This window comes from Ammospiza caudacuta, chromosome 6, assembly GCF_027887145.1.
Source record: "Ammospiza caudacuta isolate bAmmCau1 chromosome 6, bAmmCau1.pri, whole genome shotgun sequence".
Taxonomy (NCBI): Eukaryota; Metazoa; Chordata; class Aves; order Passeriformes; family Passerellidae; genus Ammospiza; species Ammospiza caudacuta.
This window is the reverse complement of record NC_080598.1, coordinates 35,103,031-35,159,365: the sequence shown is the minus strand read 5'-3', so window position 1 is coordinate 35,159,365 and position 56,335 is coordinate 35,103,031. Positions and strand designations below refer to the sequence as shown.

At 39.4% G+C, this 56,335-nt stretch overlaps 1 protein-coding gene across 3 annotated transcripts; it reads left to right on the top strand.

Annotated features, from left to right (window-relative positions):
* Nucleotides 1–13,125: 13,125 nt before the first annotated feature.
* Nucleotides 13,126–54,409, top strand: LOC131558923 (neuroendocrine protein 7B2-like). 3 transcript variants are annotated; one of them, XM_058807037.1, is made up of 12 exons: nucleotides 13,126–13,254; nucleotides 15,639–15,709; nucleotides 16,032–16,128; nucleotides 16,647–16,897; nucleotides 17,368–17,528; nucleotides 17,639–17,785; nucleotides 18,799–18,873; nucleotides 19,509–19,676; nucleotides 20,805–20,940; nucleotides 21,262–21,370; nucleotides 22,140–22,287; nucleotides 22,671–25,342. In XM_058807037.1, exons 1-12 carry the CDS (start codon nucleotides 13,126–13,128, stop codon nucleotides 24,251–24,253), a joined length of 3,075 nt encoding a protein of 1,024 aa, XP_058663020.1. In that variant the 3' UTR covers nucleotides 24,254–25,342. The 3 variants fall into 3 exon arrangements, with proteins under 3 accessions (XP_058663020.1, XP_058663021.1, XP_058663022.1); XM_058807038.1 differs by lacking the exon at nucleotides 18,799–18,873; XM_058807039.1 differs by lacking the exons at nucleotides 13,126–13,254; nucleotides 15,639–15,709; nucleotides 16,032–16,128; ... (7 more) ...; nucleotides 22,140–22,287; nucleotides 22,671–25,342 and adding exons at nucleotides 26,970–27,090; nucleotides 28,215–28,447; nucleotides 40,087–40,236; ... (1 more) ...; nucleotides 47,863–47,916; nucleotides 51,709–54,409.
* Nucleotides 54,410–56,335: the final 1,926 nt, after the last annotated feature.

Sequence of the window (56,335 nt, the reverse complement as noted above, 5' to 3'; positions counted from 1 at the left end):
CCTTCCAGCCCTCAGGTTGTAAAAATACTGCGAGGAACTCACAGCTCACTTAGGTACACATACTTGTGCAGCAGTTTTGAGCACATGGACGGACCTGATGACTGTTACCCCTCAAAGGAAGTGTTCATGTCTTTGTATATAATTAGTTCCACTATGAAGAACACCTTAGAAGAGAAAGATTTGGTTCTCTTGTTAGACTTGTGGTTCATGGAGGGCGGGGGATGGGGTTGGTGGTGAGGTAGAAGAGAGGGTTTTGCACTTAGTCATAAGGGGTGCTGGGAGCAAGTAAAACCATTAGTATAGACTAGCTCTGTGTGGGATTCCATTACCAGCACAGAAAGAGATACAAACAGAGAGTGGTTTCAGAGAAATGTCACAGGATGGAAATTTCATTCCTTTCCAAGCTCTGAACCTAGGAGTTCATTTCCATTAGGGAACAAGAAAGAATAATAATAAATTTCCATGCAGAGCAACACCCCCTGTGCATTGCATAACACAATTGTGCACAGAGGGTGTTGCTCTGTATGGAAATTTATTTAGACAGAGATGTGAACTACATTCCTGATGATGAGTGAAATTTGTTTTCCTGACAGTTATGTGATATTTTATAATATTACATAATCATGTGTCTGTCTTGGCATTAAATGCTATTGAAGAGGCACATAGGCAAGTTCAGTACAAGCACCTATATTTGAGGAAATTAACTGGTTTTTGAGGAAATCAACTGAGTTATTATCTAGATAATCTGAAAAACAAGCTAGAAATAAAATCACTTCCCTGTCTTTTATCTCTGTGGTTTTACCTCATGTAATTTTAATGCTTGTTTCTCCTCTTGTTGCATAAAGTACAGCATAATCAGAAGGACCCACTTGACTAAAGTGTATCTGACAAGTCTTGATATATATGATTTTTTAGCAAATAATACACAGCAAAACAAAGAAAACCTTCTCGGTGTTACATTTTCAGTGGTAGTTAGCTAAAATAGAGACAAGCAGCTATTCAAGTTGCAAGCTGGTTTTAATAGGATGCTGTTTCTCAGGATGCTACAAAGCCAGAAGGATTTTAATGGTGTTGCTGATGATTTACAAATTAATTAGGCTCATAATCCATAAAAATACAGAAATAGAGGGAGTCATGATAACAATGGATGAGAAATGTTTTCATATCCACAGACAGGAGTTTTGAAAACCTTTAAGTTAGTGAAATCAGAGCATTTAGAACTTTAAATCTACAACCGGACCTTGTTTTCAAAAGTAGCAGTCACTGTTACAACTTTACCTGCACTTGATGGGAAAATCCAGGTCTCTGGAGTGCTTCTTAGTGGCTACAACAGTTATTCTTGGTTCTGACTATTGCTATGCATCATGTCCCACATAATTTGAGATTATCAGTCAAAATGGCATTTAAATTCAAACAGCTCCTAAAACATTATGGCCCTTCTTTTAAATATTAAATATTTAATTATTCTAAATATTCAATTCTTTTAAATATTAAATACTATTCCAGCCAAGTTTTAACTTACGGGCTCAGGTCTCAGTAGCAGAAGTTAAACTGTAACAGTCTGACTGTGCTGACACGTGAGCCTGCAAGCAGTGTGTCCTGGTGGCCAAGAAGGCCAATGGGATCCTGGGCTGCATTAGGGAGAGCATGGCCAGCAGGTTGAGGGAGGGGATCCTGCCCCTCTGCCCAGCCCTGGAGAGCCTCACCTGGAGTGCTGTGTCCAGTGCTGGGCTCCTCGGGACAAGAGAGACAGGGAGCTCCTGGAGCAGGTCCAGAAGGGCAACAAAGATGATGAGGGGACTGGAAAAGGTCACTTATGAGGAGCAGCTGAGGGAGCTGGGCCTGTTTATCCTGGAGAAGAATGAGAGGCGATGCTGTCAATATATCTGTACCTGAAGTACAGTACCTGAAGGGTCAATGTCAAGGAGATGGAGCCAGGCTCTTCTGGATGCTGCCAAGTAATTGGACAAGAGGCACAGGAAGTTCCACCTGAACATGAGAAATTACTTCTTTACTGTGCAGGTGACTGAGCACTGGAACAGATTACCAGGAGAGTTGTGGTCTCTCTCACTGGAGATATTCAACACCTACCTGGACACAATCCTGAACAACAGGAACAATCCTGAATAAGGGACCCTACAGGAGGTTGGAGTAGATGATCTCCAGTGGTCCCTTCCAGCCTCAGCCATTCTGTGATGATATAATTCTGTGACAGCTGCCGGGGGGGATCATTTCCAGCACCTGAAGCCCTGTAACTCCTGTTATTCTCTCCTGTGTGCACCTTATCCTTCTACCCTATCCCTCAGCTGGCCATGTAAAGCCGACAGAGCTACCCTGTCCCATGCAGAAGCCATGTCCCTCCAGCATGGGAGGGTGCAGGAAGTGCAAATAGGTGGAAAGCCAGGACCAGCAAGCCACAGAGATAACTTTGCTTGGCTTCCCGTGCTCAAACCCTGCACACACAGACAGGTTTCAAGCACATCGTGAGGAGGAGAGGGAGGCAACTTGGCAACACGACTGCCTTACAGCCCTGGCACGATGCAAAATTCCTGGGGGTTGCATTTGGAGCCCTTTTGTGTGGACAGTTAAAAGGTCTGGGTTTAAGGACATTCTATCGTATGTCCCAGAGGTCCAGAAGCACTGAACACAGTATTACCTACATACTTTCAGAAACTCACATAACAAAGTCGTTTTCTAAGCATGTACTTTTAAGGTTTTAAAGTCTAAAATATTTTCATTAATTAATTTTAATTATGGGAAGCTTTGAGCTTAAACTGGACATTAAATACACTGAAAATATATCTTGGAGAAATGAGTAGAAAACTAGGAGCCACCATCAATGGAAAATGAAGAAAAAGCCCAAATAATCTATTTTAGTTTAAGAAAACCCAAACCACACAAAACCAATTTGTTAAGGACCACAAGTTACCTGTTGGTTTCTTCGTATTGTTCTTTTCATATTCAGTCTTGTAGCAGACATTTGTAGGGGGATACAGTGTGGGTAAATGAAGGTGGTATAGAATGTAATCTTATCCCCTGAAGAGTTGCAGCTGAACCAATTACTAAAGATTAGGAGCAGGTCTGATGTTAACAGGTCACACCTGTAGCCAATAAGAGGAGTGTTATAAAAGAGTAGATTGGTGGAAACTGGAGTCAGTTGGCTACTGTGAAGGCAAGGAAGAGTCAGTGCCCAGAGGAGCTACCTACAAGAAACATCAAGGAGGTGCAAAACTCCAGCAATATGGAGCCCATACAATATAGTAACAGTAGAACCTTGCTATGTAATGACAACAGATGTTAGCCTGGTGTCACAGGTTTGAATCTCAGTAACTGACTTGAAAAGAGTGGGAAGGATTTTATTTTTTTCAAAAAGCGGCAGGTGGAAAGTGACTTGGTAAAGATGACAGCTGACTAAAAAAACCAGAAAAAGCAGCTGCCTACTCTTTACCCAAATGCCTACTCTTTGGAGCAGCTGAAACTGAACAGTTTGACAGGAAAGGATGCAGCTTGTTTTCTTACATGCTCTATCACCTCACCCAGCAGTATTAGCAGCATACATCAACCAGACTGTCTTCAACAAAGAGCATGCTGAACATTTACAAGTTGCTCAGCATCAGATACGCTGTACTGCACTAACTGCTGAAAGCCAAGGACCTCTCCAGAGGTGCCTTTTGTTTTGCAATCAGCATATGGTTTCTTAAGCAGGAAGTCAGCTTCAGGGGTGGTGGTTTTTCTGCAGCTAAGATAATCAACATAGGAATTGTCTGATATTTGTACGTTTTTAAACAGATATTTTTGTGCAGTTGATGGGCAGAGTTAAGTAGTTTCACTACATGAAAATTACTCATAAAGCTATAAATAAATGAATGTAGTAGGAACTACTAATGACAATTTCTTCACCTTCCAACATTGAGGTTTTTTTCAATCTATATATTTTAATTCTGTCTTGAGTATTTGTATATTTATGAATGATTGACACCAAACAGAAGAAATAGTATGCTTATGCAGTAATATGCTAACTACTTTGCTTTCTCTTGTCCTGGTTTCAGCTGGGGTAAAGCTCATTTTATTCTCAGTAGCTCATGCAGAGCTGTGTTTTAGATTCAGTAGGAGAATAATGTGAATAAAACACTGATATTTTGGTTGTTGATAAGTCATACTTACCCTAAGTCAAGGACTTCCCACTCTGCTCTGCACTGGTGTGTCCTCACCTTGAGTCCTATCTGCAGATTTGGTCACTGCAATATAAGAAAGACGTTAAGCTGTTAGAGAGAATCCAGGGGAGGTCAACAAAGGTGGTGCAGGGCCTTAAAGGACAGCCATATGGCTCATGTCACTTCAGCCTGGAGAGGATCCCTGAGAGGGGACCTCACTGCAGTCTACAACTTCCTCATGAGAGGAAGGGCAGGCACTGATCTCTTCTCTGTGGTGACAGTGACAGGACCCGAGGGAATAGCCTGAAGTTGTGTCAGGGGAAGTTTATGTTGGATATTAGGGAAACCTTTCCCCACAGGGTGGCTGGTCACTAGAATGGGCTTCCCAGGGAAGTGGTCACAGCACTGAGCCTGACAGAGCTCAAGAAACTTTTGTACAATTCTCTTAGGCACATGGAGTGATTCCTGAGGATGGTGCTGTGCAGGGACAGCAGTTGGACTTGATGATCCCTGTGGGTCCCTTCCAACTCAGCACATTCTGTGATTCTGGACTTTTCAGTGTCCCATCCCCTGTCGGTGAGGAGGCACACGAAAGCTGGGAGGGAGCATGGCTGGGACAGCTGCCCAAAGAGATTCTGTAATGTAAAAAGCTACACCCAATATATAAACTGGATGGAGTTACCTGGAAGGGGGTCAGTTGTGATCCAGGAATGGGCTGAGCATTGGTCAACACATGGTGAGAGATTGTATTGTCAGCACTTGTCTTTCTTGTTTTACCTCCTTCTCTCCCTTTCATTTCCTATTATTATTATTATTCCTTTGTTTCAATTAGAAACTGTCCTTATATCAGCCCCTGAGTTCTGTTCTCTTTTCTTTCCTGATTCTCCTCCCCATCCCATCAGTGGGGCGAAGGGGAAGTGAGAGAGTGGCTGTGTGGTGCTTTGTTGCCGACTGGGTCTAAACCATGAACATGAAGAGGGGAAGTTTTGCTTCACTGAGAATTACACAATGTAGGTTATTTAAATAAGTATCTGACTGGTAAAAGAAAAATTCCTACAGCAGTTCTACAGCTGTGACACTGGAGATGGTGGATGCCAGTCTTCCATTCCTGACAAAATTTTTTTCCAAGAGCATTTGTAATTTATAGCCTGTTTCTGTTGGAAATGTCTTGCTCCCCTTTTCTCTACCTCCTTCTGCCAAAAACAAATACCACAATACAAAAAGTGCAGTATTTAGTTACTTTGTTGTATTCCTTTTTTATTATTTCTTTTTTTTTTTTGAAGGAAATATGGATTATAACCATTTACTTGATAGAATACAGGCTCAGAAGATACTGTGGTAACTTAAGAGTAAATTAAAATTGGATGTAGCGTGGGAAGCTAGGATGACACATAGTGTTTTCACCTTGACAGCCTTTCAGTGGAGGTGGCACAGCAAAAGATCTTGACACATCTTGACACCAGCATGAATGCCTTCAAGTGAAAGGCAGGTAATTGTTTTCAATGCAGTAAGAATCTAAACTGATCAGTAGTCATGAGATTAAAAAAAAAGAATTTCTGTATTTCCTAGATGAGTGCTGATCTTACGTATATTTTTAGAGAGAAAGTAAGTAGCTAAAAATAAAAAAATTATTAAAATAACATGTATAAAAATAGCTATATATATAAAATTAGAATTGCTTTTCCTAGTGGATTAAAGAGCGGGAAAAGTCCAGCATTGCAATTTGAAAATTTGAACTATTTGGAAATATCATGATAAAAATGGTGCAATATTCCAGAGATCACAAAGAATGGAAGAAATTTAAGTATACACCAGTAGGTTCTATGTGCATATTTCATTAGCTGTCTCATTAAGCTTTTCTGTTCTTTTTTGTTCTGAGTTGTTGCCTTCTCATTCTTAATGTATTTAGCCTTTTTCAGTTTTCTGAAATAATTGAAAGTAATAGATGAGCAAACAAGTCTAATATTTTAAAAGAAACAGTTTTCATACATGAAATTTCAAGTTTATTTTGCTGACTATGTTGCACTAAAACTTTCAGTTACCATTTACCTAAGGTGAAGAGGGAGATAACACAGTTAAAATAAACATAATGTAATATTTAGGCAATAAAGCTAGAAGAACGTATGATGAGATGTAATAAAGAAAAGATTAGCCACTGAACAGCACTTAGCTGGGAAGTGCAGGCAGTTTCCAAAGCCTGCAGACTCACACAATGAAGCTGTACACAGGTGTGTCAGCACGGGAGGCTGCAGAGCCGGGGGCCCCTGAGTAGCAGAACCGGTGCCCCAGCAGAGCCTGGGACACAAGTGCCCACACCAGGCATACCTGCCCTGCAGAGATCCAGCTCACACAGTCCCACACAGAGAGCTGGCCCGAGCTTCTCTGCCAAGCCTGTACAACAGATAAAGATCCACCCACAAATAATAGAAAGGTATCTATATGTGTAAGAATTTTCAGAATTGTGGCTCTGTAAGTAACATGGTTGTTTCAAAACTACATTTACATACATCCCTTGTGACAGCGAGATGTCAGTGCTTTTTGTAAAAGTAACTCTAATGAAAATAGGAGTAATAAATGTGACCATGTGTTGAAGTGAAGGGGAGACGACCATCCTTTAATGCATCGAACTCCAATTTATTGATCGATCAGTCACTTTAAATAACAGTGTTAATTAACTTCATGCATATTCCAAAATCCAGGTTCACAATAGGCTAACAGAGAAAACTCTAACCACTCCTTTTGTTTTACAATACCTATAATTGTTTATTAAAAACAGAACCAGTGTTCCCACTGTGATATGAAAGGTTCCCAAAACTTCCATATCTGTTCCCAGGGTGCCATCTTTTCCCAGAGAGGGTGTTTTGCTTGTTATGGGAAGACTGCCTGAGAACCTTATTGTTTATAAAGTGATACATGAGAGAGCCTAATTGTTTATAGTAATCAGCCTGGGAACTGCTTTTGGAACTGCTTCGCAACTACCTTTTACTGTTCTCTCAACTTTATGCCTTCTTGGCCTTTTTCTTTAAGCCATGCTTGAAATAAACTCCCACAACCATGCTACTGCCAGCTATACTAATGCTGCATGTTTGCGTCTGGTTTTCTCTAAAAGTTTGTCAGTAGATGAATTCAGATCCAAAAATGGGTGGTAAAGAAGTTATATTGTGGTCTCTTAAACAGCTGCCACTGTCTAAATTGACATCTGATTTTACTTCATATTTACTAACCCCATATTTACTTCATATTTACTACAACCCCTGCTCCTGAAAATGTACATGGTGCATGGGCTGAATATTTTGTGTGAGCGTATTTGAAGATATGTTCTCTGCTGATTTGGACTCCATAGCCATTAGAGGTCTTTGTACTTAATATAAAGGTAACAGGATCAGGCCTTATAGGAGTAATTTATGTCTAAGTCACACAGTACCACTTCTACTCAGTTACAATTACTGATGCTTCAGGAAAAAAGGGGTCAGTATGTGGTTAATGGGACTAAATTCCAGGAGACCTGGATTAGATATTTAGTTTAGCAATTGATCTTCCTAGACAAGCCAAATCATTGGCCTATGCCTCTTCTACCTAATAATACCCCCACTGTCTTGCTTGCTTGGATTCCAAGCTTTTCCTAATAGATCCTATTTTCTTATTGGATACACTTAGCACCTAACATAGGGAGGCTAAAATGCTAAGTCCAGCAGGCACATTTGTAATTTAAATGTGTTAAAAGAAAGGGAAGGGGAAAAAAAGATGTAACAAAAATAACAGTGAAAATTCCTTCTCCTATGCAATTATCTTTCTTCCAGTAGGAAAGAAAAACAAGTGAATTTATATAAAGAAATTAGATGAAAGCAACTCCAAAGATGGTCACTGGGGTATCATTACAACCCCACAATGAAAAATTGTGTAACTGATGCCTATAGTATGAATAGGGGGCAAACTAAGAAAGGAAACTGTGTGTATGCTCTTCAAGGTAAATTAGCTCAAAACCACACACCAGGTTGCTGTTCCTGGGCCACGGAATGTACTTAGACATGCACAGAAGAGCCCTCCAGTGACATGTACCTCACTGTACAGTCTGTGAAACTGAACAATTTTATGTACGGATTTTATTTCTTCAAATACTCTCCCTGTTGGAATATTTAAACAGTTATTTCTGCCTCATTGCACACATGAAAACCCCATTGCATAAGAGAAACGGAGAACAGAATTAAAGCAAGGGAATCTGCAGCTTCTGTTCTCTGTTTTCCAGTAAAGTTCTCTTCTGAATTGGCAAAAGAAATTTAGTTACTGTTTTGCCTAATCCAGCTCTAGCCCTAGATAAAGCAGCACAACCCTCAAGCCTGCACTGATTCCTAAAACTACACACATTCCATTGCAAAATGATCTAGTGATCATTCTACCTAGCAATGCATTACATTTGTAATTTGTTAAAATTCTAAGGCTATTGTGACAGTACTTTGATAGTACTGATGTGTAGTGATGAACAATACTCTTGTAACATTTAAATTCTTTAGCACTCTTCAAACACTCAAAAAACCAAAGGACGTTAATTGTGTAGGCATTGCTTTAAGCTTAAAAACCTTTTTATGCAAGAAATTAAGTCTTCATCAAGAAAATAACTGTTGAAATCTTAATACCTCTCAATGACAGCCACATTTGAAGAGCAATTTTATAGCATAATCATCCTTGTTGCATAATTTGGACAGATTTTTGTTCTCATTTTAATTTCCCATACACTGCTTGCTTTACCATCTCTCCTTCCCACACTGATGAAAAGGGAGAGATCAAAAGTCAGAAGAGAAAAACCACCAAGTTTGGGCCTGGAGTTAAACTTCTAAAGGCTTCAGCACATCTCCTACTTCAGACATGCTATGGCCTATCTGACTAAAGCACTGGGTGCTTCATAGGAGACTTGGGCAGCTGCATTCCTCCTGAGATCCCACTGCGGACACAAGCCCAACAGAGCAACTTTAAACCCCCCTCACCTTCCACCCAGGACTGGAATATCTAAACTTCCTGTTCTTTGATTTCTATGTTCTTGAGACATCTAAAATATGAACCTAGCCAAATGATATGCCAGGAGAAGAGGCACTTTTCTTTCTATTTTACCTCATATTGAAGGTTGTCTGAAACCAGAAAAGAAATAGAAAGACTAGCAAGACCAAACCTTGCTCCAATGATCTGATATGTTACTTACTTCTGAAAGTAGGTCTATAGGACTGGGTAAACAATAAAATGGAGTTTCAGGTTCTTGCTTTATTATCAGCTGGAGGAGAGGTTTAAATCCATCTTTTACACATTTCATAACAGTTACAGACTTTTCCAAGGAATGCTAACATAAATGCAGGCTGAACAACATGAAAAGACGACAACTGGGTCATGGAGTAAATAATTCCTCATTAAGAGAGAAAGCCAGGAGAGACAAGAATGAGTAAGGATGTTCAGAATGAAGTGTACTAACAGTCAGACTCTGAGGACATCAGTGATTGAACCTCCTTTGTGCAGCTACTTCTCAGAGTTTCTACTGAATTCTACAGCCTGGCTTTCTCCTCACGTGGTCTTTACTTTTCATAATTGGCCCTTATGGTCTTTCTTCCCTCAACTTGTCTGTTGAAGTAAGACAAAAGAAGTGCTTGTACTGCTAGAACATGGGATACTTACACTTCCTCTCACTGAGTTCTGAGTTTGTTCAGGGAGGGGGCACTTTGGAGTAAGGTCTGTTTTTCATACTCCTCATGTTACCCTGCTCTTTGGTTTTGCTTCCTCTGGCTGATTTTCTGGTTGATTTGACCACTAACTCTTCTGAGTGGTTATTCAGAGAAATGAGATTATTAGTATGCATTTAACTTCTCTTTCAAACATATCATTTCTGTAGTAACTTCCAAAATTCACAAAATACCACACTAAATGTAGATGCTCGGGTTTTGGGTTTTTTTTCTAAAATGTAAACATATACCTATATATGAATAATGAAAAAATTGTCTGTGTGTGGATGCAAACATTAATGTTTAACAAGCAAAAAGGAGTGTAAGACTGGCCCACCTGATGATGAAAGAGAATGATGTAATTTACTTCACCCAGGACAGGACTTCACTAACAGCTGCATAAAATTACAACTATTTAAAATTCCAGAAGCTTGGCATGTCAATTCTGAGACAATTTGGGGCAGGGGGAGGATGAGGGAAGATGCCTGTCCTGGTTTAGGCCAAATTTTTGGGAGGAAATTTCTGAAGTGGTCTCCTCTAGAAGGCAAATTCAAGTGGCCCCTCCCCCTAGTGGTTTGGGAAAGATTTCCTTGGAGAAAAGTGGAGAAAACTGTTTATTTAACAAGCAAAGTACTCACAAACATGGAAAAATGAATAACATTAAACAATGGAACCTCTCCTTGTTCTGAAGAGATGGCAAATTCAGGAAGTCCTTGTTGTGGGCTGCAGCTCTGCTCACCCAGTCTGTTATCAGTCCCTCCTGCGCTGGGAATTGCCATGTCCTGGGCCCCTGTGGGCCACAGGCATGAGCTCGCAGTGTTTTTCTGGGGTTTCAGTCCAGAGCAGGTTTGAACAGCTCCAGGAAAAAAGACACAGTCTTGGGAAAACTTTCCTTGCTGCAACTAATGGGGAAAAGCAGTGAAAACCAAAGAAAAACGCCCTGTTTCTCTCTCACTGTCCGTGCTGCAGACAACACACATGGAGAGAGCGAGCTGAAGCTCCTGCTTTTATGTTTTTAAACAGTCATCCCACCACTTCTCCTTCTCCCCCCTTCGCTCTCAGATCTACTTTAAAAGCACAGAATTCACATCTAGCATAAGCAGAATGGACAACTGGGGATACAAGCACCACACAGTCATGCAGGACAATGCCAAATAGCTGGTTATTTTCCCTAACTCCATTTCAAATGGGTCTTATAGATTTGAGTTGGGATGCTACAACTGGTTGCAAAACTACAGTTCTTATTTGCAAAGCACTTTTTCCTGCTCCAGCCTCTACCTGCAAATAAAACAGAAACATGCCAAAATAGTCAGAGAAAGAATATTTAAATATTTGACAAATGGCATTAACAAAATTCAGATAATACTGTCACTTTAAATATCTCCTGCAAAAGGTAAAAAAATTACCCACACCACTTTTTTTTAGTAAAAATAATGCAGTACATACTATCACAACCTCTTTCTTCTTAAGTGAATACTGAACAGAAAATACTCAATATGAAAAGTTCTGATATATTTATCCAGTCACAGCTCCCCCTTGTGTAATTCACCAGTACTACAAAATACTAAGTTGGAATAGAGATTGTTTAAATTAAATTTTATGGTAGCTATTTACTTGATTACTTTAATTTTTCTCATATTTAGAGAAATTTAGCGATATTTTAGGGTTGAAACTTTGTATTTTCATGCCATTTTAATGCCAGGATGTTTCAATGCCAGGACAGATAATAATACTTACAGTAAGGTTACACTAAAACCACATTTAGAGGAATATTACTTTTGTACAATTACATGATTTTGACATCCATAATCAAAATCATGGGGGTTTACTTAAGAAAATTTGTATCCAATCTGTTTTTTATTACTGCTGCTAAGTCTTTCTTCTATATAATTTGTAAGAGGGTTTACATTTCACTGACATTTGGAAAAATTCTAGCTATTCTCTTGTTATTCTTTAGCTTTTGTGTCCCTAACTGCTCAGAGCCCTGTAATGAGCTTATTATCATTCTCTGTCTAAGCTTTGTGGTAATCTTAGTCTTTCTCTCAGTGAAGTAAGACTCACTTTAGAGCTAGTAACAGAACACTTGTAAAGAAAAAGCTGGAAAGCTTATTTTTTGTACAGTGCTTTTTTCTGACTACACAGAAAGACTGCATTTGGTTAACTGTAGTGCTGTTGGCACTTGAAGAGTTACTTTGGAATAGGAAAAAACCAGCAAGCAAAACCCCCCCCAAAAAACAATCCAAAACACACCAAAAAAAGGAAGCAGTTCTTCCTATAATAGCAGGGTGCAAAGCCCAGAATGACTCTGCTGCAGGAGGTGTCTGAGTTCACTGTACGGAACGGGCAAGGGAACCCAAACGTAGCAAATAAAAGCCAAACTTGGTGCTAATGGTTCACGAGTCACTTAAAGTGTGGAGTGTGGCTTTGCCAGTAGAAAACGATGGAAGTAATGGATCACCTCGGGCAGACCTGCACAGAGCCCACGTAATGCAGGGGAAAGCAAAGACAATGACGGGAGCAGATGGGAAGAACCTCGAGATTCTCTCGGTGCTGACACCTGACACTCCCTGGCCATCAGGTGCTGTGGAAGTCCAATCGTAGTCTTTCTGTGTAGTCAGAAAAAAACCACCCTACCAAGAATAAGCTTTCCAGCTTTTCCTTTACAGTTTATCCCCCAAACTGCGGTGAGCAGCTGTTCTTATTTGAAGCTTATTTTTGGAGAAAGAGACACTTGTTTCCAAGTGACCATCCAACTGAACCATCCCCAAACTCGGCACCGCCGGACACTTGTGGGGGCAAGGGGCGAGCACGCGTGTGGGCTGAGGCAGATGTGGGGACGGACGGATGAAGCCTCGGTGGGGACGGAGGGCTGAAGCCACTATGGGGATGGAGGGCTGAGGCAGATGTAGGGACGGAGGGATGAAGCCGCTGTGAGGATGGAGGGCTGAGGCAGACGTGGGGACGGAGGGCTGAGAGCGTTCCGACTGCCCCGCCCCTCCTGGCCCTTAGGCATGCATTGCGATCGCCGGCGAGCGGCGCGCGGAGCCTTGGCTGTGTAGGCTCCGAGGCGGCGCACGGAGGCAGGCGCGGCGGGCAGCCCTGCGTGGCCGTTGGGCGGCGGGGGCCTGATTTCGAACGGCGAGCGGCCCAATGAGAGGCGCGGGCGGGGCCGCGCGCTGGGTTTGAGCCGGGCGGTGAGCGCGGCCGCCATGGCGCCCGCCGGGGTCTGAGGGGCCGGGCTGGGGAGAGATAGGGCGGGGGGCGCAGGGATGGCGGAGCAGAGGCGGAGGCTGGTGCAGCTGGCGGTGCTGGAGGAGCTCCGAGCTTCGTACGGGATCAAGGTGAAGAGCGGGAGCTGCCTGACGGCGGCCAAGGCGCCGGGAGCTGCAGCGGCGGAGGTGAGCGGGGCGGGGGAGCTGCAGGGCTCCGCTTCCCGGGCCGGGCAGAGCCGGAGCTCCGGCGGATCCAGGGGCTGCTCCTGGCCCGGGAGCGCTGCTTCCGGCAGCAGTGCCGTTCCCGTAATGCAGCGGCTTCTGCCAGCCCCCAAAGGGCATCGCCTCCTGCAATGGGAAAAGAGCTTTCCCCCTTTCCTGCAGCGTGCCCCGGGGGCCATCATAGAGCCGTGTTATGGCTCGGGAAGGCAGCGGCTCCGTGCGGGGCTGCCCCCGCCCCCGGCAGTTCGGCAGCCAGATGGCGAAGGCGCTGGGTTCCTCTTTTGTCCGCCGGCTGGCTGGCCGCTGGAACACTCACGGTCGCCTCTGGTCCGTGCGAGAGCTTTTTGTGCTTCACTGTGACTGATGTCACTCACCACGGAATTCAAATCTTAGTAATTGTGTTATTTCTCGGAATATAGCTGCGGTGTTGTTTCTAAAAGCTGTGTGTCTTCTACTTGATTTCTTAGATTTTTGGATTTTTTGAACTATGCTTTATTTGCATAGTTTCTTAGTATAAAGCATGACTAAGTAATTTGGCACAGACAGCTCTTGCCTTGCTTTGCCAGTGGCCCAGGAATGAAATCTCTCCCGTGACCTTAAATATCATGTTTGAATTTGATGAAGGAAGGGTTTTCTGTCTCATGATTGTTTTATAAAACTGACTATTATAATTGATACCAGCACTGAGTTCCATTAGAGAATACTGATCTTCTGGTAAACTCATTAATTTATAAAATGTGGACCATGGTCAAGTCCTAAACGAGATCACTGTGCAACTGATATGGCACAGAGCTAAACATCCTCAGGCTGAGCTTTCTGTAAGGCTGAGAAGACAATATGCAATGCTGCAGTAATCCTTGGTCAATAAAAATTAAAGAAGTTGGGAAGACTGGCTTGAGGTGGGTTGTTTGGAAAGTGAGAAAGCAAGGGTGAAGTTAGAATTAGTTTTCTTCCCCTTGTCAGTATCAAACATGGTTATAGACTCTTCTTTCCTTTTCCATTTGAAGGGAAGATAATAAGAACTGTGAGCAATCTATGTATGTCTTGATAAAAGATGTCTTTGTTGCTGTCTGTAGTGCTTAAATTGTATGCAAGGAAGAAAATGCATAGTTAACTACTGAGCAAGGTAGAAAAAGCTAGAGAATAGCATTTGTTTTGCCAATTGCTTCTTATTTCTGTTACAAGGGAACAGACATAATTTTATTAGCTTTATTATTTATTAAGAAGCAATTAAATCACAACTTCTGATATTTCAAACAAAACCTAGTGAAGTGAGCATGTCAGTTAGGAATTCTAAATGCTGAATTCCAAACCACTGGAATTTTCTAGTATGTAATCTTGTACATACAGAAAAAATGTTCTCTTGGAATTAATTTTGTGTTTGTAGCTTTGGTAGCAGCCTGGAACACAATGACAGATGTGTTGCTTCTCTTTCCTGACTCTGTTCTGTTTGTTTTCTGTGGGACAGATTAGATTGGGTCCAATGGGTTAGTTACTGATTAACTGTTTTCCTGACATGGACAGCAGTTGAGTTTCAGCTATGAATGACTAACAGTTTGCATTCAGCTCTAAGAACAAGTTGGGCATAATCCCAGTCCTCTTCTGGTTGGGAGAGCGACTGGCTTGCATGTTCTGTAAACATAAGCAAATAAAGTGAAGTTCTAGGATGTAGAAGTTGTTGATGCTGTGGGTGAACATCAGTAGTAATGACTGATGAGCTTTACTCATTTTCTAATATGTAACATACTCCAATGTCTTGCTATAAGGCAGTAGAGACCAGATTTTTAAGAACAAGTACTAAATATGAGGTACTGAACAGTTGTCTAGATTGTTCTGTTGAGTTGAATCCTTCCTAAAAGAGCAATCTTGAGTGTCTGAGATGAGGAAAAATTTATTTTAAAAAAAGTTATTTTAATTCTTTTGTGTTGATTTTTAAGAAAAATAGGATATAGTCAATTTGAAAAACTAAGGTGAGATTCCCAAGCAATCTGGTTAATATTTTGAAAAACTAAGGTGAGATTCCCAAGCAATCTGGTTAATATCCTTACTGATTTGTGAATCTTATAAGAAAACTAACTTATTGTAAAATAAGAAGTGTAAAACATACTGCAGAAATGCTTTCTACTCTTTCACAATCATCTAGGGTGTTACCTGCCACTAGAATCAGTTTTAGATCTGTGGAGATAACAGTGCTTTTCCAGACAATACCTCTTACTGTCTCATCTGAAAGACTTTGTTTTTTGTCTTAACTACCCTTATGTCTACTTGTGGAATGTGTGCTTCTTTGCAACATATGGTTGATAATTATTTCAACTTCTGAGTGACATTATTTGAATTTTGTATTTCAGGGTAAAATCTTTGGAATATCTTTTCATGCATTGCCACAATCACTTGTGCCAGAATATGGTTATATTCCAAGGTAAAATAACAGTGTGCTTTTAGATTTTGTGCTTATTTTGCTCTCTTTATGGTATTGAACCCTTGTCAGAAGAAAGAATGTAATATTTGTTCCATGCCTGCTAGAGCTTCTGGGGGTTGTAAGAATAGCTCCACATGGAAAAGGAGGGATGCAGAAGTTAGACAGGGAATTCAGAACTCTTATTCAGTTGTATTTCTTTATACTCTTGTCATTTGGGGAAATTATTCTATATACTATGTTTAACAAAAAATGATGAAATAGTTTTTGTGGAAAAACCCCAGGCTTTATTCTGAGCACAGAACTGTTACTGTTCTTTTCTCAGCTTTCTCGTCGATACGTGTGAATATTTGGAAGAACATGTTCATACTGAGGGACTCTTCAGAAAGTCTGGATCTCTTGTTCGCTTAAAAGCTTTAAAGGTATTCTCTAAAGCTGCTCTTTTTTTCTTAATAAGCTGCATTTTCACTTGGGCATGTTCTAATTTTTGGACTCTTTTCAGTCACATTCAAGTTCTGATACTGGAAGTAGATTGGTAACATTGCCTGCTTTAGAAATGATAGGAGATCTAGTCCAGAAGCTGGCAGGCTTCACCTTTTTTTGCCTTTTAAATATTTTGCCTTCCAGGTGATGAGAATAGTTTGGGACCAAACAAACACATTAGAATTTGTGCACACTGGATGCTATGAGCATACTTTTATAGGAATGTTCTCCTGGTGGAGGGAGGATGGGAAGCCTCTAAATTAATACATATGGTCTGACAACCTTGCCTGTGTCTCATTGTCAATAATGTAGTTGAGTAAAACATGAGAAGGCTGAAAGTAACAGTGTGGAAGATATGGCTGTCTGTTGTGACAAGGGCTAGAGCATTACTGCCCAAATTTAGAAATCTGACAATATGCTGAAGACTTTAAATCGTGTTTCTTATGAAAAATTTCAGAGCAAACTGAATCAAGGTGAAAACTGCCTGTCAGCTGCACTGCCATGTGATGTTGCAGGGCTTCTCAAACAGTTCTTTAGAGAGCTGCCAGAACCCATCCTTCCACCTCACCTGCAGGAAGGCCTATGCAAAGCTCAGCAGCTTGGAAATGAGAAGAAAACTGCAACCGTGTTGCTGTCCTGTTTGATGGCTGACAGAACAATTGCAGCTTTGAGATACTTTTTCAACTTTCTGAGAGCTGTGTCCTTAAGGTCAGTGAAAAGGCTGTGCTTGCAAACAGCTCTGAATTCCCTTAACTGCTTCTCTGTCCAGGCAAGTGCTGTAACTTTCTGTGAGTGGTTTGCCATTTTAAACTTTCATATGTGCAGATATTTATGTAATTCAGTCATAGTCTTTTATTTCATAAATCCAAGGTTTTCTTTCTGAAAACTTAATTAACTGGAGACTTGACTTTATTCAAACTTTGTTCAGCAGAATTACCATAATTTGATACCGTGCATTCCCGAAAATTGAGAGGGATCTAGAACTTCTTTTCAGTAACATAGTTGTTCAATTATCTGGCTTGGAAGGCATAAATCTATACATTAATCTTGTTGTATAAGCACTCCGGGGAATGAGTCCATTTTTATTTTTTTAACTGCATTTGTCTTATTTGATCTTTTCTTTCTCCACTGTTTATATTATCTAATAATTTGAATTTAAAAAACCTTTTCTTGTTAAGATCCAATGAAAACAGAATGGATAGCAGTAATCTGGCAGTGATTTTTGCTCCCAACCTCTTGCATTCGAATGAAAATGAAAAGATTTCCAGTAGTACAGAGAAAAAAATTCGCTTGCAAGCTGCTGTTGTGGAAACACTTATTGACCACGCGGCGGAAATCGGTAAGGTGATAAATGCTTATCAACCTGTGGCAGTGTGCCAACCTGTGTGTGCAGCTTTTCTTTTCTACTTTTAAGAATCATTAAAAAAAAGTATTTCTTAACTATTCCAGGACAAGTACCAGAATTTATCTTGGAAAAGATTCCTTCCATGTTGGGTGTTGATGTCTTTCAATCTACTCCCTCACTGTGGGGCCATGAGGACAGTGAAAATGAATCTCCCGGTGAATGTAAGAGGAGGAGGCACCGAAGTGTTGGGGGTAGGTATGTTTTGTGGAACTTTGAAAGCCAAAACCAGAATTTAGACTTCAGGTAGTCTGACCCTAAGCACTTGCTTCTTCCACAGGCAGAACAGATGTCTTCAAAACTGGTTGGGTTTGATTTGAAAAATGTATATAAGACTTCAGTAATCATGTTATTGTATATTTACTCAGAGTTTTCTTCTGTTGTCTACTAAAGAAGCTATTTTGGATTTGTATAGCCAAATTAATATTTTGGCTTTTTGTTGAGTCAACTTCAGATCCTGTTGCAGAAGGCTATAGGGTTGGTTTGTTGTTGCTAATTTTGAAATGGTACTTTAATGGATACTTAGAGAAGTCAGGTCATGAGAAAGTAGAGATGCAAATGGCAGATGTGTTTTTGAATCAAAGCTAATTTGTGTTTTGAAGTGTAAATCTGAATTGGGTGTTGTTGGATACTGTGTGCTCTGGTATCATGGATCTGGGATTTTGAGTGAGGTTTTTCAGCTTTCAACAGGGTTGAGTTGGGTTTTTTGCTAGATATGGGCAATCAAATGGTCCATTCTTAGTTCTGCACTCTCTTAGAGGAAATACTATGGAACATGTATGCTTGACTTCATTCAAACCCACTGCAAAGGGATCTTTTATGTATTGCTGTAAAAACATAAGTATTTATTTAGCTCATGTAACCTTACAGTAGTTGAAATTAAGACTGTATGACTGTATGTTATGCCATGGCATGGTTTTTTTGTGTGTTGTACTTCTCTACTCTGTTTGTTTGTTTGTTGGGTTTTTTGTTTGGTTTTTTAAAATAATTTTTATTTTAAGGAAAATAGATTTTTCAGCTATTGTGAAAGCAATAAAAACTGTGTTGGTGGGAAGATCTGGGTTATGATATTCTGTACATAAAACAACATTTAAACTGATCCACTTTCTCCATGAAAAAAAAAAAAAATGAGTTAAGTGTGAGTTGAAAATAGAGCAAGACAGGCTTCACATTTAAATTTGATTGCTTGGTGTGTCTTGCATTTCAGATATTGTTAGTGGAGCATTGAATAAATTTAAATCTAACAGAACCCCCTCCACTACACCTCAACAAGACAGCAGCGGTAGGTACTGGTGTATTTGTACTGAGTAAAGCCCATGCAGTATCTTCTGGATTTGTTAACTATATTCAATAATATTTTAACTAAAGAATTAGAACTCAGTTGAAGGCAAGTGACTAAATTTAAATTGTTTAAAATGGAATATAGTTACATATTTATTGAGGATACTGCATTTACTGTAATTCTTGGAGCAGCTACAATCACTGCAGTAGTGGGCTGTGTGGTTTAGCTCTGTGGGGATTGCCCAACCAAAATTGTGCTTTTTAGCTAATAAACTACTATGGCCTCAGTGCAGTAGTGCAGCATTTAATCATCCCTGTAATGAATCTGCCAGGACTAAAGTTCTTTCACACTTACTGTCTCTAAAGCTTTCGGCAGATGACTATACATTTACTTCCTCCTAATGCCTATATTGTTTTATTGATCTGTGGGTTTGGATTTTCCTGTCTGGTACTCTAAACTTGCAAAAAACCCAACAAAATGAAAAATCCAACCCTAAGCTATACTGATTGCTTTGCATGTTCAAAATGCATGCACTTTGGCTAAGCTTTTTTCAGAGTTAAAAAACCCAAAACAACTATTTACTAAACTCTCCAACTTTTAAGCTATTACTGCAAATTTGATTTTCTTAATTTCAGTCCTTTCATCAGCAACTCCGGTGGTTCTTACTCCAAGTACCAAGAGGAAACTTCCAACTGATTGCTCTCAGGGCTTGTCCAGCAAGAAGAGACGCTCTTTTAAGCACAATTTTGCATTTGAGTTTTTACCAAGTAGCATATTTAACAGCAGCTCAACACCAGCATCAGGTACAGTGCTGTTACTTTTTCTTTGCTGCTTGAAGTGCATGTTGGCTCTTAATTTAAGAGTGGAGCCATTTGTTCTTGTAACACAGTCATTGATGCTCATTGCTGAAGTGTTCCTTGCACTACTTCCCCATCTTGGTAAATAGTGTATGTTTATGTTCATTGGTAACTCATGTTAGATAGACTGAGCAAAAGCCAAATTCTCTTGCTTGTTTTTTTGTTCTGTTAATCTCTCATACTTGCAATCCTGATGTCCTTTTATCTTTTTTACTCTCTATCATCACTCAGGTTATACTTTTCTTTCTTGGTGCACAAATCCATGAAGACTGCCTATGCTTCCAACCTTTTGGAAGTTGTAGCCTTTTGTCTCCTAAATGCTTAAATAGCTGATCATAGCTCTATGAGAAATGTAGTTGTTGCTTTTATAAAGCTTCTTTCTTATGTCCCATCACCTCTTGTTTTTCCTCTAGATGCTACATCTCAAACCTCTAGAGAAAATTTTACTTTTGTTTACCAATGCTTTAGTACCACTTTATTCTACTAGAGTGCTTCCAACAATCAAGCTTTTCTGAGAATCCTGTTTTATTTTATTTCATTCTTTAATGTTCTGCCAGCTGAAGTTAGAGTGAAAGGATATTTCTAGATTGGCTGTTTTGCTTGATTCCCCCCGCCATCCAATGAGTGTTATAAAGCTTAGTGCTTTTTTTATTAAATTATTTCATGTTCTCCATGTTTCTATGGATAAGCAAACAAAAGCAATGATATTTTATAAGATAGCAGTTCAAATAATAATGCACACTTCAAATAATAATGAGGCTAAGTCTAATTTTTCTTTGTGAGCTCTTAAATTTGAGGAACTGATCTGATGATAATAGTGTGGAAACTTATTTGAGGTAGTGATATCTGTAGCCTGCAATTAATTGCATTCCACCACTTTTATGGATGCTATGAGCAACAGCTTTGTTTAATTTTAAGGTGGAAATCCAAGTAATTTCAAGCCAGCACTCTACAAAATAGGCAAAAATTTTGTCCTGTTTAAAAACCTGTTCTTTATTGTGTTAACTTGTAAGTCTTTATCTGAAAAAAATATGACTATTTTAAGTCCATATAAATACAATTTTGTCCCTGTAGTTCAGTTTGAAGCAAGTCCTTGTGTGTGTCTTGATTCATCACAAACCTCACTGTCTCCTTCAACCATGGGTGAAAATCATGTGTCCAGTACAGGGAATAGAAGAAGTAAAAGACTTGCGAGCAAAAAACTATACAGGTAATTAACTCTCAAAACCTAAAGATAAATTGGAAAGGTGTGTCTATACCCCTTGAATAATGACCTCAATCTGTCTCTAAAAATATTGGGTTTGGTAAATTTTTATAGTAGTCTTATAACCACTAGATCTTCTGATGATGTGAAATTGAGCTCAAAATAAAATAAGATCTGTTATTGTAGCTTTCTGTGCCTATTAAAGAAAGGTGGGCAAGAAGGCAATAAAATAAGTAAAACAGAAGGAAATAACTGTGAATAAATGTTAGGGTGTTTTCTTTGTCCCCCTAAAGAGTTTATGCCCCTTCTTCCCTTGTGTCCCTCCAGGGCTGAATCAGGAAAGACAGGTTGTTTTTCTCCAAAAATAAGCCGAAAAGAAATGGTTCGTAGGTCTTTACGCTTGAAATTTGGTTTGGGGAAAAGCAACAGAGAAGTGGTAAGTCCCCAGTCCTCTCATTAGACTGTAGGTTTTAATTCACAGTCTGGGGCATTGCTTTTCAGGAGCAGGAAGGATGTATTTAGTAATGGAGGGATCCCAGTGTTAATTGAACCTGCTTGCTGTCAAGTACAAGAAGCTTGAGGTTTATTTGCGTAGCAGTAACAGATCAGCTTGTACTGTGTTTGACTGGCATGGGGCAAGACACTGAGGGAGGGAGCAGCTGCCCTGAATTGACCTAGGAGCAATTCCTTGCCATGTAATGTGAAGCTCACCAGTAAAAATGGGATGGGGATAATTTGTGGAAAGTAGCCACTGCTCAGAGGCTTACTGAGAACTGGCCTGACTGTTGTAAGTGATGACCTTTGCATCCTGTGTGGGTTTGGGTTTTTTTGTCTGTGGTGTTTGTGTGTCCCTTTTCATCTTTCCAATTCTCTCCCTCATCCTGTTGGGGAATGGGGAAAATGAGCAAGTGGATGGATGGGAGCTTGCCTGCTTGTTGGGATCAACCCCCCACGCTTGTGATCAGTGTGTCTCAGTTCTGAGTGTCTGACCTGGCAGAGCCTGTGCTCAGTCACTGTTCACAGTGTGATTGAGTCTGCCTGACTGCAAGGGAGGCTGTTCCCCTCCTGAGTCTGCAGAGAGGAAGTATGGCCAAGAAAAGGCTGCTGTGGCTGATTTGGGTAGTGGTTTCCTGAAGTTTCGTCTGTAAATGAGATTTCAAATTACAAGTTTATATAAAGCAATTAACACTTTTTGTTTGTTCAAGAATATTGTATCAGGATGTGCAGCTGGCAATAGATCAGAAAATATTGGAAGGCGTCTTGCAAGTCAGCAAGGTTTGGAAGGCAGAACAGAATGTGCAAGAAGAGACGTACTCTTCAGCCCATATGTCAATGAAAAATTCCCTAAGAAAGGTGATTGCCTAACCACATATATTAGATGGGGAAAACTATTTCTACTTTGCAAAAGCAACTTTACGGATAAAAGTATAAAAGCAATTGGATTAAAAGTATGCTTCTAGCTAAGTCAGAAGTGACTTATATGTTAATTGGGAAAAATAATTGATTTAGAACAAGCTTGTGTTTCTAATGTATCTTAGTATCTCTCTTAGTTAAACAAGAGGCGATACACTATTTCACTTTATATTATAACCTTTTTTTACATTTCTGAAGTTTAAGAGCATAATAACATCTTTAAATTCAATGCTGCTTTGATAATTATTTTTCAGTATGAATTTTGTCTATAGTTATTAAAATCACGATAAATTATTCCTAAATGCTGTGGTATATATTTTAAGGTTCAAGGAATGTAAGCAAGTCAGAAGAAAACTTGCTAACTCCAAAATGTCACAATAAAGTAGTTCACCAAATGTCATGGAACAGTCCTGCTCTTACGGATTCTCAGGTGATCAGCAAGAATGAGCAAATTCTGCCTGGACACTCTGAAATGGGAACCAGCTCTTCAGAATCTGTTTTGATATTTGGAAAGCCACCAGTTATTCCAGATGAATTCAAATCTGCAACTGTAAGCAAACAAGACAACAACTTGGAACTTGTGCTGTGTGAAGATGAAAGAAATTCAACTACAGAAACATTACTGAAAGTTAAGCAAGCCTTCTCTGCATCTGGGAGTATTCTTCACAATTTGTTAGGTGATAAGAAATCATCCCTCTCAGTTGTAGCAAGTGAAATATTAAATGAAACTCCATGTCCCTCAGGGCTCAGTTCTGCCAAAGAATTGTTAGTGGAAGAAATTTCTGAAAATCTAGCAAATGTAAAATCCAGAGAGCTGTTGCACCCATTTAATCCATCTTCTGCTGCTGATAAACAGCAATTTAAAAAAGAGGAAATTGATGCTTTGGAGAAAAGAAACTTCAAAACTTCTATTGAGGTTGAACTTCAGGTCCTGAAACCAGATAAAGTAAAAGAACTTCCTATGCCTCAAGCACTAGCCAAGGAAGATAAGTTTACTGTTGAGAACAGTTCAACAAAAGATGACTTACACAAATCAGATTTCTCTGGAAGAAAAGAGGAAATACAATTAGTACACTCAGAAACAGCTGAAAACTGTACGGTGAAGTGCTGTAATTTGGAAGAGGGTACTGCTAAACCTTCTTTGGCAGGACAGCTGCCTACTTCACAGTTGCCTAAATCACAAAATGAAATGAGCAACCAATACTTGAAAGCTGAAAATTCGGGTAAAGTTTTAACTAAAACATCAACTGTTTCTGACCATGGGAAGGTTTCTGACCACATACAGTGGTTCAACCAGCTTTCATTACATGATTCAAATTCCGCAAGCAAAACAAATCCACCCCTCAAGTTTCAACGTACTCCAGTTAGACAGTCTGTAAGAAGAATTAATTCCCTTTTGGAGGCTAACAGACAATCTGTAAGCTCTCACACGGTTAAATCAAGTGGTGTTGGTTCACCACTTGTTAAATCTTTGAGCTATGATTCTGCCTTATTCCCCTGCACAGAAAAGCCCTCAAAGAATTCCATGCTTTTGCCACGCAGGAGTGAAAGCACACATGACCAAGTTTCTGTAGCTTGTAAGCAGCTAGACTTAGCATCTAAATCATGTTACAAGCCATTAAATCCACCAGACAAGGCTGATGTTTCTCTCAGAACTGTTGGAATCCATGAACAAAAAGCAACTGTTCATCCATCAAAGTCTGTTCTAGAAGATCTAACCAATCATGAAATGGTTAAATCCAGTTTGAAAGTTAATGCAAATATAAGTGTTCCAGGTGCTGTCCCGGGAAAATCTGTGATTGCAAGAAGTGCTTCAGGAAAAGAAAGAGCTCGTTACAGAGGCTCTCCAAAGAATCCAATATCTGAAGTAAGACTGCTACCAACTGCAAAGCCAGTAGACTTATAAGATCAAATGTGATGGCTAAATGGATTCTTTGTAACTTGGTTAACCTTTGGAAAAATCTAAATCTGTATCTTATTTTCCTAGTTCTTTTTATTTGTAATATTTCATTTGTTTTAAATGAATGAGTTGTGAAGATGTATGAATAGCAATTTTTTTCATATTGAGGTTTTCTTCATTTACTGAAACTTCTGTAAATGCTAGTCAGTTCAACTAAATGAATTTGACTTATAAAACAAAAATAATCTGTTAATCTGTAAATAATCTAACACAAATGTTTGTGTTAGATCTCAGGTTTTGATTATCTCAGCATCTAAAAATATGCTGCATCTTCCAAAACTTCTTGCAGTATTTAGATTAAGTATCAAGTTCAAAAACAATTTCTCAAATATTTAAAGCAAATTAAACAGACATATAAAAGGAAGTGTTTTGATGCTGAGTATTAGTAGTTAAATTTATGTACTTTTTTAGTTTTAAGTGTACTGGAGCACCCCTTGATACTACTAAGTTGGACCTCGTGTGAGCTCTGTTTGTTTTGACACAATGTGGGGTTTTTTTGGTTGGAGTAAATTGGGAGTGTATTTTACTTGTTTAGTAGGTAAATGTCAAAATGCAATCCATGCATGCACACACACTGGAGAATTATTAGAACACATGGAAAATAAATGTGCAATTTATTCAAGAATTGAAAAGTCTTAAAACTTAATCCAGTGTTGTGTTCTGCAGTAGGTACCAAGTATTTTCAGTTATGAATAATAAAATTGTTTATCTTAATATGAGAGGGGAGTTTTAACTTATTTTTAGAGCTGTAGAATTATGTTAACTAAGTGGTGCAGAAGCCGAGTTTAGATGCTGAAAGTGTTGCAAGAGACGAATGTAAGAAGCCATAGCGTGTTAAAGGTTGATTTGCACAAGCAAATGTTTACATCTTTTGGAATGAAAACTGTTTGTCTGTCATCAGTTGTAAAATTATTTGAGTAAACACTTGAAACCGTTCATTAGCTTTTTATATGTGTGAATTGCTTATTGGCAAAATGTTACAGCTGAAGCACTGGATACTTTTGGTTTTAATAAAACCATTGTTTTTTTCCCTTTTCTGAGTTTGTTCTTCTATAATGACTTGGAAAGTCTGATTATGCTGTTATATGCAGACTGTAGACACCAAAATTAGTAAGTCTGTAAATACTGAAGCCAGAAGTAAATCTGTTCTGGCTGTCCTTTTTCTTCATCTTTGCTACATATTGGTACTTCTCACAACTAGCAAAAGGCATGATGCAGCATAGCTTATCAGCAGTGGCTTTCTGAACTTCTTGAAAGGCTATGTTAGTCAAAATAGTCAAAAGAAAAATTTGTTTCCCTGTCTCCTTCCCCATGTATCCACCAACTTGCAAGTTGAATTGGGTCAGCTCGATCTGTGGAAAACTCCTGCCTCACTCTTGCTACATTGCTGTACAATCTAATACGAGGCAGCCAGCCATGCAAAGATCTTAACCAGATTGCTTGGTGGTGTGCTAAAGAATGGGAAGCTTCAGTTTCATGAAGTAAAGGAGTGAATAAGGCAGCTCACCACCATCCAAAGAGGAGGCTGCTTCTCCTGGCAACGTGCCCCTATCCCCTGGCACATCCCTCAATAGGCTGAGCAGGCACCAGAGCACCAGGGTTCAAATCATCTCACTAAGGTAAGTAAGGATCAGCAAAACAACTTCCAGCTGTCATGGCAAGGAGGCAGGAGCTGGAAATAGGACAGAAGGAGATAAAGGCAGTGTCAGGAAGAAAATGAGGTCTGACTCCTGTAATAGTGAGGTGTCACACTGATTTTTGTTTAGAAGACTAGGACTTGTGATTGTCAAAACTGTATTAGCACTCAAAATATTTGGTACATATTAATATTATCCTATGTGGTGCAGTAAGCTACTTTTGATCACCCATGCAAGCTAGTCTTGAAACATCTAAACTTGGCTTAGGGGGAATTTGGCAGGGCCCTGACAAAGCTGTAGCAGAAAAAAAAATCTTAAAGTTTAAATTCTGTTTTTAGAAGTTTTGCAGAACAGTTTGGACATACAGCCCTTTATATGAAGTTGATTATATTTTGCAGAAAGAAACTAGATGCCAACTGGAAGGCCCTACTGCTAAATCCTGCAAGTTACACCTTGCATAATGTACCAGAGACCAGTCAAAAAAAAAAAAAAAACCAAAAAAATCTACACGTGCAAGTGTATTCCATGGAATGTTGTGGTTTATGGGGTATAATTCAGTTTTTCTGTGGATAGCTATATTAAACTGGGATGTGATGCATTCCCCTCAATAACAGTGAAGGTGTGATACATAAAACAACCTTTAGAAGCTACTCTTTTGCCAAGCTGGGTTAGATGAGAGACTCCATTTAGCAAGATACTTTCGTAGTTTTCTTTTTGGTAACCTCCGCTCTGGATGATGTGTCTATATTTGCTTAATCTGGAGCTGTTTACCTCCAAGTCCTTGGAGATGGTTGCTGTGTTGCTGCCCTGCAAACCTGCAGTTAGGTAACACTATCACCCTGTAATAAACCACTGATCATGTTATTCTAGAGACAGAAATCACAGCAGGAAGATGGATACTCTCCCGGGAATATGCAATATCTTATTTCTGTCACCATTAATACATCAAAACCCTTCAGTTTCATTTTTAGACCGTTAGGTTAAGAAGGGAGGTTTTTAATACCCCCCGAGCTTTGTGTGTCTGTGGCACAAAGCAGCGCTCGGTCGCGGCGGCACCGCGGGCAGCTCCCTCCCGGCCGTGGCTGCGCACGGAGGATGCGCGGCCGCGGAGCCGCCGCCCCCGCAGAGCCGCGCTGGGAGCGGGAGGTGAGCGGGGCGCTCCGGTCCGGCGGCTCCGAGCCGCTACCGGGCCGCCAGAGGGGAGGGGATCCCGGCCCGGCTGTCCGGGGCGCGGGGGTCGGCGGGGATTTTCCCCCCGCAGCGGCGGCTCCCGCGGCCATGGAGCGGGAGGGCTGCGGGAGGAGCGTGGTGCGGCGGGGGAGCCGCGCACCGGCGGAGCGGGGAATGTTCCCAGCGTGGGGGTTTTCAGCCATTTTTGCCTCAAAAACGTTTCCAGGTGCCTTGCGCCGGAGGCTGGAGCACTGGAGCATCTTTAAACGTCTGGCGTGAAGAAATCAGGCGGCTGTGCGTGTGTTAAGGAATAAAAGGGGAACTCGGGGGGTTTGTTTATCCAGGGGACTGGAAGCGATGCATTTCAGTTAGACTCTGATGTGACGGGGAAAGGAGCTTTAAGAAAACAAACATTCTGATTAAAATTCAGCCTATCAGAGGACCGTAAGCGGTACTTGCTTGTTGTGGGCTTTTTTTGTTGTTGGTTTTGTTGGGTTTTTTTCCTAATTAAACTACACTGTGCTGCCATTTAGTGAAAGAGATTCAAGGAAACAAACATATTTGCTTCAGCTGGGAAAGACGGTGCATACGACATCGGAAGCCTTTGTCTTAAGGTGCAAACCAAATACATCCAGGTTGTTCGGCAGTCTCTTATTATTGATTTTCCAGGCAATGAAAGAATAGAGCCTGGAAAACACAATTCCTGGAATGAAGAGTTCTTGGCTTTTAGACCAGAGCTTTATAAATAGCATAGTAAACAGGGAGGGGGTGGACGGGTGGATGGTGGAGCGGATGATGTATTCTTGTCAAATGAAAAAGTGGATTCGTTTTGTTAGCAATGACTATTAATTAATGTTATGGGAAAATGCAAATCAGCAAATTGATATTGCAGTTTGCTGCTTCATATTTCTTTTAGAAGAGAAGAACTTATCTACCCTATTCCCTCCATGGCTCCCCCCACCCAGTTTCCAGCTGGCTGGAGTGCCCTAGAGCCTGAGGTAGTAAAGTCCAGTAGTAGGATCAGGTGTTATCTCCACCACATGTATTGCGTCTTTTCCCCCCTACTATAATTTATAATCAAACTCCTTTCTTTTTGACAGGATGAAAGTGGCTGCCACTATGGTGTCTACCTTGCTTTGCAACATGGTGTTTCTGCTGGCATTTGGATTGGCTTCAGCTTTTAGCCACAGCCCCAGGACACCTGACAGGGTTACTGAAGCAGATATTCAGAGGCTGCTCCATGGGGTTATGGAGCAGTTGGGCATTGCCAGACCCCGGGTAGAATATCCAGCACACCAGGCTACCAATCTTGTTGGTCCACAGAGCATTGAAGGTACTTAATTTCTATTTAGAGTTCTGATTATTTTTTTTTAGTATGCTTTGGTAATAATTAATATTTTTATAGATATAGAAAATATCCTGAGCTAAAGTCATAGATGTCTCCATCATGTTGTTGCTTGATCTTTGTTTTAAAATCACTATCTATCTTACACCTTCCTTAATGTAATGGTTTTGGTAGAAGTAGAGGGGTTTTTTAATGTACAGGCTTTGCAGAAAAAGTTATGTTGTCTTGGCATTGTCCTCAAAACAATTGGTTTGCTAAATTATTCCTGAATATTATGTATACATATATTACAAATATTTTTGTCATGAAACAAATATTACCTGTAGAGTCCAAATTCCATGGATTTTTAGAAACATTTGCAAACCAGAAGAGATCAAGTGTTTGTGGTGCCATGTGAGATAAAGGGATAAACCTTACACTGGGGGTGCTCCTCTCCCTGTGTCCACTAGTAGCACCTCAAAACCACATTGCAGGGATGAATGCTCTGGGCTCAGCTTTATTTTTTTTGGCCAGTACTCTGATCTCGCACTGTGTAAGTTTTCCTTGGAATCAGTCTTTTATGGCTGTGTAAATAATTGGAAATATCTGGCTGAAATGTTAGGATGTTGGCATAATGTTTCAGTGTGTTGCTATTTTACCAGAACAAACCAGATTTTATTTTGGCATGACAGCAAGAGGTTGAAGGTATGAAATTCCAAATATTATTGTTTATGTGTGAATATCAAAACAGGGTAGAACCCCTCAACCTTCCTCTCAGAATTAAATCAGTCTGACAGTGCAGTAAGACTCCACACATCCTAAGTCTCTGTTCTCTATTTAGCCTCATTCTGATCTACAGGCTATCTACAGATAACTGCAGACCTAAGTGTATGTATATTTTTTTCTAAGAAACTTTGATGGACACACATTTTTCTGCAAACTTAAATAACAGAGACTAAGTTTAAAGATCATAATTTGGTCTGTACCTTCTCTCCTTTATGAATGTTCACACATAGAGAAATTGGGATGGACGGTAGAAGTGAGTAATTTTAATTTCTATTTGCCTTTTTTCTCTAGACATTTTTTTAAAAAGAGAAACCTTAGAAAACATAAGCAAATCTGAATCTCTGGCAAATATTTAATCTCATCTGTTTGATGTTACTTTCTAATTACAGTGGTAGCAAAATCAGATGATGCATCTCTTTGTATAAGTATCAAAAGTTTTCTAGTGTTTGTTAGATTGAAGTAATGCTGGTTTTCCAGTTGTCTGTACAGTCTTCCACAAACATCGGGTTGGACAAATGTTTTCTATTTCTCCTTTTTTTTTTAATAAAAAATCCATCTGTGTATGTCATAGAGTAAAACTAAAAGATGATAAATCCAGTAGCTTTATCATATTTAACTTTACCCTCTTGCTCAGATGAGGATGACTCTTTTTTTTTTTTCTCAAGCCTACTATGGATATTTAACCGTATTTAACCATAAAATTTCTGTAAAAGTGAAACTAAAAAAAGGACACTCTTCAGAAAATGCATTTAGTAGCATATGCTCTCTTTTTGAACTGATCAGATAATTTTCCTGTTGACAGATTAAAAAAAAATACATCTTTCTTGTTGATGGATTAAAAAAAAAATATTACAGCTTGTTAATTGAAAGAAAATTCTGCCTTTTCTTAAGTTGGAATCTATAAACACCTGGCTTTTTGTCACTTAGCAGCATCTATAAAAAAGACTGGAAAACATAGAAAATCAAAATAGGGATTTTTATTAGCTGTGTTTCTGTACTTATTTCTCAGCTTATCACTAAAAGATATGTAAGCCTTACTGGGCTATATTCAAGGTTTCTACAGATGAGAAAGGGGCTGCATCTATCTTAAAAGAGAACAAAAGAATAAAATAAAAAATGCATACAACATTTCAAAAAACACAGAAGTTAATTTTTCTGTCTGGTAGGGCATTTATGAAGTAAGAGACCACACTTTTTTTTTTCTTTCCTTGCATGCTTACAATTTTGTGCCAATATTTAAAGTTTTGGGGTTTTTTGTTTGTTTGTGGGGTTTGGGGGTTTTTTTGTTACTGTTTGATTTTCAGTTGTTTTCCTTTTTTCTGAGGACTGGAAGGGAATAAGCATATAATGTAAATTTCAGGCCTATTACACCCTGCATAGGACAACAGTAAAAATCTCACTTAAACACATGGGGGCACCAGTAGCTCATCTTGAGCAGTTTATAGCACTCAGCTTCATAATTGGAAATGGGAAGTCCCATTTTGCTTTTGCAAATATCATTGCCTACCATAAATTCAGTACAACAGAAAGCCTCTTGTGTGGTTTGTTTGTTTTTGTTTGATTTAGTTGTTTTTATTTCTTAAAACTACCCAAACAGAATGATTGTTGGTAAAGGTGCTGGCATGACAGCCCAGAGCCTGAAGTCTTCAGTCTGCAGAAAAGGCTGTCAACTTCAGTGGCTGCATTAAATGATGTCTCTTAAATCGTGATTGTTTGCAGGTATAAAGAAGTTTTAAGAATACAATGCCTCTCAGGGAGGCTTTTGATTCTCCTGCAGAGACTCCTCATAGCTACTGGAAACAGGCTGGGGTTTATTTGATTGTTTTGAAAGGAAATGAGTATGTTTATTGTTTTAGGAAAATGTAATTACTGTTTGTCAGATTGAGATGATAAAATTCAAGAGACTCTGGAACATTATGCAAATATGTCTACTAACAACTGGTAATCAGTGGCTTGTCAGCACAGCCCCTGTACAAATATCACTCTACAGCAAGCCTGCTGTCCATAAAATTATGCACATTACTCATGCATGTTAATAGTGTCTATTCTGTTTGCATTTTACTAATAAGACAAGTAAAGGTTTTCTTATTAGTAAATAAGAGTATTGCTTTGCTGTCTGTCCTGTCCTGCAAGACAGGTACTTGTTTCCTACAAGAGCATTAAAATCTTTGTATTAGAAAGTTACAAAAACTTTTGCTGATGAATTCCCTCATGAAACCGGTGCAGAACTGACCTTTGCACTCATTCACTTTCAGGTTAACATGTGCTGTGCTTATGCCCCAATATATTTGGACTTCCTTGGGTGACTGCAGGTAGTAATTGTGCCATATCTGGGGCTCAGCAAACCCAGCAGTGTGGTGGCTGCAGCTCTTTGCTGCAGTTTTTGTGCTCTGTGCCAGAGCCTGTGCCAGAATCCGGGGGGAGCAGTGCTGGAATGAGGGGCAGCTGCTCAGGGCTGAGCTGGGGCAGACCTCCCACAGCCAGAAAGGCTGATTTGTTTGTTGTTGTGGGTTTTGGTCTGTGTGTGTGTTGTTTTTGTTGGGCTTTTTAAAATCTAATTAGCCCAGAAAATATTATTTCAAAATTTCATAAGGACATCTCAAACTTTTAAGATTAAATTTAAAGTGGCAAACCTATAGGTTTTTACACAACAATATGTAAATATTTAGATTTGTATAGATTTGACTAAAAATACCTATTTTCTTTGCATTTTGTTAAAAAAATTGTAGTGTTAAGTGTAACCAGAATTTGAGTATCGGGCAGTGATGCATGTCATAAGAGTGGTGCCTTAGAATGCTGATTTCTGAGTTTAAAAGGTAATGATGGTGCCAAATGACAGTAGTGACTTGCAGTGAATTCTCTTTATCTGAGTGATATGGCACAGGTCTGTGAAGAAACTGCACACAAAATGTTTATACCTCTAACTCCACAAACAGGAAAATGATGAGGTGGTGTGACTTTATTTTTATTAAGGAAAAATCTTTGAAATTTGGCCAGTAATATCCTTGATTCCATATGAATTCATAAGCCATGAGCAGCAGTGAATAGAAAAGCCAAGCTGGTGTTTGTGCTGCTGCCAGGAGGTCACACCAGGTCACCTCAATGTGTTTCCCAGCTTTGCCTCCTGAGGAGCAAGGGCAGGATCCAGCAAGGGCAGTGGTGTTAGCCCTGTGAGCTCTGCCACCAGTGAACTTTGAGAGCTGCCCTTCCTCGATGGCCCAGAGCTGCAGGAGGGGTGCAGGGCTGCTCCTGTGTTCTCAGTGTGGCTGGGCACGTGCAGGGGAAATTCTCAAATCCAGTATGCTTGTCAGAGAAGTCAGTCAATGGAGAACAAAAGAAGAAAAGAGAATTAATCCCCATTTCTCTCTAGATCTGTTATTTGCAGGTGGATACGACTGAGGAACCCATTTAGATTTGAGGCTTTGAAACCTTCTCTTGAAACATCCTCCTCTTGTGATTGCAGGAGAGTGTGCAGGCATCACATTCCTCTGCTGAGGAACCAAGAAGATGAAGTGACTCCAGCTCTTAAAACCTCCTACTAACCCCTGTTATGTGGTACAGACTCCTGCTGCTAGTCAGAAAGTCATCTTTAAAAGATGCCACCAAAGGACAATGAGTCCCATCTCAAGCAGCTTCTGGGAAGGATAGATGGCAGGTCTGTAGGGATTTAGAGTTAAGTAGCTTGTCATCTACCTAAAGATAATTAATCAATTAGAATGGGATTTGTAGCCACAATGATTTTTTTGTACATGTTAGTAGAGGGAAAAGTCCAGTAGGAGAGGTAAGAAACCTGAAGAGGAGAGGGAACATGATAGCTTCTGTATTGTCTGATGCTTTATAGTAACTGTATTTTCTACTACTGGCAGAAGGTATAGAGAAATGTAATGTGAATCTATAAAATTCCGTCTACCATTGGAATATGGTCCCAAAGTATTTTAAAAAGGTCTGTCAGTGAAGGTTGGCCAAATTATGATGATCCCTTGTGTTTAAAGATTTTTTTCTCTGCTTGTCTCTCATGAGGAGACAGAGGGGGGACCTCACTGCAGTTACAGCTTCCTCATGAGGGGAAGAGGAGGGACAGGCACTGATTTTTCCTCTATGGTGAGCAGTGACAGGGCCCAAGGTAATGGTAATTTCAATAGGCTGGATATTAGGGAAAGGTTCTTCATCCAGAGGGTGTTGGGGCACTGGAACAGGCTCCCCCGGAAGTGGTCACAGCCCCAGACCTGAGAGAGTTCCAGAAGCTTCTGAACAATGCACTCAGGCACAGGGTGTGACTCCTGGGGATGGTGCTGTGCAGAGTGAGGAGTTGGACTTGATGATCCCTGTGGGTCCCTTCCAACTCTACATATTCTGTGATTCTGTGAGCATGCCAGGATTTGTACCTTTCTACATTTTTTCGCAAAATCAGCTGCTCCCATGCTCCCACCTGAATTTTAAATTAACTTGCATTAAGAAAATACTTTTAAGTTTACTTGGTCCTATGAAGAGATTATTTGGTTCTATGAAGAGATATTTTCGAAATCTAGAAAAGAGGAGTCTCCTTCTCTTGATTTTGGTGTTGTGCCAGGAGGTAGGATCTCTGGCACTCTCCGAAGGTTTCCAGAGCTCTTCTCCCTGTGCTTGCCATGGTGTGTGCACTCAGCAGCAGGGATGAGTGAGAAGAAGAATGTTGTCAGCTGCAGGAGCTGGTCCTTCCCCTTGGGGTGCTTTAGCCCATCAGGTCAGCTGGTCTGAGCCCCCTTTGCAGCAGCAAAGAACAGCACTGGGCCTGGTCTTATCCACAGGGATCTTCATCTCCCACTCCATCGCATCTTCATTGGGTGCCAGTGCTTCCATCCAAGGGCAAGAGAAGCCCCATCTTGACTGGGGTGGCTTTGCATGGCAAGGCCTCTGCTTTTGGAGTTCTGGGCTAATGCTGGCTCACCAGGGCAGAGGCTGGAGCCCTCCAGCTCTGCACTGGGAATGCTCACAAGGAGGACATTTGAGGCATTGGGAAATCTGCCTTGTAGCAGCTGGCAGACAGGCATGGGAAGGTTCTAAACCTGCTGTTGAACGAGCTGGGGCTTTGAGCAATCTGCATGGGGAATGGAATGGAATGGAATGGAATGGAATGGAATGGAATGGAATGGAATGGAATGGATATGAAAATGTTGTGATGTTCAGTGGTGCAGTAGAGACAAAACCATGGATGTTCTGGATACTTCTGGTGCATCCAGGCTTCACGTTACAGGAGTGAAAAGAGTCTTTTTCTCTGAATGCGTTGACACTGATGGAGCATTTGGACTTCTCGTGCAACTGGTCTCAAGTGAATAACGTGCTAGTGAATAAAGTCTTTCACTGGCACATTTGCATTTATAGGATTGAAATAATGTCCCATCCCTCATGGGATAAAGGAGGTCACTGTTTTCCTTTCACTGCTGTGTTTCCCAGAACCACACGCTGCACACGTGGTCAGTAGTGAGGTTGTGCTGTGGCAGTGACAGGAGGGTGCAGTTTGCTGGCTTTGTTTCATTTTTTCTCACTCTGCTGGTGTGTGGGGGCTGCAAGGCAGGGTGGCAGAGGGGCCCCTGTCTGTGTGCACGATGCACTGTGTGTGTGACACTGTGTGTCAGCTTATTCATGTGCTGAAGTGCAAGAGCCACTGCTCAGCTGAAGGACAACTTAATGTAGCCCATCAGAGGACTGTTCAACCAAGGCAGACATAACAGTTTTCTCTTTTTTTTTGCTTTGTCAGCAAGTGGCTGCTGGATTTTTTTTGTTGTGTATACAATTTGAATAATAATGACATATAAGCTACTGTTATAAATTTATTGTGAGAGGCATGGGCATTATTTTGGTCCTATTTCACAATAAGAGCCTTTAATATCTTAAATATTTGTACTGTTTGTAATTTAAATATTGGATAAAACTGAATTCTTTGCTGAAAGCAAGGTCAGTAATTGTACGATTTGTGTGCTTAAGGCTTTAGAAAAAAATGCCCCTCTGCAGAGAAATAGAAAATTAGTCTTTATAGTTTTAAGAAACTTTGTGTCATTAAGGAGAAGACAAGCCAAGTCTGGAATGCCTGAGCATGTATAGCTGTAGTGTTTTTGTGTTTCTCGAGGCATGCTCTTGAATGGTTAAGGAAGTTGGCTAGGTTTGCATTTTTCCATTCTTTGTTCTCCTATGCTTTTTCTCCTTCCCTATTCTCTTATTTAGCAGCTTCTGTGGAATAGACAAAATGTGATCATTTATAATTTTTTCAGTTCTTCTCACTTCCTTTGCTTAATCAATTTCAGCAAGCAGGATCGGACTCTCTAGGATGAAGCTAGCAGAATTATAATTACAGCATTGGGCCTTTAAAGCCCTTTGAAGTGTCAGAAAGGGTAGGGAAAATGTAAATGCATTTTCTGCATTCAGGATCTTTTGAGAGTTTACATGATGATGGTCCTGCAGATAATAAAAGAAAAAGCAAGTTTGTGGGTGGTGTCCCAGTTTAACATGTAAGAGCACTGGGGAGCATTCTGTCAAACCTGCCTTCCACCGGGGAGATGTTCCTTTTGAACGTGACAATGACACAACAAATGTAGATACAGCAAGGTGACTGGGGATGAAAGTGCAAGACATTATGGGAAGCTGTCACTTCCCATAGGAAAAAGATGTATTTCTGATGTGTTGAGGAGACATTGTAAACAATCTTGAAGATTTTTTTTGAGATAGGAACAAATAGTCCAGATTAACAAAAGATTTTGCAAAGCAGGAAGTATGGTATTACATTTCTGATTAATATGTGTTTTCTCCCTTGGGAACCTTGGGCAAATGAGAAAAGCTGTATCAGGCTTCCCTTGCAGCTCAAGTGTGCTTGGAGTTTGTACAGGTTGAGATAAGAGATGTGATTTTTGCTCAGGGAGAAGAGCCCCTGTGAATCTGTGAGGGGCTTGGACACTCTGAGGCACCTAGTATGACTTGCTAAGGAAAGGGCTTTAACTTGGATTTGGGATTTATTTACTCAAACACATGCTTATTGTCCTTCCTATTTCATATCTCTGTGCTAAGATTGGCCAGACTACCTCTTTTCTGAATTTGTGATTGGGAAAACTCTTTCTTCACTGTGACATGGGAAATGGTTTCAATGAGACTAAAAGGCAAATTTGTCCTCTTGTTTCTCTTTAAATATTCTGCAAAAATTTTTCACTCTTGAAAATCCATTCTCATTGACTTTGTTAAACTGACTCTTCTGGGGTCTGGGGGACAGCACTGCCTGTTTGTGTTTGACATGGAGGATTGCTCTCCACAGATTTGTTCTCAGTGCTTTGCTCAACCAGTAGATGGGTAGCAGCAGCAGCTAAAACTTCAGTGGACTAACAGCATTTCCATTGGATGTGTTGGATCAGGGAAATATTCGATACCTGGAAGAAATTAGTTGCTCTTCATGTTTCTTTTTCCTTTTGTTTTTTTTTTTTGTCCTCCAGGAATGGAGTGAGTGGTTGTGTTGTCTTCATGGGTGGGACTCTACTGCTCTTACAAAGAAATGAGCTGAAATGTATGCACTTTAAACTTGTAATCATTCCAAGGATCTCTAACTGAAATCAGCTGATCAAATACTTTTCCAGAATTATAATAATGGTAGGGGCATTATTCTTTTTTTTTTTGTTTACCACCCTGCAGCAGTTCAAGACTAGTGCTAGATGACTACATATATGCATATATTTTAAATGAAATTCAAAGCTTACTTAGGACAATGCTGATCTTAGCCCAAGAGATCTAAACCTCTAGTTTATCCTGTAGGAATGTGAAATACCTAATAATAAATGCTCACAAAAATCCTGCACATGAAAGGGAGCTGATTGTTTTGGAGTGTTTTCTATGTTAGTATGCAACAAAGAAAAGCCTGTTCATCTAAGTAAGGAGACATGGAAAAAAGCACAGATTTATCTAGCTCATCCTTGCTCAGTACAAGGGTATTGTCTGTACTACTCTGGATTTTTGGTAGTCCAAGTTTGAATAATTTAACAAAAATATCTCTCATGATTCCTCTGGATAGGAAATTATGAAAAGTTTCTTGGTATTGAGTTGCCTTGTCTTTTTCTTTCAGGCTCTGCCTCAAGGTTCAAGAAACTGATCTTCTGCTATTTTTTATATACATCTGACTGTATATGTTTGTATTCCAATATTTTGACTTGGTAGCTGCAGTGTATTTAATCCTAATATGTTTCTTTAAATCAGAAATTTTATAATACCAAAACTAATGCAACTAATGAGAGTTACTGTAATAGTACCCCAACCTCATATATTCATATAATTTCATTTTTATTATTGCAGTCTTTGCTGAGTGTACTATTTATCAGAGTTTATAAGACATGAGCTCTGCTGATGCTATTAAATCACTCAAGTATGCTAAATTATGGCACCAGAGCAGGTGCTGTTGTCTGCAGCTCTTTTGGAAAGAGAGGAAAAACCCTCAAATGATCGTGGACATTTATACCTGAAGGAAACAATCCTTTATATTAATATAAAAAGATTGGTTTGTACTCAGTCAAGGGAATTCTTGGCAGTCGGTTTAAACTTACATGTATATATAGCACACTGGAGCCTGCTAAGTACCTCTGTTTTCTTTATGGATGGAGCTTTGGTGCCAAGAGGTCTGCACCACATGCAAGCACAGATAGGCTTCTGTCTGATGGATTGTCCCATAGTGAGCCCCATTATGCACAGGACGTTCAAACACGTATTGACTGCGTGCTCCCGCAGGTTACAGCAGAATCATAACCTGGTGCTTTTAAGTACATACATGTAATCAATCTTCATGTGGAGGAACTCAGGACAAAAGAAGTATTTTATGCTATATATTAGACATGATATTAAATTACATTAGGTTAAATGTATGTTATAGGTTTTTTTAACCTCATCACCACAGCATTATTGTGTTATGAGTGTGATTTTTGTGTGGGCTGTGGACTAAAGGTGTTATAAAGCTCACAGTGGGGATAGTGCTGTTCTGGTTTTAGTACCAGGTCTCGTGGCAGCTACATGCCAAATTCCCATATAACAGAGATGCAGTTTTTTTTATAGGGGTGGTTTTATGTTTTGTTACATATCTTTTCTGCAACACTGCATTACAGAATAAGAGACTTGTCCTTGAGGGGGAAAATTAGCACATTGATTAGATTTTAGTCCATTGTGCAAATAAAATGGCAATATATGTGCTTATAGACTAATTTTCTTTGCTATAATGCCAACATCCAACTGGTCATTTGCAAAATCAATTTGCAAAATTTGCTTCAACTGCCATTTCTAAATGTAGAAATGAATGCAAAATTTGAATTTTGTATTAAGAGTGCCTTCTGTTAGCAATTTTTGCAAGTGATTAAGTTAGCTCACAATGTTTGGCTATATAAAAGATGATTTAGGCTGGTAATATTTATTCGTAATTTGGGACAGGAGTACTTGAATGATTCTTTTGGAGCAACTTTCATGTTCAGAGGCTTTATGCACATCTTCTGGATCTATGAAAAATAAATAAATTTGAAATAAGACTATTTGGTGATACTATGGTGATTTTGCTATTTACCCAAGCAGTTGTGTCTACATTCATTCTTTAACTCATATTTTCCAATTGTTCAAATTCCTTGTTCTCTCAATTCATTGTTAGTAGAATTTATATGTTGACTGTATGTTGTTATCCCTCATTATATAGGGCTTAAAAAAAAATACTTTGCTGTCACACAACCAACTCCATTGCTGCAGTGTGTGTGGTAGATGTCTTTTTCAGGGAGAAAGAACATGCTTGAAACTAACGTATTATGTCTGAAATTCAAAAGAATAGTGTACAATAGTATTTTAAAAAAACTCCACAAGCAGCTGGGGTTTAGCCTGTGGATGCATTTGGCCAGTAAGGCATGCATAAAAGATCTGGGACAGATAATTATTTGTAGAGAGGCATAGAGAGCGTGGCCTGAGCTTGGTTCCCAAATCCTCAGTGGCAGGCCCTGCTTGTCAAAGGCAGGCACCCACTGAGGTGTGTGCGAGGTGGGCACAGCGCAGCAGTGTTGGGTGCAGGTGCCCAAGCACAGCAGGCCCAGCGCTGTGTCCTCTGCCACTGGCTTACAAACCTGCTGCACTCTGCTGCTGGAACCCTGCAGTGATGCTGCTCTGGGTCCCACGGGGAAAATCTTGTATGCAAAAGCGTGAAGTCACTGCCTGGGATGCTTTGTAACACACTGACTACTGTGGAGGTATATGTGAGCAAGAGTTCCCATCAACAACAGGGACTCTTCATCACTTTTCATCATTACAACAGGAAATGCAAATTTACATTTAAGAATTGGTTTCATTTAATAATATTTTTTCTAGATGTACACAACCAAATTTGCTAGAATGCCCTGGGTGCCTAAGGACCTTAATATCTTAAGCCCTCTTGTGACTTAATTTATTAATGTATCTCTAGGCTGTGCAGGTAGTGTTTCTTTCTACAGCATCATTGGCATTGTCTTCCTGCCATGATGCTGATATCTCCTATTGTTAGTTGCCATGATGAACAGTAATAGTATCAATGACTGAAGATAATTGTGCTTTAGATATATCAGGTTTCATGATGTCTATTTTCTTGCCTAAAATTTTCATAGTTAAGGAAAAAAACAACCGTAAGACTAATAATATGTGTTTCCTAGTTTCATTTTTAATTATCTAAGTTACTGGATTTAGGTCACGTAGTTATGTTTCTAAAAGAGATACTTGAAATCTAAACTTGGATTTGTCTCTAAAACAATTATATATGTAGAGAGAGAGATATTATATTTTGAATTGTAGATTACTTGCGCCAGCTACAGCACTTACACTTTAATCTTGTGAAACGACTGTGCATAAATTGTCTTTGCTAGGTGGTGCTCATGAGGGTCTCCAGCACTTGGGTCCTTATGGCAATATCCCAAACATCGTGGCTGAGCTGACAGGAGACAATGTACCAAAGGATTTCAGTGAAGATCAAGGATATCCTGACCCTCCAAATCCCTGCCCTATTGGAAAAACAGGTAATTCAGCTCTGCCCTTTGTACCTCTGGCTTCACTGTACATCATCCTGTCTTTCAGCACTGTACAGCCTGTCATCAGAAATGAGGGTTTTTTTCATTCTATGCCCCAGGACAAGAACTGTTAAGAAATTGGGTGTTTTACTGTTTCAGATGAGCTTTTTATTTTTAATCTTTTCTTAAGAATATGTGCATATCCTGTATTGCTGTATGACACTGGAGAAGGTGGAAGAAATCATCTTGATCTCAGAGTAGAAGATAGTGAGATTTATGAGAGCATCATGTTCCCAAAGGAGTTCATTTTTAAGCTGGCCCCTGAAAAAAGTTACTCTGTACAGATGAGATTTACCCTTATTTTAGAGGCTTTCATTGTGCCAAGAGGAATGAAACTGTCTGCCCTGATCTCCAACCCAGACCATGAGTCAATATTTAAGATCCCTCGGCTCCAATCCATGCAGCTTTGCAGCTCATCTGTGCCAGAAGAGGGGAGCGGCAGGGCTGGCTGGGCAGCGCAGCCTCCAGAGCAGAGCGGGGCCGGCACTCGCGGGCTGGCTGTCCGTCTGTCTGTCTGTCCGTCTGTCCGTCCGTCTGTCCGTCTGTCCGTCTGTCCCCAGGCTGACACTGCGCCGGCACCGAGCCTGGGGGCTGCTGCCCAAGGGCCACTGAAACAGCCCTGCGTGTGCACGATGCACACATACCCTGAGAGAATGGGTCCCCTTCCTCTTGCTTGAGCCAAGGAATGGCTTCCAGGACTGAAAGCAGTAGTAAAACACCCTTTGGCTGCCTTGGGACCTGGAACTGGGAATGAGAGCTCTGATTTTTTATTTGTCAGCTAAGAGATCCTTTCAAAATGTTTTCTGTTTAGTCTTCTTTTATATTATTTGGATTATGCAGAACAGTTGTCAGTATTCTTATTTAAAATGTTCTAGCTATCTTAGAATTAATAAGAAAGTAATATTTGTTATAAAAGTTTTTTCACTGTGAAGTGTTTTTGCATTTCATTCAAAAATTTGACAACATTTCAAATAGTCCTCCCTTACTGTTTCCTATTACTGCCCATTTGGTGATGATGCCTTCATCTCTTCTGGAATAATACCTCATCTTCCAATTTGTTGTCTGACAAGTTGCAAATGATGGGTTTAGGTTTTCTCACACACACAAGCACACACATGGACTTTCTGTCTTCCGTGCTTGCCCATTAGACTTCTGCTCATGATTAGATACATAAATTAAAAACATAGCATCCAGGGAAATGCCTTTGAAGATCCCTCCAATTTTTTTGTCTTAGGTGAAATAAAAGTTGTTAGCTAAGTTAATAGAATCAGATCTGAACAGGGGGGATTTGCAGGGAAGTGCTGCCTGCTCAGATAAATGGCTCTGTCATAGGTATGCTGTGAGTGAAGATAGTATCTGCTAGGATTAGAGTAAAATGTTTTTCAGAGCCTTAAATGGAAATTCAAGTGGTGACTGTATTATGCATACAAATTACCAGAGGCCTTCCTCAATCAGGTCTGTGAATTTGCTTAATGGAAAACAATTTTTCCAGTTACTGTCTACATATGCACATTCCACAGCAGGAATGCATAAGCCTGGAGCAGCTGAGTGGAAGACTTTGGATTAGCAGTCATAGAGGACACCCATGTGTCCACCTGCCCTTTGTGTTTTCTACCAAAAGACACAAATGCTCTGAGGTCTACCACACTTCTGTTGTCACCTGTTTCTCTCTTGATATAACCTTGCCCCTGATGAGACTGAAATGATTTCTAGATGTTTTAATAATTTCTGAGTTACTTAGCCAGTATGAAGAGTTTTCCCCTGTTTTCTATTGGCAGTTTTATTTTTTACCGGTCCCAATGAGAAAAGAGAGAAAGCTGGATCTGTTGAACTCAGAATAACCTCCTCAGGTCATTGAATCAACTCAGTCTTAAGTCAAGGCTTTACCCACATCTGAGGGAAAAAGACAATCTATCTGCAGATCTTTTTACATGATGACGCACAAGGACAGAAGGGAAAGTTCCACAGGTGTGTGCTCTGGAGTGCCTTGCTCTGGCAGCTGCAGCTGTTTGGATGCCCAGCATCATGCCCTGGCTGGTAGGATCTCCTTGGGTATGTCTGAGAGGAACTTGGACTGCAAGCTCCCCGTGCTGGCTGAGCAGTGGGAGCTCCAGGAGCAGACTCTATCCAAAAAGCTACTCTGGCCTCAAGTTACTGAACCTTTGTGTCAGCTAAAGATGACTTACTTTGGTAAAAAGACCCTAAGTTGATTTTTAAAAGGATATAATCTTGATGTGACACTGCCCACAAAACCATCCATTATGGTTATAGGCGGTTTCTGGACCAATTAGATTAGTTACCAATCTACAGAAATTTTTTCATCATAAAACTTCTCCTACATAGCATTTTTATGAGGTCTTATGATGCAGAAATTATTTTCAGCCAGTTTGAACAAAGTAGCAAACCAGAAATGGAGCCCTAGGAAGAGCTAGCTACTCAGTGAAAGAAATTCTGTCTTTGCTCACAGCACTGTTTTACCATGACTTTCAAAAGTATTGCCTTACCAATTTCTAAAATGATTTGTGAGCATTTAAAAGGGAAAAGAATATCTCTTCTGAATCAGAACAGGATGCAATTCTAGTTAAAATCAAGTGCAATAATTAAAAGAAAAACATAAAGGAGGGAAAGAGCTTGGAAAATAAACTCCTTCAGTTTTCATTAAGTTGTGAGGAATTTTTAAAAATAAATACATTCTGAAAAATTTGTTTCAAAAGAAAAAAAAACCCTGGTATTTTCCAGTCATCCAGTTCTTTATGTTTTTTTAATTGCATGATTGCATTTAAGAAGTTTGCTGACTAATGTGGCACATATTGTGTGTTTCAAAGCTACTGAGCACTCCGTGCTTTCTTTTGCAGTTGATGATGGGTGTCTGGAAAACACCCCAGACACAGCAGAGTTCAGCAGGGAATACCAGCTGCACCAACACCTTTTTGATCCAGAGCATGACTATCCCAACAGGGGCAAGTGGGTGAGTACATGCTTCTTGCTTATTTTTGTTGCATGTGAAACTGGGTAATGTTTGCTGTGTGGGACACTATGAAACCATGAGGACAATATTGTCCTTAATGCTGGAAAAGTTATCACCCTGAGGGAAACTTCTCGAAAAAGGTGAACTTGGCCTGAAAAACAGAAATTGTGCTTGTGATTGATAAACACCCCAGAAAAACAGAAAGCAGAAATCCTTGTTCTATTACCTGTCCCAAAGCATGACAGCTTGATAAGTGCAAAAAACCACATTTCAAATTACAGTGAACATGCAGCCAAAATTGTGCAGATTTTAAGATTTCAAAACATAAGATGGCCTTAATCTGAAGGAATATGCAGGTTCAGTGACTATTCACTGTTCAGCTACATATATAAGAAATAGAAAGAAAATACAGATAGATGGAGTTCAGCAGCTTAAAACAGCTTAAAAAATCTAGGATGACAATTTGCCTTAAGAAATCCTCCTCACCTTAAAGGTTTTGGAGGACTTGATGCTGCTTCTTCCTCTAGTCAGGTTATGCACTGTATTATATTGAATACCTATTTGACACATCACATGTAATAAACACAGTGAGCTACACTAAGGGCAAGAATCTTGCTCCGAGCATACAAGGACTTTAATAACTGCAGCTAGACTGTTTCTGCAGGCCAGAGGCTCCAAAGAAAGCTCTGCCACTTAATCTTGGATTACATCAGTTAAAATGTCCAATCCCAAATCCATTTTCAGGCGCCAGGAAAACAATAACAATGATCATAATTTATGCTTGTAGAGCAAATAATGAAATCTCATTTTACATTGTTATAACACTTCAGATTGCACGAAACCAGTGCTCTGTAAGCATACATCGATAAATGGACATGTTTGGCAGTCTCTTCTCTTGCTGTAATTTTGAGACAATGATTCATCTTCATAATCAAACCAGTATAAGATTTATAGTCTTAATTACTTATGTGAGTGCTAAATTTCTGGAGAGAATCATGCCAAAAATCCAAATTTTGGAAACTTGTTGCATTCTAAGTAATTACCATCAAAGGTTTTCATTTAAAAAACACCAGATGGTGAACGTTCTTATTTATGCCAGATAAGGCTGTTAGTTTTCTTATTATTCATGAGTACTTTACTTTCATAATACCATTCTGAAGACTACAAAGGCACTTCTGTAAATCTTTGTCCTATAGTAATATTTCAGAATCAAGCATACATAATGTGTTGTCATCAGCAACATATATACTTAATAAACGATAGTAAATCATTAGTGAATCCTGGGCTTTTTTGTGTCTCCATCCATCACTACTAATTCAGGAGAAAAAGCTGCTCGTGTATGGATTAAAACACTTCTGGGTACTAAACAGTAATCATATTTAGCTGCAGCTTAGCCAAGTCCAGATCTTTTTAATTAGCTATGAAACAGCTGGTAATGCGCATGAGCAAATATTCTGCTGAGATCCAGGAGAACAACCCTGGTCATCTCCTAATTACATATTGCCAAATGGTAAAAATATAAATACAGTGATATCTTTTTGTGGCTGGACTTTTTATTTTTAATTCTCTGGAAAAATCAGGTAAACACTCTAAAAATTAGCCATTTGCTTATAAAGCAGAGCTGAAGTAGATCAGATCTTTTAGGGCACTCACTGTTGTCTGCAGTGAGTTGTAAATGACCAGCACAGCTGGCAGTGGGCTGCCTAGTGGGTAGCTGTGCATCCTCACCCTCCCACTGCCCCCAGTGCCTAAAATTCCCTCTGCCCACCACAGTTTGCTCCTGCTTCTCCTCTTGAAGAGCCCGGGGCCAGGGGCAGTGGTGGCTGTGTGCTCACAGACTGTGTCTCCAGCAGCTCTTGCCAGCTGAGTGGGCACCAGGCTGTCAGCACCAGCTGCAGCTCCTGCAGCCTGTGTCTGCTGGGCCCATGGGGGCTGGCATGTGCTCCCAGCTCCTGGGGAGCCTCTCCCCAGCCTTTTCCTACCACTGTGTGCTTGAGGAAGTGCTACAGCTCCCCGTGAGCCAACACGCGTTCCTTGGTGTAACCACAGAAAAACCCAGATTCCATTAGCAGGTCATAAAAAAGGACCTGTTTGTCCTCCTGGGACAGAAACAGGTTGGTTGGGTTGTTTTGGTGGTACACTGTCACGCTTGCAGAGCTGTGGGACCTCTGCAGTGTCCTGTGAAAAACACACATTTTATAAGGGTCAAGCCAGTCTAGAAGCTGTCTCATGCAGCAAAGTACATGGTTATACAAATATGTAAATCATAATAAATATATACTGGGTTAGGAGTGGGAAGAATTTTTCTGTCTTTGGGACAGCTCCCCATGTATCAATATGTTGGCCAATGAGATGTCTCAGGAACAGACTCTGTTTATAGAGTGAGATCCATGGCTTGTACTCTCCTCCCCTCTCCTCATATGGGGAAAACACAAAGGGGACAGTGGAAATTGTAGGATGAGTGACTTTTGCATTTTTCTATCCTTGTGTACAACTATAGTTTCTAAGATTTCAGAGTTTTTTCCCCCAGTTCAGGCTCTTCCTTATAGGACATACACACTTTCTGTGTGACTTTCTTGCATCTTGCAGGTTGGCTTTTTGGATAGTTTGAAGAAGTGTTGTTGGCATCCAGAAACACTTGCACAAAGATAATTTACACTATACAATTTGCATTAAAATGTAAAAACCTCTTACATATTTGGTTGATTTAAAGCATTTTAACTTCTGATTTTTTTCCACCCAAATCCCAGCATGTGGTACTCTAATCCAAGTAGCCAAGAGGAAACAAAGGAAGCTCCAGGAGTGAGGGAAAAGTAGAAAATCACATGCAGCATGTGTCTACATGAGGTGTATCTTTAACTGAAGAAAAGTCTGTGCCTTCATCCTTCACAACCTCTCAGTGAAGGATGAGCACTTCATGGGCAGATTTAGGTGGCTGATGAGGTCAGGCCATTACGCAGTGGAACATATTTTCAGGATTGCTATTATCATACAAGTATGTTCTTAGCTCATGCTCCACAACCATATTTGCTTTGTACTCCACATAATGCTGCAGCAGTACTTAGGGTCTTAAAACATTTTCTCAAACAGACTAAACAAAATATGGTTTCCTAGACCAGGGATAGTTCAATTGTAAGAAATTTTTCAGAATGACAGAAATGCTAGCTCCAGTAATCCATGAAATTATTTTTATTTCAGAAACACCCTTTTTCCTCTCATGAAAGTACAAGGTCAAATACTTTAGAAAGAGAAGCTTTGATGGTGCTTTGTTTCCTAAGGAGAATAATTCATACATCCTTGAGTTTCCTTAAAATGTTAAATTTAAGTTTTCCTGAAGTGAGCTCGCATAAATGTGTAGCCAAGAATGTTCCCCTTGGCCAACTTCATCTCTGTTCCCTTTTGGAACAGCTTAGACAAAATAACTGAGGTTGGACAAGAGATAGGCCTTGTGAATCTGAGGTTTAATGAACACAAGAAGTACAAAACAGACAATTTTGGCAGATTTCATTGTAACACTTGAAGATGTTTGTTTTTTCTCGTATCAAGGCTGCAGAGAGAGTTAGACGTGTTTGGTGAATTTGTCTCGTGCTAGAGTTACACTTTCTATTTATATAATCAATGTTGGGTCAGTTGTTTATAGCAGAATTAATGGCCTTGTTTATATAGTCTTCTGCTTTTATACATGTAATTCTTCTCTCCTTCCGTTTTCAGGTTAGGGTTTGGTTTTGGTTTTCTTCATAACATAGAATTGAAACAAAATGTGTTGAACATGTGTGTGTTATTCCAGACTTTATTAGAATTCACTACTTATAAGAAATACAACAATATGTGGATGCACTTATGTAAACTATGGTCAGAGGGGTTTTTTTTTTGTTGTTTTTTTTTTCATTTTCTTTTCTCATCATCATAACTTTCTCTTCTGCCAAGATGTTTCTGGCAGTTTTTAAAAGGTTTGCCATTAAAAATGTTATAGACCCAATGGTTTTTAGAAGCTTTATTGAGGGCACTGCTTAAACAAAGGAAGAGTTGGCGCTGAACTCCTTTCAGCAGAACTTTGCACTAGGAAGTGTTGATATCTGGAAGGGAATAAGCAAAGACAACAAAACAGTAGGAATGACGCCTATTTCTGTTTTTAAAAGGAATTAGAAAATCCCTTGTAAAGCAAATTTTTTTGCTCCTGTTCTTGTGTCACCTCAAATGTATATAAAGATATACCAGAGGCAGCACTCCTGCTTCTTCTCCCTCACATTCTTATTTTTTCTTTTTCCTTCTGCGTTTTCTTAAAAAAAAAAAAAAAAAAAAATTTACCATGTATCACACGATAGGGAACATCCAGACTGTTCTGCACATACTTGAAACCCTTATTGCCTGAACACAGGGCATAACATAGTGGAAAATTACTGGCTTTTAAATTGTTGGTAAGGCTGTGACTGCTCCTGACGAACTGTGAATCTTAGTAGGAATACACAGATATTTATTTGTGGTTTATTTCTCCCATAAAACTACACACTCCTCTAGACTTGATAGTATTTCATAGCAGAAGTAGTATTTTAAAAGAAGAGTGTAATGGATTTGATGGCTGTGTTGGTTTTTTTTTTCCTTTTCAGAACAAGAATTTACTCTTTGAGAAAATCAATGGTGGTCCAAAAAGAAGAAAGAGGGTAACTATCTGAATATTTCATAGCCCCTATATAATCTAGAGACCTAATAAAAATTAAAACCATATTGCTGAAATGAAGAGGTAGTCTAATGCATTTGTATTATACTTTAGATTATGTGTCAGGAACTCTCTGTGATAAACTGCTATAGCCAGCTAAGGACTGTGCACTGGGCACAAGCCTTATTTCTCAAAACAGACTCTTGCTTTCAGAAGATACACTCAAGTGTAGAACATTATAAAACCTTGTATTGTCTGTCTTTTAAAACAGATCCTATTTGCTTAAAACCATTTAAAATTATTTCAAGATCTCTAAAATAATCTCAGAATTTGAAAATTCCCACTAAAAATATTAGTAAATTTAATTACCACTATCTGTGTGTGTGAATATATTTTTGGGTGTAAATAACACTAGAGGTGGTTCTTTATCTGATCTACCCCAGATGAAACTCCCATGTCTGTGTCCCTTGCTTGAAAGACAAAGATGAAAAGGTTCTCACTGTTCTGCTCCTGTAACAAGGAAGGCAACCCACACAGAGAGATTCTGCACAGTCTGCCTCATACTCTCTCTTTTTTGGTAGTGCAGCCTTTCTTTAATTAAAAAAAAACCACTTTCAGTAAGAGTCGGCATCTTCAGCTTTGCTGCTGTGTATTATTTTTACAAAAAGAAAAGGTCTAGCTCTCTGCCAGAAAGTAGCTTTTCAAAATATGACAGCACAGTTTATATTGTAAATGAAGTAAATATAGTTTAAAATAACAAGCATAAGCAAAGATGATTTATTTATTTAATAACTCAAATTTTAAGTCTCTGCTAGAAAGGGAGAAGATGAGTTGATTTTTTTCCTGATTCAGACATCACTGGCAGCTGGTACTTCAACCATAAGTTAATGATCTGCAAAGAAGTCTATTCCACAATTTTCAGATGAAGACAAAAGTCCTAAATAAGTACAATAAAAATGAAAGATAAAAACTCATGCCATCCGCCTCTAGATCATTATATTGCTTATATATAATCATCTATTAAAGCTGACCTGAGCTTAGTACTTGCTTCACGCTTACATTTGATTTTTGAGTTTGTTAGTTGAAAAGTAAAAAAAAGGTAGTCACCTGACTTTAATTTTTAAGTAGAATTTACTCTGGAAATAATTCAGTAGAATATTTATTAATAGCTAGAACAGCATGTTAAAGTAGAATTCATGCAACATATACATGAGGGGAAAAAAAAGAAAACAAGAACATTTTCTTTCTGTGAGCTGACTTAATTTGATACAAAAGAAGCACTAGCTGGAGACACTTGGCAGCTACATGGCCAGGGGTAGCCCAGAGTTTTGAAGGTGAATTGCTTTACAGATTTATGAAATAATCAAGACTGATTTTCCTAGCACCTACATGTCACTTAATACTAAATTCATTAGAATTTAATAGAATCAATATAATTTAAATTATTTTTAGGGTAATACTGTAATAATTACTAATGATTTAATGAACAATTCAGAATCTCCACTTTATCAGCAGAAGAGTAACCTAGAACTATCAGCAGGAGAGTGTGTTTTTCTAGAAACCAAGAAGAATTCCCTTCCTGCCTTTTGTGCTCCCTGCCACTCCTCCCTGCCTTTCTGCACAGACACAGTTTTGGGATCTGGCAACAAATTGATTTTGAATGTGCCCATCTGAGGTTAAAACAAGTCCTGTGTAACAGTGTGTGTAGTGACCCTGCTGTGTCTATCCAGGGCTGTAGTGAAACAGTCACAGAGGCACCACTGGAGTGTAGAAAACCACATCTTCTGAGCACGTGTGTATATTCCTGTATTTCTGCGTGCCTCTGCAGGCACACGTGCCAGCGTGCATGCACACAGCGGTGTCTGCAGCAAAGGCTTGCGTTCACCGCGTGCTGCTGTGCTCGTCTCCCTGCAGCACTTCCACTGCAAGACAAGGAGGTTTGCACTGACGTCTAATTTTAACCAGCAGCTCTCCCCTTTTTTAAGTGCCTGTGCTTGCAGTCAGCCCTGTCCAGAAGTGTCAGGACCATTTCTGTGATCACTGATTTGCTGTGGGCTCAGAGCTGTCTACAAAGGTGCTCGGGAGCTTGCCTTACTTTCAATTCTGCACAGCTGCATGGGATTAAACATATTTTAGTCAAATCAGCCAAAGTATTTTGCATTATATTTTGTGTTTTCTTTTGTTGGTGAAGAAGGATTCAAAATTTTATGTAGTCTCATTCTCTTCAACTTTATTTCAAAAAGTAGCAAGCAAGTACCATTCCAAAAAAAAAAAAAAAAAAACCAATTAATCTTCCTAGGAATCTTCAGATAATTCTTAGAAGTTTATGCAATGGTTGAATTTCACTAAATTAACATTAAACAGAACTTCTTTAAACAAACACAAACAAATCATTTACATATGTCTTATTTCTAACAATTTAAAGCATTGGAGTTAGTTTATTTTCAAAGATTTTTCCACATTCATTTCTGGTTCTTAATATTTTTCTGTTTTCACTTGCAGCAGGCAAAACACCCAAACCTAACAGAAGTAAAGCAAAAGTGCTGCTCTGTGCTATGACTAAGTATTAATGATAGCATCCACAAATCTGGAGAAACCTAAGGGCCTAAATTGAAGATAGACAAACCCCATGTTTTCCAGAGATTTGACAAGTACTTCAGATAGCTGAAAATAAGTATTTCATGCCCATTATGAATGCTTTTTTTTTTTTTTTTAATTCCTAAGTTTTGGTGAAAGAAGCACAGAAATGTCTCAAGAAAAGTAATTCCTGTGACACACAGTCAGCCTGACAAAAATCAGGAGATACTGTAAAATTTTCATTCCTCTGAAGTCTGTCCTTAGGCAAACAGTTTTTATTAGCATCAGAAAGCCTTCATGCTAGAATTTTTCCCTGTATCTGTGTGAAGAAGACAATATACACTTGAATTTTGCTTACACTGACACTGTAACAAACCAGAAAGCAGGTGTAAATGATACTTTATACTGAAGCTGCACTGAACTGCTCGTCACTTTGCAAATACAGCGAATACATTTTACTCCATTGGTATAGATAAAATTCAAGCATTTCTATGTTACTCCATCTACGATATCCAAGCGGTTTTGAGACAGGATCTGTTCATCTTCAGCCTCACATTGTGCTGCTTGCATGGTGCAAAGTGAAGTTCAGCCCTCTCCAGGAATCTTCTTTCCAGCATTCCCTTCTTCTGGCAGTGCTACGAGAGCCATTTTCCATGCCAGAACCTTGTTTGGCTCTGCTTCTTTGCCAGCAGCTTTTTATCTCAGCATCAAGAGAGGAAGCGAGGAGGGGTTTCCTGGAGAGGAGACAGGCTGAGCAAGAGGCTTTGGTCAGACTGGAATTGTGGTCTCTAATTTGTATCCCAGCACAATGGCCATCAGGGGCTGGTGATTCAAGCTAAAGCTTACCTGTACTTCTCCAACAAGTTCTGTCCTGCCTCAAGAATTAGGGAGTTAGAGCTGCTGGTGCTTCTCTGCTGAGCTGAGGAAAGGAGGAGTGGAGCAAAAAGGCAGTGTTTAATTGAGATTGTTCTATATTCCTGAAAGGCCCCCTTCACTTGTATTCCTTTCAGTGCATTGAATTAAATTATTGCAGAAAAAAGAAAAAAAAAATAGAAACAAAACATTGGTTGACTTTTAGATCTAATCCCTGGCAAAGCAATTTTCCCCACATCTGTAAATATCTGTTCACTACATATTCATAAATATGTTCACTAATCCTAGTTACCTTTTATCTGTTTCTCTGTTTCTAATAAGTTTAAATAATTTTAAACTTTTTCAGAGTGTGAACCCCTATCTGCAAGGACAGCGACTGGATAATGTTGTAGCAAAGAAGTCTGTTCCACAATTCTCAGATGAAGACAAAAGTCCTAAATAAGTACAATAAAAATGAAAGATAAAAACTCATGCCATCCTCCTCTAGATCATTATATTGCTTATATATAATCAACTATTAAAATCCTTGTGAATGGCAGCATGCTTATTATTTATATAATTGTAGATTAAAAACAGCTGTATTTATAACAGCATGTTCTCCTAGATGATAAAAGTATGGTTCTGCTTTTTGTTAAGTTATGGTAAAAGGATATTTCTGTTGTTTTTATTTTAGTCATGGAGCAAACTTTAAAAATGTTAGTCATTTTTGATAGCTAATGTGAGGTAAATGGTCTTAATGAGAAACTTGTAAATAGGAAGATGAAAAAAAATGCCAAGTCTGACTCCAACATTTAATCTTAAATGTTACTGTGTTTGACACATGAAAATTATAGTTTTATGTTTTGTTCACAAATATTGTTACTTAGCAAAGACAAAGTATTTATTTTACGCAGGGAATTTTGGCTTTTGGTCCATTTTAATAAACATTTAAGCAATCTACAAGGTTTGCAAAGTGACATTTTCCAAAATATTTCAGAGGCTCGTTTGTCTGTTATTGCTGTGCAAATTTAAGAATTAAAGAACTGCTTTTTAACTGTATTTACTGAAATATTTTTCTGTTAGTTTTAATCATTCCATGCCCACAGCTTTGCTGAACACTTGAACATCTTCCCTCCTTATCAATGGAACTGTGGAACTGTTATGTGAAAATTAATCTCCCCTGCTGTCCTTTGTCTCAGTAACTGCAGCATTTGTGCATTACAGTGTTGTTAAATTATAAGTAAAGATGGAGACATTTGTCTGTGTTAATAAGGTTGTGTCAACAACCTCTGAATCTAAATCCAGGATATGAAGGTCATTAAAGTTGATCTTCTGAAAAAATATGCTACTCTAATGCCACTTGTATCTATCATAGCTCTTGAATTTGTTCTGGGAAGCTTAAATTGCCTTCTTGCCCCTAGGAGATTGAAGAACTTTATATTCTAGAGTTCTCCCTTTCTGAAAGATGAGAACACACCTGACTATTTCAAGCCATGTGAATGGAGCACTAGAATTAGGGAAAATAGCATTAGTTTACAGCTGATATTACAAATAATATGAGGGAAATGGTGAGGAAAAAAAAAAGTAGTTTCCTTTCCAATCCTACAGAAAGATAACAGGGAAATAATGATGACCTCTTAGAAAAAAGAAAAAAAAATAAACAAGAAATTAAGGTTCCTAGCTATATAAAATTAAAGTTAACAGGATGGCTCAAGTATTACTGTTGTTGGCATTTGCTTTTCTTGTCCCACCTCTTAGTTATTTGTAATAAATTATATATGTAGAGAACTGGGCCTTTCGAGCCAAATATGGGTAGATTGCAAAATTTTGGAATGGACTATCATGCCTTTCATCATATTTCCTTTTAAAAAAAATCTTGAAGAGAAAAATGAATAGTATGTCATAAAGTGGGGTTTATACTCACACAAGACACAGGCATGAGGAATTTCGATGAGTCACAGAGCTCCTTTGGCTTCCAGTGGCTGGAACAGGATGGGAGCAATCTAGCTGTCCCTGTGACAGAACTCGGATTCTCTGCCTCTGGACCTTACTCTTTGTATCTGCACTCCTGCTCAGTCTTCAACAGGTATTGAAAGCTGCAAATCTACAAAGATTGATCCAAAACCAACAAAGAGTCTATATGTATAATAGCCTAAATCTGACATTAAAACTTACTGATGCCCAGTGGCCCAGAGTGTGTGAAATGGTCATTCCTTCCACCCAACCCTGCTGCCAGCCACTGGTGGAGCTGCAAGGCTTCCAGGCATTTGGAGGCCACACTGCCATTCCTAAGAAATTGGTGTTTCTTCACATCCTTGACTGTTCCATCGATACTTCTGAAGCAATCTGAGTTACATTCTGTCCTTATAGCTCCGGTAAAACCCATTTGAATCACAAAAATGAAACAACCATGATGGCAGTTTATTTCATTTTTATTTAATTTATTTCATTTTTAAGCATAATAAAAGGAAGTGTGTACAGTAAATAGGGAGCTTGAAAAGGGAAGGGCAAAGAAGCCTTGCTTGCTTAATAGTATCAATAATCCCACATGTAATTCTGTGAAGCACTCGAGGTCACTCCAACCCTGTGTGGGAATGTGAAATCCAGCAGTGCAGACTGGCCAGAACAGGGATACCGGGCAGGCTGCCTGCATGCCACCAAGAGAAGCTGCCCTCCTGTGTATGACAGACCTGCGCAGTGCAGGCAAAGCAAAAAATCACAATTCAGACCTGGTTTTGTCCTTAAATACAAGCAAAGAACAAAGTAAAAATCTTTACACAAAACAATGTGTCTTACAGGAATTGTCTCCTGGAGCAAGTCAAGTGTGTTGTGGTGAGCAGCTGTCTGCTGAGTTCATCAGGCAGCTTGAGTGCATCACCAGGAAGACTCAGAAGTGCTATTGTGAAATTTTAATAAAATATAGCTATTGCACCACGATAATGAATTTCATTACTCTAATTCCAGCTTTATGGCAGAGCTGTCTTTTGGTACTGGCTAGTCCCATACTGATTTAAAAAAAAAAAAAAAAAAAGACATGCAAAAATCCTTGTCCCTCCTACTGTTCCAATTAGAGTCCAAACATCTATATGTAGTTTTTTAAACAGAATAATTACAGTGCTGGTCTTTCAGAATCAATGAACAAATGAACAAAGATACCAACTATCACTCAGAGTTCACCAAACCAATATTTACAAGAATGTAAATAGCTGCACAGGTGTAATTGCCCTTTTACCTTTATGATGCATGTCAATTAAGGAGCATGTATATTGGTACTATTGTTTAGAATTTTCATCAAATTAAAACCTTTTAGAGTATTTTAAAATTTGCAAGTGTGTTAATTACCTCTAATGCATTAGAGACACAATGTCCTAGAAGGAAGCTATACAAAATAAAAGTATTGCCCTGAAACATTGATTTTGTCTGGTAAAGAAATATTCATTACTCTAGTTTAAAACAAGCACTGTGTAACTGATGAGAATATTTGATTTGTGACACAAAACTTACTCTGGGGGCGCATATGCATACACACACACAATACACTTTTCAAAACAATACAGTCTGATAATAAACTCATTAGTAAAGACTATAATGATGTTAACCCACAGAAGAAAGTAATATAAATATGCTTAGTGAATTGTTAAGGAGGGGAAATCATGATATACTTCTAGTTACTGGCACATTTTCATTCACCAAATGCACTGAAACCATGCTGCTATCTCTGCAGCAGCTCAGGGCAATCCAAAGAAGCTGGGTACTACTTCTCTGATGTCTGAGTTCTGAGAGTCACTTCCAGGACTGCATTTAAAGCTGGCCTGAAGCTTATTTTATCAAAATGTGATGAAGCCCATCTTATCTCTTAAACTGAGGAAGGGCACAGGCAGAAAGGTGACTGCCGAGTCCTTCAGGTTTTTGGCTTTGTTGTCAACAGAGTAACACTCAAGCCCCTTTGTTTCCAAATGTCTGTAGTTAGGGAAGCAGACAGCAGCTTTTTCACGATGAAGAGGAGACTTGCCTTCAAATCAGGCTCTAAAGAGTAGCTCTGTGGAAGTGTTGAAAAGGCTTTGTTTTCATTTTCATGGTGTACAAAAAACTAATTTTTGAACATTTAAATTTTTTTGAAAAGCCCATAACAACATTAACCCAAAACAAACTTGGAATCTCCTGGCCTGTTTGCTGGTAAGCTCAGTTCTCACCTCAGCTTGTAATGTGATACAATTTTTATGCAATTACTTTTTTTTTTTAATGTAAATAGACAATGCCTGGATCTGTAGGACAGAGACCTTAAAGACAGCTTTTCAGTTTTCTGAAGTCACACACCCAGATTTATGGAAAGAGAAAGGCAAGGTAGAGAGATTCAGAGGATGCTACCACAATCCCATGAAAATTTAGGATGTCCAAGGAAAGGACAGTTCCACGCGATCCACAAAGGAGATGAGTATGTTCACTATTTTACTAGCCAAGTGTCACTATCTGTAGGATTTAAGGCACCTCTCCATCTAAGCCAGAAGCTATCAAGGCTATCAGGGAGAGGACATTATCTCCAATTTTGAGACACCTGAATCCAACATTTCAGGTTAACAGAACTGACAATTAGATTGAATTATATTTCTTCTATGCTTGATACAAATAGGATGTCAATGTGATGATATGCCCTCAAGAGAAGACAGCAACAACAAGAACCCAACAGAAAATGTTGACTCCACTGCCATATGAATACATATGCATACACTTAAAAATTCATTTTTGTTTAAAGGCATGCAATTACCTTCAATACTCTTTAAAAAGAATCATATTCAGGAATTATCTCAAGAAGTATACTTTTAAAATAAAGAAGTTACTGTGTCCCTTAAAATATCTGTCAGTTTGTCATGCCTAGGGTCAATGGCAAATTCCAACCATGAGCAAAGATCAAGTTCCCTTGAAGGGCTCAGCCACTGACAGTGATCTGCTTACATGCAAACTAAATAAAAACTGAAAACGATTGTAGGCAAAGG

What these genes read in the sequence shown, in the direction of transcription:
- LOC131558923 (XM_058807037.1), top strand. Translation starts at nt 13,126, where the DNA reads ATGGCGGAGCAGAGGCGGAGGCTGGTGCAGCTGGCGGTGCTGGAGGAG. An exon ending in CGGGAGCTGCAGCGGCGGAG is followed by an intron (nt 13,255 to 15,638) that starts GTGAGCGGGGCG and finishes TTTGTATTTCAG; the next exon opens with GGTAAAATCTTTGGAATATC. An exon ending in TTCGCTTAAAAGCTTTAAAG is followed by an intron (nt 16,129 to 16,646) that starts GTATTCTCTAAA and finishes GAAAAATTTCAG; the next exon opens with AGCAAACTGAATCAAGGTGA.